Genomic DNA, 72,089 nt, shown 5'->3' with positions numbered 1-72,089 from the left:
AGACAAAAAAAGACACAGTGAGTCAACACTGCATTGAGACCTTTTGGAAAAACAAGTTTAAGGCCACCAGTGCCACCCCTGCTGCCAAGTGTTGTCTCATAGATCCCACATAAATCAAAGTCATTAAGTTCATGCCCTCCCTCAATAAGGCATGTCAGATGGTGTGGCTCAACAAAACTATCTGTTTTTAGATTTCACTTTGTCTACATATAGCAGTGGTGCTATTTACGGGCGAGTTTGGGCTGACGTCGATTGCTTGTTTGAGTTGCCTCAGTCTTTCCAGCTTTCACAAGCAAGTTTGAGGTTGGCATATTTCTGTTACAGCACATTAGCTCTTAAGTTAAGTGATACTTTTTTGATCCCACAAATGGGGAAATTCCACCTCCGCATTTAACCCATCCGTGAAGTGAAACACCACATACACACTAGTGAACACACACACTAGGGGGCAGTGAGCACACTTGCCCGGAGCGGTGGGCAGCCCTATCCACGGCGGCCGGGGAGCAATCAGGGGTTAGGTGTCTTGCTCGAGGACACCTCAGTCATGGACTGTTGGCCCTGGGGATCAAACCGGCAACCTTCCGGTCACAGGGCCAGATCCCTAACCTCCAGCCCACGACTGCCTGACTCTTGCTTTGGAAATAAGGCTGTATTCCACACATTTTATACTATTATTATGATAGCACTCAAACTTCTCAGCTGTTCAAACCACATTTGGGCCGAAAGATTTTCCACCTGTTAATTTTAATCAAGTTTTTCCAAACTATTGTTGTCGGAATTGACTAGAAATCAATCAAAGTAGAATCAATGTATAAGTACTACATATATTCAGTAGAGGATCACAAGGGGGTGAAAAAAAAGGGTTTCCACAGCAATTGAAGTACAGACCTGAATCAAATACTAATTATCCATACAAATGTTATAGAGGAATTAATATGAACTGGTAGATGTAGATGTAATATCTGGTCCTCATGTGATGAGTTTGAATGAATTTGTGTAGCTTTTACTTGTTTTTCATCCATCCATCCATCCGTTTTCTAAGCCGCTTCTCCGTCAGGGTTGCGGGGGGGATGCTGGAGCCTATCCCAGCGGTCATCGGGCAGAAGGCAGGATACACCCTGGACAGGTCGCCAGTCCATCGCAGGTGCAGACAGACAGACACAGACAGTCGCTCACACACTCACACCTAGGGGCAATGTAACATGTCCAATTGGCCTGACTGCGGACTGTGGAAGGAAACCGGAGAACCCAGAGGAAACCCATGCAGACACGGGGAGATGCACATGCAAACTCCACACAGAGAAAAACAGCTGAACATTTCACAGTTGTCCTTTGCTTTTGCTTAGACACAAGTCACAAAAGTCTATGGGTGGGTCATGTATTCACATTCATATCAGCTACTGTTTAAATATTTTAACAATAGTTAGAAGAAAACTATCAAACCGTTATTTAAGCAAACTCTGCTCTTCATACTAAGAAAGACACTTTGATAAACATGAAGCTGAGTGTCGTGAGTACTCATACATGCAAGTACTTTTTAAGGCACTATTCATAAAGCCTAGAAACATAACAGTGAACATAAAACATTCATTGGCAAATGACAAGAGAGAAGGCAATGTGTTCCCAAAGTTTTTACAAGGAAATATACATTAAATTGGCTTCAGGTTCTGTGCACCTGCACCCTCCCAACCCCCAATTTCTTTGATTAGCAGCTTCAACAACTATAAATGGAAAAGAAACTATAGAAAAAAGTGAAAGAAAAGAAAGATCATAACTCCCCATCCGACTGTTCATCCATTCTTGATGAGACCTTGACCTTGTAAAAGGATAGGAAAAGTTCTGACGTGCTTGCTCTCGCATAGCTCAGACCTGCTGCTAGGGTGAGAAGTCACTGGTGCGTGTGGACTTTGCTCTGAAGTCCAGACCTCTATACACTGCAGCTGTCCTGAAGGAGTCTTCAGAGAGTGGCTCAGCTGGCTGGATCTGGATTTCACAGGCCTTGGGCTGGGCTTCAGCATTTTATAGAAGGTGATGCCTAGCCAGGAGAAATAGCAAGAGGAAAAAGCACTGGCTCTCCTCCCTGAGTCTCATATTAAGAGCCAGTGACCTGACTAGTAGACAGACAATGCATAATAATATCCCATGGCAACAAGCACACATGGATATTTTTATACTAATTTAATTTTAATATAGACAAGTTATCAAGTATCAGTTGGCCGTGCTTCATGGCTACTTTAACAGTTGGCCTACATACAAACAAGTCTGAGGAAATGAGCTAAGACCTTGTATAATACACACACACACACACACACACACACACACACACACACATATATATATTGTATTATATATATATGTATATCCTTGTATGTTGCAGTTTTACAGTGACTCTTCAGCAAAAGCTTATGGCATATTGCTGCATTGATGCTGCCACTACTTTTTGATCTCTAACTTCTTCTTTCGGCTGCTCCCTTTAGGGGTCGCCACAGCGGATCATCTGCCTCCGTCTTGCCCTATCCACTGCCTCCTCTACTTTCACACCAACCATCTCCATGTCCACCTTCACTACATCCATAAACCTTCTCTGAGGTCTACCTCTTCTCCTTCTGCCCGGCAGCTCAGTCTCCAACATTCTTTGCCCAATATATCCACTATTCCTCCTCAACACATGTCCAAACCATCTCAACCTGGCCTCTCTGGCTTTATCTCCAAACTGCTCCACCTTCACTGTCCCTCTGATCTGCTCATTTCTAATCTTGTCCATCCTTGTCACTCCCAACGAAAATCTCAGCATCTTCATCTCCGCCACCTCCAGCTCAGCCTCCTGTCTTTTAGACAGAGCCACAGTCTCCAAACCACACATCATAGCAGGACGCACTGCTGTCTTGTAAACCTTCCCTTTCACTCTTGCTGCCGTCCTTCTGTCACACATCAGCCCTGACACCCGTCTCCACCCACTCCATCCTGCCTGCACCCTCTTCCTCACCTCTTTTTTGCACTGTCCATTGCTCTGGATGGTTGACCAAAGATATTTGAAGTCATCCACCTTTACGACCTCTACTCCTTGCATCTTCACCTTTCCACCTGCCTCCCTCTCATTCACACACATGTATTGTGTCTTTTTGATCTCTAACAATGTACAGAAATCTGGTTAGGCTTCTGCTGGAGTGTTCATTCTCACAAAATTGGTTCCACTCACTGGCAATCAAAACACAACCAGCAATCAGAACATAAACTATCACTTCTTAATCACGTTGGCGGTAATTTGACATATAAGACTTACTCTACCTAGACACCACAAGTAGATTGGACCAAAATATTTAGCTCTTTTTGCCAGTCAAAAATTAACTATGAAAAAAGAGTATTAATACAGTATCTGCAGAGTTACAATACACCAAAAATAGTTCTATAACTATAAATGATCTTACAAAACTTAGTTCCCAGAATTACAGGCCTTCACTGATGACCAAGAAAGCCCTGAGGATTCCTTTCTAATGAAAGATTGAAGGGTTAGTTACTGCACTTGTTAAAATGAAATAATGAATATTGCACTTGTAATGAATACACTCCTGAAAATAAAGGTCCCTAAATGGCTCTTGGCTTGGACATGCAGTTCTAAGAAAAACCTTTAATTGATACAGAATTTTTTGATCGTATGGAGGCTCTTCATACATTCATTCAAGTTACTGGTTAGTAATTCTGCAAAGAAACATCAGCCAAACAAGGACAAGGAATAATAAAATCTTCACGTATATACACTCACCAGCCACTTTATTAGGTACAATTATCAGGTTCAATTGCTTGTTAACACAAATAGCTAATCAGCCACTAAGACGTCCGCAACCTAATGCATTTAGGCGTGTAGAGGTGGGCAAGACAACTTCCTGAAGTGCAGACCGAGCATCAGAACGGGGAAGAAAGGGGATTTAAGGGACTTTGAACGTGGCGCGGTTGTTGGTGCCAGACGGGCTGGTCTGAGTATTTCAGAAACTGCTGATCTGCTGGGATTTTCACGCACAGCCATCTCTAGGATTTACAGAGAACGGTCAAAAAAAGAGGAAATATCCAGTGAGAGGTCAGCTGTGTGGACAAAAATGCCTTGTTGATGTGAGAGGTCAGAGGAGAATGGGCAGACTGGTTCCAGATGATAGAAAGACAGGAACTCAAATAACCAACCAAAATCTCTGAGGAACGTTTCCAACACCTTGTTGAAAGTCTGACATGAAGAATTAAGGCAGTTCTGAAGGGAAAAGGGGGTCCAGCCTTTTACTAGCATAGGGTACCTAATAAAGTGGCCGGTGAGTGTGTGTGTGTGTGTGTGTGTGTGTGTGTGTGTGTGTGTGTGTGTGTGTGTGTGTGTATATATATATATATATATATATATATATATATATATCGCTGTTTTCTGAACAAAACCTTGCATCTTCAAAATGGTAACTTTACAGGACAAGGGAAAAAAACCTACTTGATTTTTAATGTAAGTCAATGGAACCAGAATTTTTTCCATGTCATTTGGGGCATTTCTTTTAGTCCATTCATCATGAAACTGACATACAATGTAAAGGGCAACAAGCATTTTCAAATTATGTCGAAAACTGAAAAAGGACAAAAATGGAGATACAAGGTTTTGTTCTGACAACAACGATACACACACACATACACTACATCAAATCTGAAACTATAATATTGTATGAAATAATGTAATAAGGCTCATTTATTCCGGCTCATTATTACTCTTTAAGCATTAAAATGAATACATATACTCAAGCAACATATTGTGCACAAATACGGATGAAATGAACGCAAAGTATGGTCAGAGAGCTCCGTCCATACCTGTATCTACATTTAGCGTTGAGCATGAATGAGCCTCAACAGTGATGTGATTACTTTTTCCCCTAACAGTGTAGTGTTACGCGTTACAGTTTAAGTTTGTGTAATCACAGCTCAGCATTAGCGCAGGAAGAGCCAAAAGCTAGAGTCAAAAAATCACATTAATGTGAAGCTGACGGATAAAGATCTGCATGCAGGAGAGAACCGCAACTTCACCTAAACAGGCCAAATACAGTTTTTATAATTCATCAGCTGTTTTTGATCCAGTTCTAATGGCTTCTAGGTCTACAAACAACAACACTTAAAAAATGGTTCTCCAAGGTTTCTTAAGTAAAGGCAATGACTCTATTTAGAACCATGAATTCTACTTGAATTCGGCTTCAGTTTGATGGTGAATGTGTTGTATACGGTTCTATTTAGCGTGAAAAAGGGGCTCTTCTGTTGTTTCCATGTCAAGTTTGTAACAGTTTGTAACATAGTACCTTTTTGGTGCTACGTACCACATGTTTGCCATCAATCTGAAGAACCATTTCCCCATTTAAGAATGAAATGGTTCTATGGTTCTGAATAGAAACATTGCCTATACTAAAGAACCCTTTGGAATAGGCAGCTTTTTAAGTATGCCGTTTTAATTAGGCTAGCAGACTGTGTTGTTTGACGGCAGGGAGAGTGACAAGCCTTTTAAACGATATATTAAACGATTTACTGTGATTGACTAATTTTTTTCCAAATAAAGCACTAACAGGACTTTTGGGGTTTTCTCTTGTACTTTCCCGTTGGTGCAGATTTGCATGGATTTTACCAAGTAAGCCATCTCTTTACAGCTTGAAAGAAGTAGTTCATCATTTCTAATGGGTAACTTTTTTTTAAGTACAGCTGCTTGGAATATCCCCAGTTAAACCCCCCCTGTAATTAGGGTCAAGAATGTGTGGATGCACAATACGTGACTGAGAGCTCATGTCTAGACAAACTGAGTTGAGACTAATTGAGTAATTGTGGCTGCAGGCTGTGTCCTTTGACACTAGGCTCTCATATTGGTCCCTCTCTTATATGGCAGTCTGCACAGAGAGTGAAAGAGCTCCACCCTCCAGTGGGCAAGGTAGGCATGGGATAGGTCAGTGTGGACTGTTTGCCTGTGCATCATCACTGGATACATGCCAGAATATCGTGACCTCTCACATGTTGGGGTCACCAGCACACATTAAGAACGCTATACATAGCATTAGTCCTCTTTTACACCTCACGTCTTAAAGGGTGCACACTGCGTGTGTAAAAAAGAGCGAAGGCCTAATAATACTATTTTTAATAGGGATGCACTAATCTTGAATTTATGACTGATTCCAATTCCGATTGGTCATTTTCTTAGCCCTATTTATTTATTTATTTATTTACATATTTATTTATTAACACATGAAGCACATTTCCAGCAATTTCTATCCGCCTAAGTCGCAATATAAATGATGATTTGGCCCAACTCATATTTTTTTATTGCACGCAATTATGCAGTTGCCTATTTAAATCGCATGAATGAAATTAAGTGTTGCACTGAAAGTAAGAGGCACCTGCTAAATTAGCACAACGAGTCATGCATGACTATTTTACACCTCGGTTCTGGTGTGGATGTAGAAATAAAAAGCGCACGTACTGGACTGGATTTTATTCACATCATAAAATTGCAACATAGACTGGCCGAAGAAAAGTTATGAAACTGGCTGGTTGCCAATGTGCCAATTCTGACCTTGACTGAATCCAGCTGTGTTTTCCCAGATTTTATATCCAGTCATGTGCAAAAGTTTGAAAATAAGTCAAAACACGCCGTAGAGCGCAAATTTAATGACATTTTCCTGTACATTTTAGTGCATCATTTCCATTTATTTATTTATTTATTTATTGCTAAGTTAAACATATCACAAAAAATAAAACGTAAAAATATAAAATGTGCCATAACTTTGCACAGGTTATTTTTTCAGGTCATTATTTTCCCCTAACACGTTATTATCGGCAAATAAACAGTGACTGTGTAATAAAGTGTATAATTTGACCAGGGGTACCCAAACTTTTGCATACAACTGTAGCAATGCTACAAAGCCTGTTGAATTTTGATCTAATTTTCTCCTCAGTTCAGTCCAATTCCAGCTGCTTGGTTGATCTCTCTATCAGACAATGCTACAAAGCTTCACTGAGTCTGTTGGACGGTTGAACACAATTGGAGGAGAAGGCTAATTGCAAACTTAAGAGACCCTTATTAGAGGAAATTTCACCTCCGTATTTAACCCGTCTGTGCAGTGACACACCACATACACACTACTGAGCACACACACACACTAGGGGGCAGTGAGCGCACTTGCCTGGAGCGGTGGGCAGCCCTATCCTCAGCACCCGGGGAGCAGTTGGGGGTTAGGTGTCTTGCTCAAGGACACCTCAGTTATGTACTGTTGGCTCTGGGGATCAAACCGGTGACCTTCTGGTCACAGGGCCGGTTCCCTAACTTCTAGCTCACGACTGCCCCACTTAGCTACATTAGCTGCTCGTACTGATTCCCAGGAAGAGAAAGGCCAGTTATCTTGGACATCTAGCCAAGGAGACACTGTGTCATTACCGAGGATCTAAGAAGCCAATCTGACAGGGTTAGCACTTGCATGGTGGGCCACTCGGGAGCCCTCGGCTATTCATTTTAATATTTCATCAATTACCTGATACACAGTATACTTACATAGTATACTTACATAGTTAGGATGTAAACATAATCATTCAGAGTGGTTTGATGTGAAATGCTCTGTTTTAGAGACCTACTGTTCACACTGGTGGTGAAAGGAACCAGACATCTGAAGAAAGCTTACCTCATGCGAAATGGTGGCATACATTGTATATGGCCAGAGACACTGTTCTATGAATGATTTGAGGTACAATATACGTCCTTAAATCGTTTGAAAGTTACCACTACTTTGCCTTTATTAACATCACATATAAACATTCAGGAGACACATATCGATTTACTGGTCATTTCGAATACTAAACAAAATGGTTATATTCACACTGTGGCCCTGAGACCCCTGGTTCCTATCATCACTACTGTAAGAAATTAGAGCCTGTACTTTTTATAACAAACAATTTCATCTAATCACTCTGAATGGTTATGCGGAAATAAAAAAGATAAATGGTGGTTTTCCCCTTTAGGGTCATTTAGCAGGTGCTGCATTGGACTTTTATTCAGCCTCTGTTACGGGCGTAAAGGCACTGTATTTTTGATACATATTTGCTGGTTTTATATGATTTCAGTTCCGAGGTTAAAGCTCTATTCAGTTTTTAAAATTGTACCTATTGTATCTAACGCCAGTCTTTGACTTAGGACTTTATTTCTAGCTCCTATGAGTTCTGACGTAAAGCTTTTTCTATTGCCTGTCATGCCAGCTCACAAGCTCACAGAACAAGGCACAAAAATCACAGCCCTGAGAATTTATAAGTGACTTCAGAAAAAAGCTCAGTCTTTTGAGCTGAGGTGCTTGCATTACACGAGCCCCTTCCCCTCCCTGCCCACTTTACTCTAACAGGACACTAGCTAGTTTTGGTCATTGACAGTGGTTTCCACCAGCAATAATTCAGTTTTAAATTCCGATACACTGGGTTGAACGTGACTCACGACCCGCCCAGGATGTTTTCTGCCTTCTACCCAATGAGCGCTGGGACTGCGACCTAGGAGACTTAGACAAAGTGTGTGTGTGTGTGTGTGTGTTTTGAACTTCTGAATGTCAACTAGACTTGAATATTCTCAAAGCATTTTTAGGTTTGATCTGATTGAATTTAGGCCTGATTTAAGATTGATACAGTGTCCTTTTCTTGCACGTTTGTCAGTGTTTGTCTGTCAGACAGAGCAACATTCCCGGTGTACTGGTACATTCTCAGCCCTGTTTGTTACCTTGTGTCAATCAGGTAGCTTTCTGTTAGGAGCCTGAGCTTTGGCTTAGACCTTGACCCCAAATCCAGCCTCAGCGGTATAAGCAGAGCCAGTGCTGGAAGCATTTCAACGGTTTACAACCTGTCAGAAAGGCTTATGTGTGAGCACATGCTAGCCATTGTCTGGGAAAGCTTTTATTTTGGTTGCCAGTGGATGAGGGATGGTGGGTGACCTCATGTCTCGGGACAACACTTGAAAGGCAGCACTGATGGATTGTTGATTGGTCTACAGAGAGGCAGAGTCACTGGTACTAGATGCCAGCTCTGTATTCCTGGGATATGATCCAATACTGAGAAATATTCATCCTTGGCTCTGCATATTGAAAGAGTAGATGCCCATGCGGTTAAGGGCAACGAACCAAGAGTGGACATTTGAACTACTTTTGGTCTTTGGATATTTTGCATTTTAAAACTATTGAAGTATAATCGCTTGGCTTTTTATCTTTTTAGTTGTTTCTGATTTAACATATCAACTGACCTACAGAACAATGATTCTCACAATTTAGACGCATCAAATGTGGCTCTTTCTGTTGAATTGGTACTGGATTCAAAAAAGTCTGGTTTCAAAATGCATCTCAGACTTTTAACTGACTTGGACTATGGACTAAAATTCTTATGCTTTTGATGACACTATGCCTTAATTATGTTTATTTCATTAAAACAAATGACTGGACATTCCATTTTATCACAACAATCATAACACCATAAAACGTTACCAAATATTTCAGTACTGACTATTTTAGTAGTGGCAATTTTAGCTGATCTTGAGCAGAACTCAAAAACACTAGCCTGTACAGAGTTAGTGAACACAGCTTAGAAAAGTCTAAATAATTTGTTTCATTCAGGAAAAAAAAACATTGACTTAATCACAGAAAAATGTGTTTGAGTAGTGACAATTCACTCATTTTCAGACTTTACTTCAAAACAGTGGGATCTAACTGCTCGCCATGTGGCCACCAGGGACAGGGTCTCCCTACCTGCTCTAAAATGCAGGGGTGTGGCTAAAATGAGACTCCACCCATGGCCCGTGACAGTGACATGAAAACAGGGCGTATTTTTAAAATAAATGTTTTAATTATTATTATTTATTAAACTAAACGAATGCACCAAATGAATCTAAATCTTTCAACTTCACTTTACGAATCACTTTATCACATTCAAGATATTAAAAATGATATGATTGTAAATGATGATTTTATGTACATTTAGTTTGTTACTGTCTGTTAATGCAATGGGCCCTGCGATGGACTGGCGACCTGTCCAGGGTGTATCCTGCCTTCTGTCCGATGACCGCTGGGATAGGCTCCAGCACCCCCCCCTCGACCTTGAGGGAGATGTGGCTTAGACAATGGATGGATGGATGGATGGATGGATGGATGTTAATGCAATGGGTTTAAACAGATCATAACATAATCCTTGCAAACACCTGAGGTCTGAATACTTCATTGTTTTTTAAATACTTTTTTTTCTGCAGTAATGCAGTTGGAACTAATTCAGTAGAATGTAGCTCTGCTTAGATGTTGCTATTTCGATGAGACACAACATCAGCTGCTTGTGTCCCGACATTCGTTGTGGTTCTTTATAAAACAGCACAAAGTGATCAGGTGAGAACTGCTCCAGCTGTGCTCTTGTATGTGATAACTGCACTTTTTTACACAACGACTGCATCGTTCTGCTGAACACTGGCTGCTGAGTAACCTCTCACTGTATGCTTCAGTTAATTGTTGCGATCTTTCCACATTCAGGTTAATCTGGCAAATGTTGAAAAAGCTGAGCTGAACCTGATATTGGAACAGATTTATGGGAGCATTCATAACATAAAAGGCCATCACTTTAAAAGCACATTAGATGCATAACATCATGGGCTGGTTTACAGTATACCCGCCTTCAGCTGGTGCCTGTGACCAAATCACAGCTGTGATGTTATTCGAAATGACACACTCTTCTCATTCTTTTTGTGTGTTTGGTTGTGCATCGGTGTGATTGGACACTGTTGGATAATAACCGACTCCCTGCTCTTTGTTTGTCTGTCAGGAAATGTATGTGTGGCCTATTTTTTTTGTTTAAACCCTTCGATTTTATCAAGTTTAGAGTAGATAGGATAGTGTTTTTATTATTATTATTATTATATATGTATATATAAGTCAATGGACCCAGAGTTTTTCACATGTAATTTTGGAACGTTTCTTTTGGTCTATTCATCACATACAGTGTAAAGGGCAACAGGCATTTTCAAATGATGTCAAAAACTGAAAAAACGACTAAATTGGAGATACAAGGTTTTCTTCTGACAGCAGCAGTGTATATCTATCTATCTATCTATCTATCTATCTATCTATCTATCTATCTATCTATCTATCTATCTATCTATCTATCTATCTATCTATCTATCGTTTTTGTGGTGCTGGTTAGTTATTTTTCTTTTCTTTTTTCTAAAGTCTCTGTGTCGTTTGTTGTTTTGGGCCTGGTGTCTTCCTGAAGCCATACTTAGTAAACTGTTAATTTAACATGTCATTCACCACTGCTTTGGAAAAGACAGATTCCAGTGGGTGGTTTATACATTCTTTTTGTGTTGCTGCTGTATTTTCTCCTTCAACTCTCCTCTGCCTCTTCCTTTCTTCATTAGACCTAAACTCTAGAACACATAATAAACACACATTCACATGTTTTGAATACTGGGACAATTAAATAAGTTCTGCTGGTCTCTTTCAAAAAAACTGCTCACGTCAGCTCCATTCTCTGTCTACTGCACTGGTTACCCATTCCTGTTCACACCCATTTCAAGGTCCTCCTGACCTTCGGTGGTCTAGCACCCCCTTATTCAGCTGACCTCCTTCTCCTCTATACTCCTGCCCATACTCTGAGGTCCTCTGATGTGAGTCTATTGATAGTCCCTTTCTATAAACGCTCCACTTTTGGGGGCAGATCTTGTGAGTGTTATGCACTCTAAACTATGTAACTCCCCCTTTACCTCTTCACAACTGCTCCACCCTGCTCTTTTCCAAAGTTACCCTGTAAACCTTCCTGTTTTCTCAGTATTTTCATTCTTGTTTTTTTCTACTGTGGTTATGCCTTGGGTATGTGAAAGGCACTGTAGAAATTATTATTATTATTATTATTATTATTAAGATGAATAGCTGTAAGTTTGAATAGCCAGGCCCATCATGACAAACAATGTGAAACAATATGAAATCAACAGATTTTCATATTTGACTGAAGCCAGCACTAATCAGGGGTAAAGCTTGATTTTGAAGAGATAGTGAGATCCTGGCTTGAATCTTAACATCCTGACCATCAGTGATCAAATGGAGCAGCTTTGGCCTTCGCTGCCACGTCCTACAGGTTGGATCTAGTTACTGCTCTTGTGCAAGGCCAAGACCAAAGCACAGTTCGTATCTAATTCAGGATCTGGTAATCCAGGACCGGTGGAACAGGCTAATCACTTTGCTGTAAAGCCAGGGGGATACTGTGCATGAGATCATTTAATCAAAGCAGTAGTTCCTCCACTCTGGAAGCCAGTCTTTAGCATTAGCTATGCGACGTATGAACAAGCCACTTTGATTGCACTGCATAATTTGAGGCGGTAAACATAATATTTTTCATTAATAAAGTCACTTATTAAATTGTGAATGTACCGATTTTGTGTTCTAACTATTATTAGCCTGAGATTGCTTGTGTCTCTAAGACCTGAAATTCGTTTCATATCAGTAAAGACAGAAATGGTTGAAAACAGCTTAAGATTTGGGAGAGGAAACAACAACAAATCAAAGCTAAGCTTAAGTCATTGGTCTGCATGGTATAGTACATTATAGTATTTCATCTCCACAGTGGGAACTTTACAGGAGAAGGCAAAAACCTGCCTGATGTTTACTATAAGATAATGCAACATGATTTTAATCCAAGCAGTTTCGGAGGATTTATATTGGTCTATCCATGAGGAAATCTTCACACAATGTAAAGGCCAACTTGTTGAAATGATGCAGAAATCCACACTGTTGCTCTCATGCTGTATAATTTCAGCGCTACAAAAAGGACACCTTAACAAAGTCAAAGGCAAAACTCAGCAATGGAATAGCAAATCAAGAAGTTCATCAGATGAAATACATAAACTGTTAGTATCAAAAAATAGGACAAATAACTTTTTCAACACCATAGCTCCACTTCAAAGCTCAGCTACATGGGCACTGTATGCTGGCTGTGTCTCGAGCTGCATACTATTACACGAAAGAGCAAATTAAAAATAGTATTGGCACTATTTGAAGTGCCACTAATTTCACGTGCTATGTAGTGTGATATATGTGGTTCGAAATGCAGCTGTTGACTGACTTTTATATCTCAAGTTCCGTTAATTACTGTCCTGATTAACCCAAAACATACTAGCTACTTTCATGATGACCTTTTTTTATCCTTAGCACATCAACTACATTGACTATGAACATTTACAAGCAAACCAATATCAATAATGTTAACACCAGAGGATGCCTTCAGTAGACTATTGACTGTCCTTGCAGGAGAGCTGTGAATAAACAAGCAGCAATTTGAACCAAAAAAAATGCTTTTCATTCAATTTGAAAGCATTATTAAATCAGGAGGAAAATAAATCATCTAACATAGGGTCTGTTTAAAAATCAGACGCGTCGGGTCAGACGTGTTTGGACCACCTCATCTGTCGTTACGTATTAATGTTACACACACAGCCTCAAAAAGCAAAGCAAAATTAACTGATGAAGATATGATGACAGATAATTTACCTACATCCCTACAATTACCTACATCGTCAGATTTGTCCTCTCAAAATTTGTTATAAAATGTTCTTCAGCATACTGCATGCAATTACACTTTTCCACCAGAGAGGTCTCCAAATCCACACAGCTTACATAGTGTAGCTTTCATTATTTGAATTGTTTGACATTCATAATATGTGTAATTGTTTTCTCACATTAGACTAAAAAAATCACTTATTTTGTAGGTTTCATGGCGTACACAGGAAAACAGAGCCTTCAACATATAAAGCTAAGAGGCCTTAAAGCATTGTGACTGAGTGCAGAGCCATGGACTAAATTGGGTCCGGTGCTCAGCTAAACAAGGCCAGTGCACACCTGGCCCTGGGTTGGCAGAGTGGTATGTTGCCAGGCTCCAAAGCTGTTAATCTTCTAGTCATATCTACATGTTTTCCACAGGGGTTCCAGCCTTTACTGGTATTGAGAGCTCTTGATCAGCATCTTGAGAAATATCTGGCAAAATAGAAGCTATATTTGAATTCATCAAAGTTAAAGACAGCATGACAAGTTGTATCTGTATACACTCAACAACAGTGCAATTGTTTGGAACTGCGGGATTATCATGTATAATATATTGGACGCTTAATAAAGTATCCTTTAATCAGTTGGCATCTACTGCTGAAACGTAATATGAATACCAAATACCACCAAATGCACAACACATACACAATACATATCAGAAGAATCATTCTAAGCACTACACAAATATTGGTAGGCTAACACCAATTGGCAAGCAAATTCATAAACAAAGGATTTAACAAACAGAGAAGAAATAGTTTGGAGTCCTCGAACTGATTCATGAAATCAGGAAGACCTAACTACTGTTTGTGAGGAGGTAGAGTTACCAACCCAGGGCCAAAAAATAGCTGAAAAATATGATGGATGGGCTTAGGAAATGAATACACAAGCAGTCAAGTGACCAGCTGTCAAGCAGTCATCCTGCTGAAGTGCTGTGCACAGTGTCAACTTGAGATGAAGAGTTCTCAGTACTCAGGCAAAATTCTACATACCAAATGGCTTACTAGTAAATGTGCTTTGTCTGAATTCAGGTGCACGTTAACAGACACACCTGTCACACAGAAAAAGAAAGCGTGGAGGTCTGAAAACACAACTACAGCTTTTTCCTTGCACAAAAAAGCAGATAGACCACACAAAATCGTATCAGGTCTTTTTTTCCACTTTCATCGCCATGTTTACAATTTTTTACACATGGAAAAGGCAGAAGGTCGCATTATAAATTACTTTTGGTAAACTTGTGAACAGTGGTGTACAGTAACTGAGTAAATGTAATTAGTTTCTGTACTTAAGTAGTTTTTTTTTCATGTATCTGTACTGAAGTTTTTCCATTCTGGGCGACTTTTTCCTTTCACTCCACTACATTTCAGAGTCTAATATCCGACTTTTTCCTCCTACATTCTGAGAAATCTGTCGTTCCTTTTGGTTTCTGTGTGTATAAAAACGTAACATGTCAAAACGAAAGAAGCGCAAAGCCAGAGCACCAATCAGGGCCCAGCGGTCACTTTGTTTAGAGCTGGTTTTGACCTGTTGGTCATACCGACCCAGTGCAGCACGCGGTTCAACGTCAGCGCAGCAGCGTAAAACTTTGGGAGAGTCTGTTCAACATAAATGATGAACTAACCTAACTTTGTGTAAATAGAGCTCAATATAGAAATATGTCCACATATGCAGTCGAGACTGACGCGGCTTTTTTCTGAATTTCTACAAGCACCATTTCATTTTATAGTAAATTAGTTTGGGCTGGTTTATGTTTATGAACAGACGCCTACAGATCAACATAGTAAAGGAGCTCATCTGTGATCCTGAGTTTAAAGCCAGTTTTTATTCAACTTAAACTTGGAACTAAGTTGTAAATAAATCTGAAACTGAAACTTTGCTTGTGTGTAAAAAGTGATTTCAGAGCCACTCGGTTCTCCCTGATGGAAACTGTTTACCTTCAGTGTTTTGTGCTTCTGATCATTTTAATAGACGTCAGCGTCACTAATTAATGACGTTCTATTAAAAGACTGGTTTACCAAGAGAGACGCTGGAGGACTTTCACCTGAAATGAGTTCATGAAGCCAGTCTGGTTATAAAAATGATAACAGGACATCAGAGCCAGAATTACTCTTTTAGTACTTTTACTTTATACTTAAGTACATTTGAAGGTAAATACTTTAGTACTTTTACTCAAGTGGAGGTCTAAAGCGAGGAACTTCTACTTTTACTGGAGTGATATTTTACCTTGGGGGTCTCTACTTTAACTCAAGCACATGATTTATGTACTTTGTCCACCTCTGCTTGTGTATCAGTTAGAATCTTGAGTTTCCCACTTAAAAATACGACTTCACTGGCTGTTTGAGTGCAATTTACAAATCAGAAAACAAGTATTTCTCAGTTTCCAACACCACTTAAACCCAGCATTATTTTGCCTTGCACAAATATTGGTATAGTCTAACACCAGTACACTATAAGATAACTAATACAAGAAGGATTCAGTAAACAGGGAAGAAATAACTGGCTTTGGACTCCTTGAACTAAGTATTGACATTATGAAGGCCAAAAAATACAGCTGACCATGTGTGGTGTATCATAATTAGCACCACAGCTATGGTTTTGGTATTGTATTGTATCGTCCTTGTCAGTATAGTGGACAGTATCTCCGCCTGGTTTCACCCTTTTTGGGGCAGTCATGGGCTGGAGGTTAGGGAACCAGCCTTGTCACCAGAAGGTCGCCGGTTTGATCCCCAGAGCTGACAGTACATGACTGAGGTGTCCTTGAGCGAGACACCTAACCCCCAACTGCTTCCCGGGCGGTAAGGATAGGGCTGCCCACTGCTCCAGGCAAGTGTGCTCACTGCCCCCTAGTGTGTGTGCGTGTTCACTAGTGTGTATGTGGTGTTTCACTTCACGGATGGGTTAAATGCGGAGGTGAAATTTCCCCGTTGTGGGACTTATAAGGGTCACTTACTCTTAATCATAATAGCTGCTCACCAGCTAGTTGGCACAGTAATCCTGCCCATGTGAAGTTTGTGAACTTATCTATAGAACTACAGTTATCAGCGTGAAGATGAGAGGATGAATCAGAGCAGAAATAAATAGATGATAAAAACAGTCCAAAAATACATGAAAACTAAAGCTACCTTTGTCCTTGGAGTTGCCTATGATTGGCTGCCGATAAGGTCCTTGGAAATTCAAATGATCTCTTAAAAATAAAGATGGGAAATGGAACCAAAACCATTCTTAGGTGTGATTGCATGAAATAGCCTTTTAGTGGATGGTTCTTTTTAAACAATCTTTTTTTTTGTAAATGTGAGCGAGAAGAACCTTTTTAAAGAACCTTCACATAACCAGTTGAAGATTTCTCATAGAACTGTTTATCCTAGCCAAGAACCATTCAGGAACCTTTCGTTTTAACACTGTATTGTCTAATAGCTTTGCAGCAGCATGTAGGTACTGTCTAACCATTTTATCACATACCTAGACAAGACAGCTGAGATGCATCGCTTCTTGACTTCTCACATAACACTCACATCAGGTTCCGTACATTGAACTGAACGAAGTGGACGGCGTCCCTGATTCTGCCTGACAGCGCCAATCAAAACAAATCACAGATCCTAGCCATCCTGCAGAGCGAAGCCCCCACAGGTTATGGGTATTAACTTTTGATCAGGTGTTAAAGTTTGTATTTGCTTGCGCGTCCAGTGTTAGGCGCACACAAGCCTCGGCCAGAACAAACTGACATTGAGCTGGTAGGGACTGCTTGCTCACCAGCAGGCCAAACCTAAGCATGGCCAGCTGCTGTTTTGAAGCATAGCAAGCACTGAATGTGTCTGACTTCACAGGATTGGAGGGAAGGTGAGGCTGTGGTGTAGTGCTTGTTTATGAGGGGGTAGAATTACCGACTCTGGGCCAAAAAGGGCTGGTGGGTGGGTTTGTGTAATGAGTCCTGCTGATGTGCAACCTGCTGATCTGTAATGTTCACAATGCGGGCTTGTGATGAGGAGTTCACAGTGATATCATCAACTGACAGCTTGTTATCATGACCCCTAAAGACTGGAAGCAAAGACAGGCAACATAAACAACATCAAAAACCCTTGAATTTACACCAGCCGTTCACTTTAATGCTTATTGTCAAGACAGTTTGCAAAAAAAAAAACATGTCATTTCTCTTCAGGGTCACTATCTACAGAATTCAGGAGATATTCAGACAGACTAGATGAAAGTAGGTTGTGCTTTCTGATTGTGGTCTATGTTAAATTGTATTGGTACTTGACTGCATGGGTTTGGACTTGTATGAACATTATGTGGCCATGTTTCCAAAAAAAAAAAAAAAAATCTGTATCCACTTAATTGCACCACTATGGTCAATGGCAAACATTGGGAAAATGTTTTCTGTTGCTGCTCCATTGAAAACAATGGAATATCCAATTTACAACTACGACTTGACAATTTAGGCCTGGTGCACTAAGCCTTTAGCACCAGTTTCATGCTCTAGATCTATTCTGCTCATGGGTAGAGTATGAATCTGTCCTATTAGCTTAAAAGCACGGTTTACGGCTGATGAGCATGGAAAACCGAAGAATGCATTTCTCTCACTCGTACATGTTTGAGAGAGGGCTGCATGAAACATGGGATCACACAGAAAGTGGGTGAGGTTATTGGAAGTGTGACTGAATACGTTCTGCTCAATTTTCTAAATTTTGAGGTACCCATAGTGCTTCCTTTTTGCGTCAGTGTTCCCCCGCCTTTTAAACCGAGGCATACATTTGTGTTACGATCTCAAAAGACGTGCTGTTGGGAAACTTTCTGTAACAGTGACAACAGACATAGTGGTAGACATACTTAGACATTAATACCCATCTAGCAGATGCATGGTATTGGACATGACCTTAGGCTCATGTGTGGCTGTTCCAGAGCACCCTGTTCTATTGGTAATGCTTTTCTATGAAGACCATACATACGATGTGTGCACAATTCAACACCCTTGTCAGGAATGGGTGCACCTTAAAGTAGCTGAATTCACTAATTAGAAGAGGTGTCTGGATGCTTTGGGAGACAGCATTCTACTCAGTATAGCACGTAACCCTGGATCAGTATTACATAGGCCCTTAATTGTAATATATACCTTGGTGAAGAAGCAAGTAACAGTATTCTTGAAAGTTTAGCAGAAAATAAGTGGTGTGCATGTGGAGAACATATCTGAGAAAGTGTAGCTTTCGAGTCCGAGACCTCATAACACGACCCGGTCACGCTGCAACTGGCCCCATAAGGCAAAGTAGAGGACAACATATTCCCAGAATGCATTTCATAGGGGTCAGCGTGCCAATTTTAGCAGTGCAGCCAATGGCAGTGCAGGAATCCCGCTCCACATCCACGAGGGCCAGCTTCGAGTTACGTGAGAGAGGGGGAAAGAGAGAGAGAGAGAGAGAAAGAGAGAGAGAGCAGTCAAAAGCACAAGTGGAATAGGAAGTACATTACGTTCTACCAGCCTAAAATAAGCACATGTTTGAAAGTGAGAGGTGAAAAGCTCAGCTCAGACATCACTCTCCTGTGTCAACCTCTGTAAAGCTTTACATATTAAGCACTTAAGAGTCTCTCTGCTTACCTTTACATGTGCTAATGGCATGTACAGGTGCAGATGTCCTTAGTTCCACCCTTAAAGAACAGGTTTCTAGTCAGTTATTAAACATAAGGCTTATTATTCAGTACGGGGTTAATTCTTAGAAGTCTAGAACTATTACTCTCATTTTGTTGTATTATTTAAATAAGGAGATTTCTTAGAGATTTCTTTACAGAGGATCCAAGGACCATGATCTGAAATGTAAATATATATATCATTTATTTGGCATCCAAAATGAGCAGTGCATGTACACGCCTTCTGAGCTTTTAAGTGTAATGTTGCAGAAATATATTTTTACAAATGTGCTATAGGCCAAAATCTTATCTGACAAACGTCATAAAACAACATGTCAAACATCAGGCAGCACATCCCTAACCATTCATCTGGTTTCTATTACCACCACTTCAACAATTCTGACAGGTTTGTCTGGAGGTTTGTCTGGAATTAACTGTTTCACATCAAATCGCTCTGAATTTCTTTTGTCTTTCTTTTACTGCTTAATTTTTCAGATGGCAAAAATGCAACATTATTTTATTCGTCCTCTGTTTGATTTTTGCAATCTTTTGCCAGCAACATAAACTCACTGACCAATCACGGTCGCCTTTGCTGTTGGCATGGCAACAACCAAGATGACAGAGCAGCTGTGTTCGAGCAATTGAAACATTTTCACAAGCGTCAGAAGGAGTAGAATCTCCGTCTCAAACAGAATTACAAACATCACGTTAAATGTGGAAGAACTCAAAGTTTCAGCTCTTCATACTACTTTCACTTTTCCAAAATGGACAGTAGCCTAGTGTCACCATTGGTTCGCTCTGTTGGGAGCAAAAAGTTGGATCTTACTTGCACAGATTTAACACATTTGAGCTCCTAGTTTAGCTCCTGTATGAGGATGAGAAGCCGTCTGTTTTCCATTTGCTTTCCAAGTGGAAAGCATCTTGCAAAACGTCACATTTTGCCCATTTTGTGAGAAGCAAAGAGCCTTTTTCGACAGATATTTTGCCCAGGTTTTTGAGGTGTGAACAAAAACATCAGTTTGCAGCTGGTGTGTATTGTTTTGATGCAAAAAAATTATGTCAGAATATTTAACATCTTCATGCCATTTTTTTGGCGTTGTGTTTGTAGTGGCCTTGATCCATCCATCCATCCATCCAGTTTCCAAGCCGCTTCTCCGTCAGGGTCGCGGGGGGAAGCTGGAGCCTATCCCAGCAGTCTTCGGGCGGAAGGCAGGACACACCCTGGACAGGTCGCCAGTCCATCGCAGGGCAGACACACTCACTCGCTCACTCACTCACTCACTCGCTCACTCACTCGCTCACACCTAGGGGTAATTTAGCATGTCCAATTGGCCTGACTGCATGTCTTTGGACTGTGGGAGGAAACCGGAGAACCCGGAGGAAACCCACACAGACACGGGGAGAACATGCAATCTCCACACAGAGAGGACCCTGGCCACCCGGCCGGGGAATCGAACCCAGGCCCTCCTCGCTGTGAGGCGACAGCGCTACCCACCACGCCACCGTGCCGCCCCTAGTGGCCTTGAATTATACAGAAATTTTAAAATTAGTAGTAAAAATGTTTGTTTTTATAAACACAGAATCCAACAGGCAATGCTGCTATAAGTGAGTATTTTACAATGGTGTTGATTGTGCCAAACAGATTTTAGAAGGGTAACTATGCCATTTATTGCAACATTTTCCACTATTAAAGAAGACACAGTCGTTGCTTTAGTAAAGGCTGTATATGACCACAGTCGTGCTGTGCACAGAGAGTTTTTTCTAACAGTCGCTCTAAGCCTTGCTATATCTTGCTTCCTAGGCTGGCAGCATTACACTGACGAAGAATTTCCTAATCAAATCTAATTCCTAATTTCGCCTTCACAATAAGAGTCCTTGTCAGAACAACCCAGTGATTAAATGCAAGACAACCAACACTTTAAAACTCACTTTATGAGCACACTAGAATTTAATATATAGTTAGTTGTAGTTAATCTACATCCACTTTGTCAACAATGACAAAAAATATTTTTTCCATAAAATAAGACAGCAATCAAATTCAAATCATAATAACACTAATTATTATAAAGGACAAAGTTTAGAATCTGCACTTTCAACAGATTTTCACTGATTCTTCCACTGAGCCTTGAGAGAGAACGACTTGCTCCATGCAACTAACACCACTTATAACTGAAACCCATAAGGGTTAAAAGTAGCCCCTCTCTCTGTGCTGGCCTGTGCTGGGCGGTTGAGGTTGGTGACAGTGTATGACCTCACATGACTAATGAGGAAGGGATACTGTGAGCTGACTGAGGCGATAAGCTTTCAGAGCATCACGCAGGACCTCTGGAAGAGAATGAACTGTCCAGAGATGCTGGAAGGTCCTCTGAGGGCAGTGAAGGATCATACGTGGTAGTCTGAGACATTCCATACGTGACCAAGAGGGGGACAGTAAAACAAGCTTATTTCTGTCCACACGGCTATAGTGCTGCAGAGCCATAAGAGGCAAGCTCAAAGTGATCCGGCATATTTTGCATATGCCTTGCGATCAGTGGCAGACAGTTACTAGTTAAATTTACACAGTAAATTTTACTTAGGTATAATTTTAATGTATGTGTACTTTCAGTTTTAGCGTATTTTTTTATATTTTCAAAAATATTTCTCAAGTAAATTTGTGATGAACCTCCTTTTAATTAAAATTTTTTTTTTCTTATTACTTTGAATTTTCTTTCTATTTTCATGTTTAAGTTATGATGTTATGATAGTGAATGCCTTTTTACTGCTTTGTGATTTGTCACATCTGACTTTGGAGATTTCTTATTTATTTTAGATAAAAAGTGCATCAAAAAGAGAAAAACAGAGCAGTTAACCCTTTAAATTCCCAGGCTTATTGCATATTAAGGCTTATTCAGTATCTGCAGGGATTTCAGTGCAAACTGGTCGAGCTATTCTTAAGTTTTAGCAATGTGGAATAAAACTTTGGGTCCACTAGCGGGCCCTTTTGCCCACCCGTTAAAACATTTTCTGAGTTACATTGCCGTGTACCAGCTGATAAGTTAAAGTAATATTAACCTATAATACAGTGTTTCACCTCCACCTCCCACCCCCTCACCTTTCATTGAGCGAAAAAGTGAAACTAACTCAGGAACCCTCCCTAATACTGGGTTTCACTTGGAAACACATCACAGTATGGATGGAAATTGCACTATTATCGCTGATATATTGGAGAAGTTGTGGGCTGGAGGTGAGGGAACCGGCCCCGTGACCAGAAGGTCGCTGGTTTGATCCCCAGAGCCGACAGCACATGACTGAGGTGTCCTTGAGCAAGACACCTAACCCCCAACTGCTCCCTAGGCGCTGCGGATTGGGCTGCCCACTGCTCTGGGCAAGTGTGCTCACTGCCCCCTAGTGTGTGTGTGCTCACTAGTGTGTATATGGTGTTTCACTTCATGCATGGGTTAAATGCAGAGGTGAAATTTACCCATTGTGGGACTAATAAGCATCTCTTTATCTAATCTAATTCACATCAATTGATGGGGCAATCGAGTGTAAACATTCCATATTGTTTTTCTTGGTGCTGCTGGAGGATGGAGGAGGGGAAGGAAAGCATAGGGCTGAGCGATTTCTCAAATGATCAGAAACAACAGCTGCTGACTTGGACCTGCACAAAGTGAGCCACTTCCCAACTGTGGGCTCTGATTTTTGTTTTAAAATTTTTTTTCCAGATTATGTTTCAAGCTAATATCAAACGTATTATAGTCACAAGTAGATCTACAACTTACTGTGAGATTGCATAACAGCACAGTAATTTCAGAGGATGTTTACAGGCTGCTGAAACGCTTCCTAAGTTTCCTATTGCCTAAGGCCTGAAGATATCAAAGGACTATTGAGAGAACTGTCAAGAGAAAAAGCGATTAAAAACAGATCTGACATGATTTAGAATCTGATTACAATTACCAGGTGTTGTGTAGAACAAATGCAAACATCAACCTGGTAGATGTTTGAATTTTTTACGTCCAGCTCCTCTTGTGTGCCAAGTTGACCTTGTTACTACGATGAAGTAATTCTGAAGCCACTTAAATAACAATAATACAAACATAATTTGGACATCGAGTGCTGAGCAAATCTTGATGGCCCATATTTTGACCTTGCTCCAAAATGTGTTTATGGTGCTTTTACAAATAATCTGGAAGTCCCTTTTTTCGCTAATTATTTTGTTTAAGAATTCTCTTTTGGAAAATATATCAAAATTTAAGCGCCCCCCCCCCCCCCCCCCTAACCCTAACCCTAACCCTAACCAGTGTACCACTGTACACTGAATTGACATCATAAGACTCAAACCTTGCCAAGATACCCCATCTTTGCCAAATGTGGTGGTTAGGTTTCTTTGGTAGTAGTAGCCTAGAGTCTGAGTAGCTAGTGTTATATAACAGAGCTGAAGCACAGAGTTAGACTTACAGGAGGGGAAACAACTTTGGAGAACCCTTTGGTTCTGTTTCATTAATGTGCTTCCAAAGCATATATCCACATGTCCAAATGTCATGTCCTTTGAGTTTGACAAAATAATACTGTCCCTGAGATCTATAGGAAGCTTTTTCACCTTCAACATGATTGCTACTTGCATGGTGTCGTCCCAATCAATCTCTTTTAAAGGCCGTTATGCATCATTTTTAACCTTCCTGGAATTCTCTTCCTCAGTCCCTCTGGGACTGGTCTTCTTTTTCCTCTTTCAAATCTGACAAAGACTTTTCTCTTTAATGCACATTTTTCTTCCTCCTCCACTGCTTAGGGTTTATTTTTATTTATTTATTTATTTTTTTGCCCATGCTATGTGAAGCGACCTTGGGTTTGTGAAAGGCGCCATATAAATGTAACTTTTTTTTTCCCTGCAGTGTTAATATGTAGAGCTTGTTTTTGTTTGTAACCTTTACATCCATCCATTGTCTAAGCTGCTTCTCCGTCAGGGAGAAGGGGGGGGTGCTGGAGCCTATCCCAGCGGTCATCGGGTGGAAGGCAGGATACACCCTGGACAGGTCGCCAGTCCATCGCAGGGCAGACAGACAGGCACAGACAGTCACTCACACCCAGGGGCAGTTTAGCACGTCCAATTGGCCTGACTGCATGCCTTTGGACTGTGGGAGGAAACCGGAGAACCCGGAGGAACCCCACACAGACACAGGGAGAACGGGGAGAGGACCCCGGTCACCCGGCCAGGGAATCGAACCCAGGCCCTCCTCGCTGTGAGGCGAGAGCGCCACCGTGCCGCCCTTTGTAACCTTTACATATATGTTTAATTAAAAAGTGCCTAAATACTTAATACTCTACCAATTTAGTTTCCTCATGGTTAAAATAGACATGGTTTGGCTCATAAAAGTTACACACATCGCATGAAGATGCGCAGAAACGTGCACAGATTTGGCTGCCCTGAATGACGTACAAATTACTCTGCGTCTGATTCAGGAAACTGTCCTACGACCACAAAACAAGTGGTGATTTGGGTAAATAAATCAGCTACGGTGTGTGGAAAAAATGGGACACATCCCAATTTGGCCCCTTATACATACAATTAACACCCTAATTCAAAGTACACCCTAATTCATGTAGATGTTTCGACAGTGAGCCAATAAAATAACACTATTCAGCAGCTCCTGAACCATGGCAGTCCTCTTAGGAGGCGTTTGGGGCTGAGCACGTCATGCACTGCTCCTCCTTCTGGCCAGAACTTAAACAGCTTTTTAGTGTTAAAATGATTTTAGTGTCATTATGATTGAAAAGAATAAAATTTCACTGCCTTTTTTTATAAAGTCATGTGATTGTGGAATGTAATAATTTTCATAAAACAGTAGCTGCTTGAGTGATATTATGAGGTTCTAATGTACTAGGTAAGCTATTTGTATTTTAGGAAGGATGCTATTTACTATCAGTGGTATAAAGCAAAAGTCTTTAAATGGAACGAAGGATTGCCATGTGCAAAATTATGTGTTACCATTATTACTGATATTATTGGTTATTGTCAATAATTTTAACCATCAATCAGACATTTTATTAGTCTCTTATGATATTAAACTCAAATTTACATGCACTTCTACCTGACTTGAGTTTGATTGTACATTTATTAATGTAATATTTGATACACCAAAGATGGGTGGCATGGTGGCACGGTGGGTAGCGATGTCGCCTCCCAGTAAGAAGGGCCTGGGTTTGATTCCCCGGCCTGGTGATCAGCCTTCCTCTGTCTCCTTGTGTCTGCATGGGTTTCCTTCCACAGTCCAAAGACATGCAATTAGGCCAATTGGACATAAATTGCCCCTAGGTGTGAGTGAATGCCTATGTCTGCCCTCCGATGGCCTGGCAGGGTGTATCCTGCCTTCCACCTGATGACGGCTGGGATAGGCTCCAGCACCCCCTGAGGGAGATGCAGCTTAGAAGACGTGTGTGTGTGTTTACACCAAAGATTAATAAATAACTAAACCCTTTGTGAAATTTACTTGTACTAGTTTTACAATTAAATTTCACCAGACACAACTTTGATGAATCCTTGTTTCCTCCAATGTTACCTGCTTCTCCATTCCAAACCTTTGAGAAGTAATAAATCCAACTCCACCACCATGATGGGTAATCAGAGGTGTACACCATGTGTCCAAAAGCATCCAGACATGTTTCAGACGTGTTTAGTCTACTTTAAGGTGTAGCCAAGCTGACACAGGTGTTCAGTTGCTCACTAACTCCATAGAAAAGCATTGCTACTCTAGAGCAGGCACACATGGGACTAAAGCCACCATAAACAACGCCAAGCATCAACAAAGAGTATAAAGCCCCCCAGCAGTGGGCTGTGGAGCAATGCAACTCTGTTCTCTGGAGTAATGGAGCTCCATCCAATACCTTTGGGATGAGTTAGAATGGATTTTGTGATCCAGCACACATCCGACTTCAGTATCTGTCCTCACTAACGCGAAATCCCTGCAGCAATGTTCCAACATGTAGTGTAAGGCCTCCTCAGAAGAGGATAGGCTGTTACTGCAGCAAAGAGTGGACAAACCCACTATTAATATGCTTGATTTCAGAAGAATCTCCTACAAATAGCAAAACACCTTCAGGCATATAGTGTATCTTGAATGCCACTAATTGTTTTGGTTTTCCTCTCTTGTGCCACGCCACCCTGCCAAGCCCACACACCCTCACTCACTCACCCACGCTACCATTCTTCTCTCGCTTATCCAACTTCAAAGTATTCGCTGATATTTTTATGCGCTCCCTCCCGCTGCAAGAGGAAAGCCATTTGGACAGCTCTTTCCTGAAGGCTCCTGCGAATGCCCATGTGAGGCGTCTCCCTTCAGGTTAAAGGGAAAAGGAAACCAGCAGTCTTGATTTTGTGCAAGCTTTATTTTCAGCTATACAAACAGTGTCACAATCTCAACACCAACACGTGTGTGACCACTTAAACAACCCATATACAAAATTATCCCAGAAAGTATCTCAGAAAATATACCATGGCAGAGCATCCTCTTTGGTGGGCCGCTGCAGCTGGAGTGGAAGTGGAATAAGTTAGCTCTGTAATTACATTATGGAAGAGTGCTGACGGAGGTTCTGGTGGAGACCACTCTGCTGGGGTCTACTCAGGGTCCGGTTCACTGTGATTTAGCTGGACGTACTCCACAGCAGACTGGCGGAGAGAAAGGGGGACAGCCTCAGTACCTGTATTCACCAGGTCCGCTATGACGCCAGACAGCATGACTGCGGCCTCACCCTGGACTTACGCTAGGACATCACTCAGGCCATGCAGCCAGGCGGCAGTATTTAACAGCTCATATTCATGTCACTGTCAGTTACAAAATGACGACTGGCCACTGATTTTACTCCTTAAAATTCATTCATTAAAATTATTATTATTAAAATGGACATTTCTTTATTTAACACCTTGTCCTGCACAGTAAGTGAGCGACAACAATCAGAAACCAGAATGCTCTGAATGTTAAATCAAGCTGTCTAGACCAAGCACAGATCTAGCGTTATCTATCTTAGCTAGATTAAGTTAAGTGATCATTTTTTAATCCCACAAATGGGGAAACTCCACCTCCACACTTAACCCATCCAAGAAGTGAAACACCACATACACCCACACTAGGGGGCAGTGAGCACAATTGCCCAGAATGGTGGGCAGCCCTACCCACAGCGCCTGGGGAGCAATTAGGGGTTAGGTGTCTTGCTCAAGGACACCTCAGTCACGTGCCGTCGGCACTGGGGATCGAACCGGCAACCTTCCAGTTACCGGGCCAGTTCCCTAACCTCCAGCCCACGACTGCCCCTAATATCTAGCCAAGTCAGCTACAGTGGCCCCAAGAAGTATTTGGACATTTGTGACATAATTAAAAATGTACTAAAGGGTCATTCTGGCATTAAGCCAGCAGTTAATGTGTTATTTGACATGTTTTGTAGTTCTCTCATTTCAATACTTAGCATTCATGATGCAAATGCAGTCTACGATCACTGGGAATCAGATGATACATCTGGCTTCCTAGCATTATTGTAAGCTATCTGACTCCTTGTCCTAAGGTATCTGCCTCAATGTGCTTATAGTTATTCCAGAGTTCCTAGCCTTACCTTCCTCACCTTCAAAATACATCAGGGTGGGGGATTGAGGGGTTCTATTGTTTAGGAAAATATCACTCTCAAGACTATTGTGGCAAATGGGAGGTAAGAATACATGTTTACAACAGAAGGAGCAATGGTTATACTTTTCCTCTCTCCGAAGGGCCCCTTTAAGTTCATGTATATATTATATCTTTTCATGGGACGACTCTATAGAAATGAAACTTGGATCTAACTTAAAGTGGTCAGTGTGCAGCTTGTATAGCAGTGCAGATTTACTGTCCTCTGAAAAGAAAACACACAGCCATTAAAATAGCTGGCAACACATGTGAGCCCACCTCACAGTGAACAGGTGCAAATTGTGCTCAAAGTGTCAATATTTTGTGTGACCACCATTGTTATCTAGCACTGCCTGAACCCTCTTGGGCATGGAATTCACCAGAGCTGCACAGGTTGCTATTAGAATCCTCGTCCACTCCTCCATGATGACATCATGGAGCTGGTGGATGTCACAGTAGATGTTGGAATTAATGATTCCCTCAATGAACACAGCTCCCCAGTGCCAGCAGCACTCATGCAGCTCCACACCATGAAGCTACCACCACCATGCTTGACTGTAGGCAAGAGACAGTTGTCTTGGTACTCCTCACCAGGGTGCCACCGCACATGCTGGACACCATCTGACCCAAACAAGTTTATATTGGTCTCGTCAGTCCATAGGACATGGTTCCAGTAATCCATGTTCTTGGACTGCTTGTCTTCTGCAAACTGTTTCCGGGCTTTCTTGTGTGTCAACTTCAGGAGAGGCTTCCTTCTGGGACGACGGCCATGCAGACCGAGTTGATGCATGGTGCGGCCTATGGTCTGAGCACTGACAGGCTGACCTCCCACTTCTTCAACCTCTGCAGTAATGCTGGCAGCACTAATGCGTCTATTTTTTTAAGCCAACCTCTGGATATGACGCTAAACATGTGGACTCAACTTCTTTGGTCGACCCTGGCGAGGTTCGGAGTGGAACCTGTCCTGTAAAAAAACGCTGTATGACCGTGGCCACCGTGTTATAGCTCAGTTTCAGGGTGTTAGCGGTCTTCTTATAGCCTAGATGTCTTTGTGGAGAGCAACAATTCTATTTCTCACATCCTCAGAGAGTTCTTTGCCATGAGGTGCCATGTTGAATACCCAGTGGCCTGTATGAGCGAATTGTACCCAAAACACCAAATTTAACAGCCCTTCACACCTGGAACCCTGTAACTCTAACGAGTCACATGAAACCAGTGAGGGACGACGACAAAAATGGGCACAATTTGGACCTGTTCACTGTGAGGTGGACTATATATATATATATATATTTATATCTCGCTGCTGTAAGAGCAAAACCTCATATCTCCAAAATGGTAACTTTACAGGAGAAGGGAAAAACATACATTACTTTCAATGTAAGTCAATTGAACCAGGATTTTTCCAAGTCATCTTTAGCCATTTATTTTGGTCTATCCTTCATTAAATTCACACATAGTATAATTTTCAAATTATTTCAAAAACTGAGAATCGACAAAAATGGAGATATAAGCTTTTGTTCTGACAGCGGCGTTATGCATATTATATATATATATATATATATATATATATATATATATATATATATATATACATACAACATTGTTAACATTTTACTACCATTCACTGTCCACTTCACATAGTCCAAGTATGGAAATTAAGCTGTATTGAATTCCTTGTTTTTTTGATGTCACAAAAACCTTTAAACCTTATGGGTAAACAGACAAGACTGAGTTGACCGTTAACATATATTTCCTCTATTCGGCCTACAACAGTTTAGCTCTGCACATTCACGCTGAAATTATAAGTGAACTTCAGGGAAAAAAATAAAACACAGAAAAAAATACAGGGTATGGGCTCTTTAAAGTTACCAACTTTCTGTCTTTTATAAAGTTGCAGTTTTATAGATAAAAGGTTCTCTTACAACAGTGACAATTTACAAAAGACATGCATGTGCTATGTGTCATATGTTTTTGGACATATGTGATGTGCTCCACTTACATCTGAGGCTCCTTCATCCTTGGCACCTACAAAAACAAGGGCGAGAGAGCAAGTTGAAAAAAGTGGACGATCACTCATGCCCCCTCGCCCCTTTTACTGCTCCAGTGAACTGCCGTGAAGGAGCTGGGTGTGAGGCATTTGACTTGGCCTTGTTGTGTATCAGTGCCACGCTAATGTGCATGTGCATAGCTAATCTATTTCCCTTCAGACGCAGCCATTGTGCGATAATGTGTCAGCGTTCTCTAACCCATTATTGTGTTACAGCTCTACTGGGTTTCAGCATTGTTTCATGCACATACCACAAGTATTATTGAGTACTCTACCATTAATCAGTAGTGGAAAAACAGCCATTGAGAGTTTGTTTTTGCTGGGGAAACAATGGCAGAACATGCGTTGGTTGGACGGAAAGACTTAAAGCTCAGGGGCCAATTGTGAAAACAGGAAGCCCACCCCCCCACCAAGATGGGAAGTGGACACCTGGTGCCTCAACTGTGCTAACAAAAACACGCTTAAATTACGAAGCCATGTCCCTACGCTAAAGTCATCCACATGGTGATTTCAGTAGGAAGGGGGCAGAATCAGCCTCTCTACACTTTGAATGGACGACAGTTACACGATTTTGGTGAAAATCTCAATCAACCTAATGTGCATAATGATGGGTTTCCAGTTTAAAATGCTGCACTACCGAGCTGGAAGTTCACTATAAAGAAAAGAATCTGAAAAATGGGTGGAAAGTCCAGCAGTGAAAAACAGCAAAAGTATGTTTTCTTAGTGATGGTAAAAATCTGTGAAATTACAGTCATTTTTTTTTTAGAAACACAAGCTTTACTGTAAATAAACAGTTGAAGCATTTTAATAGTTTTTCTGACATGCAGGATTTTAACTTAAAATTTAACGTTACAGCTATTAAAACAAACACAAATGTCTGTGAAATAAAGGTGATTATTATGATAATTAAATTAACAGCAGCTGTGTTACAGTACATGCAAAACATAATTTGACCTTCACCTACGACTGTATATGCGCTTGCTTTAGGATGGACATTGGACTTTTTATTATTATTTTATGTTTTATGTATATATTTTATATATATAACCTGAAGTGGCCATGAACTGTTTAACAATTTGGATTAGAATAGTTTTATGACACCAAGATGCACATATGTATTTTAATTAAAAAAAAAATTATTCAGTACAAATTGACACAACACAGGCCATCACTTCTCAAGACCAATGTTCTGTCTTTCTGAGATATGTCTCAGACACAGTTATTGAAAGACTTGTTGCTGTGGTTAAGTGCCAAGAAGCTACTGGGCAGCATTTTGTCAGTCTGCTTCGTGAAGTACTTGAAATGTTGGAATTGGACGTGAGCAAGTGCACTGGACATGCAACCGATGGTGCATCTAACATGCAAGGCCAGTATAAAGGTTTTTCTGCCCTAATGTCCTCTGTGTCTCCCAGTCAAGTGCATGTGTGGTGCTATGCTCCACATGTTCTCAACCTGGTTCTTGCTGACACCACCCAGGTAGTAATTGCAGGTGGATCACTCTTCTCCCTCCTTAATGACATTGCTGTGTCCTTTCGTGAATCATTCCTACGAATGTATGTATGGGAGAAGGAGAGCCAGGACAAGAGACATAAGCGCCTCTCTCCCATTGGAGAGACACGCTGGTGGGATAAACATGATGCTCTTGAGAAGGTCTATGGATCATTTGGCCACCCACATGGGGGTGTATGCTGATCTTCTTCTTGCATTGTCTGTCATCCAAGATCGGGCCAGCATGAAGACCACAGTTTGAGTAAGAGCAAGATCATTCATAGAGGCATTGCTGAGGTATGCAACAACAATAACTGCTCAAATTTACCTCAGGATTTTTGAGCAGACCTCACCATTGTCAAAATACCTGCAAACAGAAGGGATGGACGTTCTGTCCGCCCACAGAATGGGAATGGTTGTGGCAACGCAGAAAAACCTGCAAGGTATGGCCAGAGATTTGGCTCCTGTCAAAGCAGCTGCAGACAGATTTGTCCAGTGGGCAAATGATAAGATACAAGAGGAGGTCAACGAGACTGATGTTGTAGCAGAAATTGCACTGCCACAGAAGAGAGCAAGAAAGAGAACAAAGATGTCTTGAGAAATGACTGATGATGAGAGAGTGAGAGATCCACACAAAGAGGTTACGGTGCATAATCAAACCATGGACACAGTAGTTGAAACAATCCAGAGAAGATTTCTCACTCATGGTCGCTTTATGTTGACCTCTCTCTCCTACACTTTAGGAATTTTTCTCAGGTCACTTCCGCTCCTCTTCCAGAATCAGCCCTATAGGAACTCAGCATGTGTTTACTCCCTTTTAGCAACTGTTGAAAACCTGCAGAGTGAACTGAAAGCTCTGGCTGTTCAGTGGGATAGGTTGAAACTGTCCCCACTGAACGAGTACAAGTCCAGAACAGTGGAGGATGCTGAAAATTGTGGATGCTGAAATTGTGAACAAGAGCTGTTCCTTCTGCGAAACTTGTCCACTTTGTTGTTACATGCAGCCGATCCTGAGGCCCTGAGAAGGTTTAGCTTGCTGACAGATGCCTACCATATTCTTGGCCTGGCATATAAGTTTCTGCTCACACTTTCTATCTCTCAGGTGGCATGTGAACGCACATTTTCAACACTCAAGCTCATCAAGAACAGACTCAGGAGCAAGTTGTCGCAAGATCATTTGGAGGCGTTTATGCTGATGGCCACAGAGAGAGAGACATTTTGATGTCCTTAGATGCAGAAACAATCATCATTGAGGTTGCAGAGGAAAGTGGCCTGCTCAGAAAAATTTGGAGTTGATGTGATTGTAGTGGGCTGGTCTAGAAAAAAAAGTCCAGGGCTCAATTTGGGTCCCAGCCCAGCCCTGGTTACACTTAAAGATATTTTGGATTTCTTGTGCAGTGAGCACTGTATTTGCCTGCTTCAGTTTGACTCACACTGTGAGGATGCTTGGTCATTGGGTCCCTAAAACGCAAGCGAGTAAATCTGAAACAGAAGCAAGTAAAGGTATACAGTTGTGTGCCAGTTCTGTGATTGCCTAATGTTGCTTTGAATAGAAATCAATGAATGTAATAATGTTCCATGTTTTAAAAGAATTTATTTTATTGCAACCATTACATCTCTCACAAAAAACGGTGTGCACTCAAGGATTGAATGTTCAGCATGCGGCCTGCATACGAGTGTAATTCTGAATGAGAGCAGGGGGTGTATGATATCTCAGTTATATGTGCTTTATCTCTCGTAACAAAGCATGTTGTGAGGCATTATTTCTAATGTAAATTATCCAAGAAAATGTTATGGAAAAAGCTCACAATTCTGCATGACGTCACTGTGCATGTTATGCATATGCTGCTTTAAATTTCAAGCTTGTCCAATTCATTCAGAACCATCAGCCTACTGTGTTTTGCATTAGACCTCCTCATTTAACCCATCCGTGCAGTGAAACACCCACATACATGCACACTAGTGAACACTAGGGGGCAGTGAGCACACTCGCCCAGAGTGGTGGGCAGCCCTATCCACGGCGCCCGTGGAGCAACTGGGTGTTAGGTGCCTTGATCAAGGGCACTTCAGTCAAGCACTGTCGGCTGAGGGAATCAAACCGGTGACCTTCTGGTCATAAGGCTGGTTCCCTAACCTACAGCCCACAACTGCCCCTTCACTACATGTCATGACAGCAGCTATAAAAGAAGGTATTTGTGTGCAGAACGTTGAGGTCAACTGATTAGCTACAAAAACTACGTTTTGAATGTGTGTGATTCAGAGCATTGTGCCTACCTTCTGTACACTCCTGGACCTCACCATTCAGTGCAACTGATTCTTGCATGGGAGCTATTGAGACACAGACACAAGCATCAACATTGGATGTAAAATATACACATTTACGTGCATACACAGATCATCATGATCTTGTTATTACAGTATTATTACATAGACACACACACACACTCAGAATCTTACTTCCACTTACTGACCTTTGTATGAGGTACACTGCCCTTAAAGTCCACTATGGGAATTATTCTACTTAATTTGTTCAGACTGCAAAACAGTTAAGTGTTCAGACCTTAGATGTTTACAAGGATTATGTCAAGGTCTTTTTTTAGCTTAAGGTTAAAATAATAAAATTGAATATGTACAGAATCATCATAACCCATAACCCTTAAATATCAACCTGTGAAAATAATACTTTGATTATTTTTACTGAATTTTAAAATTTCTTTTCTCTTGAAGTTGAAAGATTAAGGTTTGTCACGAGTTCAACTTTTAAATAAAAAAAAAACTTGTCCCATGTTTTCATGTCAATACCAAAACACGAAGAGGTTTAGTTCATAGGCGGTGCCTTTTTTTAGCCACACCCCTTGATTTTAGAGCTGGAAGTGAGGCTGCATCCCTGTCCCTCATGGCCAAATGGTGAGCAGTTAGATCCCACTGTTCTGAAGGAAGTGTACCCCAAAGTCTGGAAATCAATATGTAACCTTTCAACACAAGTTTATTTATGCTTTAATGAAAAAATATGTATAATTTGTTTGTGTACAACTGTTCAAAGCTGTGTTCACTAGCCATGTGCTTCTGAGTTCTGCTCAAAATATGCTCTAAACTGATTACTAGCAAAACAGTGACCAATGAAACACATGGTGAAGTTTCACTAGTGTTATGATTGTTTTAGCAGTGGCAAAATGGAAAGTTCACTCATTTGCTGTAATAACTTAAACATAATTGACGGTACCATATATATATAGTCACTCAAAGCAAAAGGATTTTTAATTTATGTGTTTTTAGCTCTGACTTTGAACCAGTTCATTAGGTTAAAATGATAAGATAACATAGTCCTTTATTAGTCCCACAACGGGGAATTTCTCAGTGTTAATGCATATTCATGTACAATTATAGGTTGCACATACACAGCTAGTCACCTGCTCTTTATCCCATTTATCACCAGTTTGTGACCTCAGGACTGCTGTTGAGATATTATATGAGTAGTGGATCATTCTCAACACTGGCAGGATAGCGGCGATGAGTGTATCAGGCACATCAGCCTCGCTGGGGTCTTTTTTACATTCTTCAGTGCCTCTGCTACGTGAAACAAATTCCAAAAACTGACCACTGATGAAGGAATAGAGTTGTCCAACACAAATGGTACAACAGTAGTCCACAGCTGTGATCGACAACCAATCCTCTTAGCAATTCATCCTAATGAGGGTACAGCAGCTCACCTTTTTCATCGTCCACTGTCTGTTGGGGATGCATCTCAGTGTATCGCAGCTCCTCACACTCCTTCTCCCTGCTCGGCTCATCATTTTCTAGAACACACCAGCATCTTTCCATCAGCACTCACAGTTCAGTGGTTGGTTAGTGTAGTGGTTAACATTTCTGCCTTTGACACTGTAGACTGGTGTAACGGGGAGCGAGGAGGCGGACGCATGTGCTGAGATAAGCGAGATTTATTAGGGGCAAATCCAGGGTCGTGGTCAAAACAGTCCAGGTTCATAGAGCCAACACGGACAGATCGGGGGACAGACATGACACAAACCAGACTCAACACAACAAACGGAGACCGAGACATCAAACAAAGACGGGCAAACACAGGGCTTAAGTATACAGGGAAAACGAGGGACAGGTGAAAACAATCAGGGGCGGAGTTACAAAACAAGGGGCAGGACTACAGATACCAAAACAAACGCACATGGACTAAACCAAAACACGAACACATGGACAGGACTGGGAGGGGCCAATCGTGACAACTGGGGTTCAAACACCCTACACTCTACCAATAAGAGTCCTTGGGCTAGACTCCTAACACTGCCTTGGCCTCCCTGTGTAAAACGATCAAATTGTAAATGTTCATACGCTATCGCAACAAACAGGGTTTTATGACAATCTAAATGTAGTAGCAAGTGTGTGACTATCCGCATACTTTTGTTTCAGCAAGTATGGTTTACACTTATTTGGTGTAATACATAACCTTGATGGCAAAAGCAGAGTGAGTAATTGGGAGAGTCATAATATGACCTGTGTAATTGTGACCAATATATGATTTTTGCTGGAATAATCTTAAGCCATCCAACATAAAAGTAACAAGGCTATAAGGCCATGATGCAAGAGATGAATAAAGGGTAACATTTTATTTTAATAGCCCTCTGCAGATGCTTTGTAGTTGCTCACCAAATATCTGTTGAATGCAACTGAATATGAAGTTGAGTCTAGGTTCTATTAAATCTAACCCTAACCATTACTCTAACCTTAACTTCAACACAAAACTTAAACCTGCCCCTAAAACTAACACTAATCTTGATATGGTTGATAATCAGCTATCATCAGAATGCTTCTCTATAATTTAAGTACCAGAGCAAGTAACAAATGCTTGTTTTACTGATGCAGGAAGGCTGCAGTGTGGGCTTCTTCACCGATAATTGATAACTGAGACGCTGATTAGGTAGTTTTAGACCTCAGGAGATTGTCGTTTTGCTGTGATGTGATATCATCCCAATTCTGTAATTACACCTCTGCCTTTTTTATTAGCTTTGATGTCAGGAAACGAGAGGAAAATTTATGCGAAACATAAAGGACGATTTCTTTCCAGCGAAACATGAACTGAAAACAACTCAAATCAGATCATCATAAACTTCTCGGGTCCTTACCTGAGTCTGACACATCCTCACTCCACACATTCCTGCCCATTACACCAGGAGTGGCTGTGAGGAAACAGGGTTGGACAGCAGTTTAAACAGGCTCGGTATTTTTCACGAGGTCAGCCTCCAGCATGATTCAGGTCCTCAACTTTACTGTATCAAAATGAAACATTGTTTCCTTGCTGCTCTGTTTAACTTACTTCCACACATCAAGGGCAATAAAAACTAAGGGGAAAGAGGAAGGAAGGCAGGGTGGAGGCAAGTGAAAAGCAAGGAGTTAGCTAGACCAACAGTGGAATCTCTGAAGCTACTCACAGTGGACCAGCACTTCATTTCCTTTAGCATTCATACATTACCAGTCAAAGGTTTGGTGATAGAAAGCTTTTCTTCGTTTTTATCTCTTTGTCAGAAGTCGTGTATAAAGTTCTAGAGGTTGCAATGGTTAATTAGAAAGCTTGAGTTTATGCAGCAGCAGCAGGAGGGTCAGCTCATGCAGCTGAGGTTTGCACAGCGTTGCACAGCATGAAACTCCATGATGGTGAAAATGGTGATTTTTAAAAATATTTTTAATTTTGAATATTTTTTAAGTTTTCTTCAAGTTTATTTAGATTCAGAGCCTCATTTGGTTTAGCAGATATGCAGAGCTGCGTGTCGTCTGCATAGCAGTGAAAACTAATGTCGAACCTGCAAATTATGCTACCAAGCGGTTGCACATACAGACAGAAAAGCAGCGGCCCGAGCACTGACCCCTGGTCTACAGTTGACGAGTTCACTGGCATCAAGATCTTGCTTTTTAAGTAGGGGTTTAATGACTGCGAGTTTGAATGATTTTGGTACTTATTCCAGTCCTGAGGGACGGGTTTATCACAGACAGCAGAGGTTTAACAAGACAGGGGACAACCTGTTTGAGCAGTTTTGTTGGTACTAGGTCAAGAGTGCATGCTGATAATTTGGATGACCTGATCAGTGTGACCAGTTCATTTGGCCGGACAGGACTAAAAGGCAGCAGTTGGGCTTTTGCAGCTGGCAGGCGACTCATCATGTTGTGATATTAGACCAATAGGCAAATTATGGATTTAGTCTAATATGTTTTATTATTGAAGAATCTGCCAAGATCATTGCTGCTGTATGTTGTTTGAATATCATCTTCAAACAGACAAGCAATCTAAAAGTAATGGAAAAAATGTTATTTTGAAATAGTAATCTTTTAGATTAGGTTACAGATTACACTTCTTAACAAATAATCAATAATCTGTAATGGAATGCATTTTTAAATTAACTTTCCCAAACCTGCTAATTAAATATGCTAACTATGCATGACCTAAATACCTCCTCCTTGTTTCTACCCTCAATGTCCATTTTATCAGCTCCACTTACTGTATAGCTGCACTCTGTAGTTCTACAGTTACAGACTGTAGTCCATCTGTTTCTCTGATACTCTGTTACCCTGTTCTTCAGTGGTCAGGACCCCCATGGACCCTCACAGAGCAGGTACTGTTTGGGTGGTGGTTCATTCTCAGCACTGCAGTAACACTGATGTGATGGTGGTGTGTTAGTGTGTGATGTGCTGGTCTGAGTGGATCAGACGCAGCAGTGCTGCTGGAGTTTTTAACCACTTTAGTGTCACTGCTGGACTGAGAACAGTCCACCAACCAAAAATATCCAGCCAACAGCGTCCTGTGGGCAGCGTTCTGTGACCACTGATGAAGGACTAGAGGATGGCCAACACAAACTGTTGAGCTACTGTCTCTGACTCTACACCAACAAGGTGGCCCAACAAAGTAGGAGTGCCAAATAGAGTGGACAGTGACTGGACACATTATTTAAAAACTCTAGCAGCACTGCTGTGTCTGATCTACTCATACCAGCACAACACACACTAACACACCACCATGTCAGGGACACTGCAGTGCTGAGAATGAGAAGACCCAAATAAATTATCCATTGGGTGGAGAATTATCCACCACCCAATCTGTGGTGATCCTGTGGGGGTCCTGGCCATTGAACAACAGGTTGAATAGGGGCCTATAGGGTGAGTGGAGCTGATAAAATGATAGTGAGTGTAAAAAAAAAGGAGGCGGTTGAAACCTATAATGTAGAAACCTCAGCATTTGTTTAAGATCAAAGCAACTCTGGGATTAAGAACAGCATATAATCAGTCAAGTGTTTCCACACTTTGACTAGTCATATCTCTCTGAGAGAGAGAGAGAGAGAGAGAGAGAGAGAGAGAGAAAGAGTGAAACAACAATAAAAGTAGGACATGTGAACAGACTGCATGTGTAAGTGTAACTGAAAAGGCAGAAGTTACAGTTGAAAGCAGTGTTGTCCTCAATGTCAAGTGTAAGGCTCATCCTCATGGGGTCATTTGACTTAGGACGTGCCGACTTTCTGAGAACGCAAAAAAAAAAAATCATGAATAATAATGAGGAAAATACTCATTAATAATTCAGTGATATCACATTTTCAATTTAGTGAGAGAAATTAGGATAAAGAAAAAAAATACCTACGCGGACAACTCTACTGCCCTTTTTCTTTTGCGGGTTGCCTCCCGCGGGGGTGCTGTTTTCTTCAGGAAAAGGACGAGAATGGTGACAATGAGCACCAAAATCAAGATGCAAATCACAGCAATGACGACCTTCTTCCAGCCTGCCAAGTTCACTGTAAATAAGACATACAGCATTTGTGTCCCCAGTTGTAGGAATATTGACAAAACGTAACTGGTAATGTTGTCTGTGCTTCACCACCTAATAGATGAAGAACAGATGACGTTTCATGACCGATTGATGTGGAAAACTACATAAATCCAGAGTTCTCCTCCTTTTTCTTGCCATTGTATAACTTCACTACTTCATATGATTATTAGCATGATTACATAATTGTTGTTTTTTTTTCCCCTAAAAGAAAAGGCTGAGCACACAGCATTACCTTCTCAACAAGTTCAAACCTCAAATAAATATCTCCTCTCATACACAAATGTGGGTATGTGTAAATGCATATGGCAGTGAGTTAACACACTGATTGAAGTCTGACCTGCAATACTGACATCGTCACTCCTCTTGGTCTCCTTAGCATCATTGGAAGCCTCGCAGTAGTACATTCCTCTAAATTCTCGGCTAACGGACTGGACAACATGCTCTCCTTTAGTGCCGCTGGGGTATGAGGTGAAGAGGGGTTGGGTGTTCCCTTTGCGGTACCATCGGAAGGTCACTGGCACAGTGCCCTCTTTGACACTACAGAAGAAAGTGACATTCTTCCCCTCTGTGATTGTGTGGTCCTCAGGGGACAGGGTCAGCTTCGGCTTGGACACAGGTTCTAATTGTTGCCGGGTAAAATAGAGAGGGGTGTAAGCATAATTATTGATGTGACAGATGCACTGTAACCGAGATAACACAGTTAATTTCATAATGAGTTACATTTACATTTACATGGCTTTGAAGATCAAAATCCACACCAGCCTTCCTTCCTGCCCTTCTCACTGCCCCCTAGTGTGTGTGTGTGCTCACTAGTGTGTATGTGGTCTTTCACTTCACGGATGGGTTAAATGCGGAGGTGAAATTTCCCCGTTGTGGGACAAATAAGGGTCACTTAATCTAATCTTAATCTTTTTCACAATGTGCTGCTCTACAGTCCCCAGCAAGCACTACAGTCTATAACATTGCTTGCACTCTGATTCTCCTCTCCTACCCCAACAACAATCTATGGGATCTAGTTTATTGGCCAGGCTGCAAAGCAGAAATCCGATCACCGCCTGACTCACGCAGACCCAGAGTTTCCCCATTATCTGAGTACTCAAGTGCATGTAATCGCATCAATCAGATTACTATTAGGATTTTCTGCAGTAATCGGATTATTAAGTGCATGTAAACACACTAATTGACAGAACTGGTTTACTTATGTTAATGTGCTATAAGTAAGAAATTATTTTAAAAATGTAAGAAGGCACATTTTAAGCCATTAGGGAGGTAATGGAGCTGGACAGGTGCTACATGGTGGTGCAAAAACAAAGCAATCTTAGAGTACTCTTCTTAAACTTTTAATGCAAGTTAATCTATAAAGACATGAACGTTTTACACAATGTGAGTTGATTCGTTTAAATTACTCGGAAAAATTAAAATCTGAGAATTTCTTTTGACAGCAATAATACGCTAAAGAGTGGTATCCAAAGACCACTAGTGGAAATTCTTCTTTTTGCATTCTTTTCTAATTGAATACATTTTAAAATAAAAGTTATTTTATCAGCTTAAGAAGTGAAAAGTAGCTTTTGACTCCACACCGGCTGCCTTTAAATTTCCACAGATGGAAAAATCACAAATTTTCAGTTTTCTCTCAGACTCTTGGACCCCACTGTGTGTCCGGACGTTTGTAGATACCTGCTCGTCTAGTATTTCTCCCTATTGTTATGGAGTGTGTCCCTCCTTTTACTGCAGAGAGAGCCTCTAAACTGGAACGGCTTTACACTAGATTTTGGAACACTGCTGTGAGGAGTTGATTGCATTCCAACAAATACCCAAAGGTATTTGATGGCGCTCCATCACTCTAGAGAATACAGTTCCACTGCTCCACAGCCCAGTGCTGGGGGGCTTTATACCCCTATAGCAGACACATGGCACTGGGCTTTAGACCCACATATAGCTGCTCTACAGTGTCCCATTCTATTGGCAATGCCTTTCTATGGAGATTAAACACACTTTGTGTGCACAACTGAGCATCTGTGTCAGCATTTGGGGCCCCTTAAAGTAGCTGAATTCTCCAATTACAAGGTTTCTATAAACGTTTGGATATACAGTATCCATTTGATCACTTTTGTATCAGTTTATCAATGACTGCTGATTTCACCTATGACTGCTGAAGTGAGGACTTTGCTGAATTCGCGGTTTCCTGCTCCATTCTCAGCCTGGCAGGTGAAGCTGTGGATCTCATCTTTTTGATATATAGAAGTAATATTGAACAGAGCAGTGCGAAGAGGTCCGGTTGTGGTCATTCGGTACAGTTGGCTCTGGGACTTCAGTAAGGTGTAGGTGATTGGCAGTGTTCCCAGCATGCTCTCACACAGAATCTGAAATGGCTGCTTTACTATCACCTCTCCAACTGCACGGATGACTGGGGTTGAAACAGGCACTGTCAGAGGAAGTAAATCATACAGAGGGACAGGGTATCGTTATTCTTGCAATACAAGCTTGTATCTCTCTGAAATAATAATTTATAAACTTATATATAACTTAACTTATTAAATATCCACAGATGGAAAAATATATATATATAAATATATATATATATTACACACACACACACACACACCGGCCACTTTGTTAGGTACATCTGCTCAGTTGCTTGTTAACACAAAATAACTTGTTAACACTAATCAGCCAATCACACGGCCACAACTCACTGCATTTAGGCATGTAGAGGTGGTCAAGACGACTTGCTGAAGTGCAGACTGAGCATCAGAACGTGGAAGAAAGGGGATTTAAGGGGCTTTGAACGTGGCGTGGTTGTTGGTGCCAGACGGGCTGGTCTGAGTATTTCAGAAACTGCTGATCTACTGGGATTTTCACACACAACCATCTCTAGGGTTTACAGAGAACGGTCCGAAAAAGAGGAAACATCCAGTGAGTGGTAAGTTGTGTGGACGAAAATGCCTTGTTGATGTGAGAGGTCAGAGGAGAATGGGCAGACTGGTTCCAGATGATAGAAAGGCAGCAGGAACTCATATAACCAACCAAAATCTCTGAGGAACGTTTCCAACACCTTGTTGAAAGTCTGCCATGAAGAATTAAGACAGTTCTGAAGGCGAAAGGGGGTCCAACATTTTACATTTACTAGAGTACCTAATAAAGTGGCCGGTGAGTGTATATATCTTACATATCTTTACAACTGTAAAAGTAATGCATGTATGTACTGTAAATGACTTAAAATTTACTTAAAATTTTAACAGACCTATAAATAATATCAATGGACATATTTACTCACCACATTTAATTATATATATATATGGACAATAATATCTTAAGTAAGCATTTTTTAAAATTGCTAATAATTTGCACAAACCTGACCACAAACATCTGGCAATACCAATTAACAATAACATTCAAAATGTTAACAATAAACAATCAAAAAACATCAATTGAAAATGTGTAACATGAGTTGTTTTCACAATAATACGATGAATACAGTACTCTACTGAGAAAATTTTATGTTAGATATTGTGAAATCCTGGCAATGACCGCGTGGAGAAGATCAGAAGGTTCATTTAGAACTATAAAGAATTACCAAACACCAACCACCACAACCAGCTGTTCCTCCACCACAATGAAAGGGTCAGTTGCCAAGTGGGAAATTTGAATAGAGCATAATATTACAACTTTAGTCACAATTTGAAAGGACTTTCAACTGCAGCTTTTATTTACAATATTTATATATTTTTTATTGTAGCAACAAAAGCAGGATAATTGATAACACTTGATAGCAGAATCATTTTCCTGTATCATAACTATGAGATGTTGTTGTGAAGACGAGGCAATGGACCACATTCTTTAAAAAAAGTTACATAAATAGTTCTTGGCTTGAATGCATAACCTTTAAGTAGTTTAGAAGCTATACACTACTTTGGAAGAAGGTAGAGATGCTCTTAATATTTAAGGTAGGTTTATGCAATTTTTATCCTAAGTCACTCTAGTGACTCCTTACCTTTAACATCAATAGTCAGCTGTTTGCTGGTTTTGTTGACGCCCTTAGCCTCAGCCGTACAGGTATAATTCCCATTCGTGGTCTGGTTTGCTGTAAATTTGAAAATCTGTCCTGTCTTCAGAGGTTGCTCGTTTTTATTCAGGGTGTACTTCACGTCTGTGCGATTGATTCTTTGTTGGGAGATCATGGAACTCCAACAGCTCAGAGAGAACGACCGTCCTTCAAAAACCTGCTCTGGAGTCATGCTCAGATCAGGCACTGAAAACAACTCTGCGTGATGAAATGGAAGACAGGAATCAGCAGAGCAGAGCAGTAACTAGTTACATTTATTCAGTTACATGTATTTAGGTAAGTATTTATTTATGGTATGGTATTTTTGGTATTTTTGCATTTTGGGTATTTTCAAATTATAGTATTTTACTTATTTTACTTCTCAAATACCCTTTTACTTTTACTTCATGTATATTTTACATTTATCCCAAATTTACTTTTACTTTTACTTCAAGTATACTTTACTTTTATCTCAAATTTATTTTTACTTTTACTTCAAGTATACTTTACTTTTATCTCAAATTTATTTTTACTTTTACTTCAAGTATACTTTACATTTATCCCAAATTTATTTTTACTTCAAGTATACTTTACTTTTATCTCAAATTTATTTTTACTTTTACTTCAAGTATACTTTACATTTATCCCAAATTTACTTTTACTTCAAGTATACTTTACATTTATCCCAAATTTACTTTTACTTTTACTTCAAGTATACTTTACATTTATCTCAAATTTATTTTTACTTCAAGTATATTTTACTTTTATCCCAAATTTATTTTTACTTCAAGTATACTTTACTTTTATCCCAAATTTACTTTTACTTTTACTTCAAGTATACTTTACTTTTATCCCAGATTTATTTTTACTTCAAGTATACTTTACTTTTATCCCAAATTTACTTTTACTTTTACTTCAAGTACACTTTACTTTTATCCCAAATTTATTTTTACTTCAAGTATACTTTACTTTTATCCCAAATTTATTTTTACTTCAAGTATACTTTACATTTATCCCAAATTTACTTTTACTTTTACTTCAAGTATACTTTACTTTTATCCCAAAATTATTTTTACTTCAAGTATACTTTACTTTTATCCCAAATTTACTTTTACTTTTACTTCAAGTATACTTTACTTTTATCCCAGATTTATTTTTACTTCAAGTATACTTTACATTTATCCCAAATTTACTTTTACTTCAAGTATATTTTACATTTATCCCAAATTTACTCTTACTTTTACTTCAAGTATACTTTACTTTTATCCCAAATTTACTCTTACTTTTACTTCAAGTATACTTTACATTTATCCCAAATTTATTTTTACTTCAAGTATACTTTACATTTATCCCAAATTTACTTTTACTTTTGCTTTAAGTATCCTTTACTGTTATCCCAAATTTACTTTATCTCAAATTGACTTTTACTTTTATCTCAAGTATACTTTTTCATTTATATTGCTTATATCTATTTGTGGGAGGGCCTGGGCCAGAGCAAGGACGCAGACTGATTGGCAGAGAGAGATCAACTTGAAGCTCCAGAGACAGAAGCAACTCTAAAGCCTGCAGTAGTGAAGAGCTTCCGCTCACAGCCTAGCATTCCTTTGTCTGCATTTTTGTTCTATTTTCGAGGGAAAGAGTAAATGCTCTCTGCCTGTTAACATCGCCGCCCATGCGCTCCTTCGTCCCCACACTACTCAGGGTATCACACTCAAGATAGCTTCTACTATGTCAAGAATTGCTTTACTCAGATCTCAAATATACTTTTTATTTTTACCACAAGTATACTTTTTGGTATTGAACACTGATAGCAAAGAATTGCAGGGATTTACTATGAGGATTTGATATGTTGTTTTCACCTCTCTCTTAAAAAAAAACAACAACAAAGAAACAAACAAACAAAAAATCTGCTCCAAGCATACCGTTGAAAAAGACAAATGTTGATGTTATATGAGTGGCATCATTATTAGGAACAGTTCATTTTGCTATTTTAAATGCTTTAGTTTCATTTTCATCTAAGCTTTGATGCCGTAACCGCGTTCTGTCACAGTGGGCACTGGGCATTCTTTTAAGGTGGGTGTTAAATGTCAAGATATCAATCATTTATATTTCAAAGCAGAAAAGGAGGTATTTTATTACGATTATTTGAATTTGATGGAGTTATTTGTGTACAGACATTCATTTGTTGACGAAGCAGATGAAGAATAGTTAAGACTTGGTCTTTTACTTCGTTTTGGCTCAGTCTCGAATCGCCATGTCCTTGGACTTGTCTTGGAATCGATAAAAGTGGCCTGATTTCTCTTAATTACTTTGAATTATACTTTAATTTATGTCTCAATTCCATTTCAGCTATTCACACTGAGCTCCTTTTACCTGGTTTACTTTCAGACTATATCAGTTTATTAAAGATACTTCAAAACATCTAAAAAAAAAACAACAACTTTGGTTTCTATGCAGAAAGATTCAGGCGTTCTAAAGAAGTTCTATAAGGAAACTTGAAACTTTTTCACACGTACTCAACTTGGATTTTACTAGGAATCGTTTACTTTTATGAGTAAGTATTAAAATAATAACACTTTTACTTGGGTATTGATTTAAGCTACTCTACCTACCTTGGAGTATTCAAATGATTTATGTACAGACATTAGACAGATTACAGAGATCATTACGGTGCTATTGATGTTTTGAATTATATGAAGTAATATGCTGGTCAGTTACCTGCTACGACCAGTATGTCTGTGGAGATCTTCTGCACTTTGCCCATTTCCGCTTTACACACATACTTTCCAGAGTCATTGACAGTCGTATCAAAGCTGTGTGTGAACGATGCACGGCTGTGATAAAGCAGTTTGTTTTTGATCAGGAAGATTTCAAGGTCAGTTTGGGGGAAACTTGATACACTACAACTAACGTAGACTCGGTCCCCCTCCACGACGTTTGTATCAGGCCGAATCCTTATTGAAGAAGTAATGTTATAATCTGGAAAACAGAATAAATACAGCTGCACAATCAAATATCATTACAGTTTAACATGCTTAAAGGAACAGTGTCAACCTTCCCATCTACTCTATTGGATGCAACTGCCCATTCATTTCAATTGTAAGTGTGTTTGGAGTGGGATTTCTGAACTTTCGCCAACTTTTTAAAACTTGAAATCGATGAGACATGAAACTAAATTGCACTTGAGTTGCAAATGTAAAGAGTCTTTACATGAAACCTCTTGAAACTCAAATGCAACAGTTGTAACCATAACAACAATAAAAAAAGTTAACGAATTTCACATTCTGTAAACAGCAGGTTTAACTTGCCAGTTAATAACCAGCGGTCCGTTCCATTGTTCATTCTTCTGTTATCATCATTTACATAGGTAGATCATTTACTTTTGACCTGCCTAATTTTACACAGATTGCAGATCTAAACCATGATAAAACCATGGCAGACGATGGAGACTGAGATGTGGTGCTCAGTGAACAGATGAGCGAGGCATCAAGTTCTGTAACGACTATGTCAGCATTATTTTATCGCATACCTCGGGTCATTACTGGCCCAGGACATACTGCCCTCCCCTTTTCCAAGGTAAAAAAGGAGAACATATCACAATATAACACAATCTGTGAACATTTTGTTTTGTTACTGTCAATAAAAGGTTTTGATCGTTTTACACTATCGCAGCAGTTAGTGGGTCACTAGCAACCCAAGCGTGTGAATGTGTGAACAATTGCTGATCTACGTATTTAAGGGCTGAAACTGATAAGCACGCCGAGGCTACTTAAACCAAAGAGACACTGTCAGACTATAGAGTAGCTAGGTCAGCTGAATTGGGAGAGTTTACCTTGCACAATGACTTTCACAGTGTTGCTGTTGTTGGAAACCTCTCTGGACAGCATTACAAGCCTGTAATTGCAGTGCAGATAGTTGTCTCTGTCCTTGACCTCAATGCTAATGGTCACTGAGTTGGTGCTGGAAGATACTGTGAAATCTTGATCATTATTGTAGAAGTAGAAGATCAGGCTGCCAGTCTCTTCTGGAGCGCTGCATGTGGCCACAATTTCATCACCCTCATACACAACATCAGGCAGTACCTTCAACTGTGGAGTCGGCAAGCCTGAATAAGTGGAGATTCAGTGAGAAACAAGCTTTAAAAAAACCTGGCAGCCTCACTGGTGAACTGATCTGGTTCAGGCAGACTGTAAAACGTTTGGTGACACCTACAATACTGTGAAAAACAAAGAAGTTTGATATATAATAAAATTCACATATATAAAACGAGTTCAGTAAAAGGAAAATGGCACTCCTACACTTATGCAAGACCTGGTAAACCTTGAAGCTTTTATCTTTGAAAGAGAACGAAAAAAAAATCAAGCTCCACTCTTGCTTCAGATCTGAAGAAACACTATGGATCTGAAAGGATGTGTAGCTTTCAAGAAGCCCTTACTGAGAAAATTAGATTAAAAATTAGATACTGTTGTTCTCAGAACAATCGACCGACCACCCCAAAGTCCAGACCTCAACATCACTGAATGTGTTTGAGATTATTTGGAAGGCGAGAAGCAGAAAATGTAACGACACATTTCTGGAATGGGGTGTACATACTACAATCTGCTCTGTGTTGTACCTTTAACGGACAGTGTCTGTGAATTGCTGCTCTGCTGCTTGTTCCGGACCTTGACATGGCATTTGTATTTGCCCGAGTTGGAGGCTCTGGCTGGAGCTAAGCTGCGTTCCACCACGGCCTCACTGCTGTTTTTGGAGTAGATCACGTTGTTGCCAAGCATGAAGGTGAAGGTGTGTATGAGCTGAGAGTAGCTGTGGCTGACCATGGCCTCACAGCGCAGAGTCACATTGGTGCCGTGGTCCACTGTGATGTTTGGCAGAAGCGTCAGCTTCACCCAGTCGATGGTGAGTGCTGTACAGAGAGGTTGATTAGTCAGAACCAGAGGTGGACGAAGTACACAAATCATGTACTTGAGTTAAAGTTGAGACCCCCAAGGTAAAATATTACTCCAGTAAAAGCAGAAGTTCCTCCCTTTATACCTCCACCTTGAGTAAAAATACAAAAGTATTTACCTTCAAATGCACTTAAGTATAAAGTAAAAGTACTAAAAGAGTAATTATGGCTCTGATGTCCTGTTATCATTTTTATAACCAGACTGGCTTCATGAACTCATTTCAGGTGAAAGTCCTCCAGCGTCTCTCTTGGTAAACCAGTCTTTTAATAGAACGTCATTAATTAGTGATGCTGACGTCTATTAAAATGATCATAAGCACAAAACACTGAAGGTAAACAGTTTCCATCAGGGAGAACCGAGTGGCTCTGAAATCACTTTTTACACACAAGCAAAGTTTCAGTTTCAGATTTATTTACAACTTAGTTCCAAGTTTAAGTTGAATAAAAACTGGCTTTAAACTCAGGATCACAGATGAGCTCCTTTACTATGTTGATCTGTAGGCGTCTGTTCATAAACATAAACCAGCCCAAACTCATTTACTATAAAATGAACTGGTGTTTGTAGAAATTCAGAAAAAAGCCGCGTCAGTCTCGACTGCATATTTGGACATATTTCTATATTGTGCTCTATTTACACAAAGTTAGGTTAGTTCATCATTTATGTTGAACAGACTCTCCCAAAGTTTTACGCTGCTGCGCTGACGTTGAACCGCGTGCTGCACTGGGTCGGTATGACCAACAGGTCAAAACCAGCTCTAAACAATGTGTGATTGGTATACACACACACACACACACACACACACACACATATATATATATATATATATATATATATATATATATATATATATGTGTTGACAAAAATAAAAATATTGAATACATCTTCTAGAAACAAATATATCACATACTGTATATTGTCACTGTTGCATAAAAAACTTTGTATCTCAATTTTTGCATTTTTTTTACTTTCTTGTAAGCAAATTGAAAGCTACATAAAATCATGATAAATATACCAACAGAAATGGTCCAAAACTACTTAGAAAAAAAAATGTTACAACTTCAGTCCCACTTTATATAAGTGTCTCTAATAACTGTGTAGTTACAAATGAACAATACAACGACAAACGTGTAAATACTCTAAATGTATTCACTGTTTCCAATTGATTACAGCAGTATTGCTTGTGTACAGACAGCATCAAGTTCAATTTTACTTCTATAATTACAGAAGTGTATACTGATGGCTGCAACATACCCAGCTATCCCTCTGTCTTATCTTGACAGATGTCTTGACAGTATTTACAAGATGTCGTGCGACATTTCCTTAAGTCAAGGCATCGCAACAATCTTTGAGTCAAAGAGTCTTTGTCTTGATACATGAAAGTTGACATCTTAAGACACTGAAGTAATCGTTTTTTTATGTGTCTTGAAGACGAGGCGTGACTTAAGACATGACTTTGTCTTAAAACATAGAGATGTTGTGTCTTGAGACAGTTCAGCGAAGACCAAAAAGTGGTCCTGTGGTATGAGGGTGGTATTCCTGAGGTACTGCCACACTGAACATTACAACAGAGGCTTACCAGGATTACCACAGCGCTCCCTGATGTTCAATATAACAAGAACCTAACAAGCATGTCCTCAAGAAACAGCCTGCTGGAGTCTTATGGTTTTGTATGTTTATGTATTTACACGTGTAGGTACAAGGGAGTGGGAGATTGACAGGCGGACTGGTGCTGGGTCAGCAGTGATGCGGGTTCTTTACCGGTCTGTTGTGGTAAAGAAAGAGCTGAGCCATAAGGCAAGGCTCTCGATTTACCGGTCGATCTACGTTCCCACCCTCACCTATGGTCATGAGCTTTGGGTAATGACCGAAAGAATAAGATCACGAATACAAGCGGCCGAAATGAGTTTCCTCCGCAGGGTGTCTGGACTCTCCCTTAGAGATAGGGTGAGAAGTTCAGTCATCCGGGAGGGACTCGGAGTAGAGCCGCTGCTTCTTCACGTCGAGAGGAGCCAGTTGAGGTGGTTCGGGCATCTGGTTAGGATGCCTTCTGGACGCCTCCCTCGGGAGGTGTCACAGGCAAGTCCACCCGGGAGGAGACCCCGGGGAAGACCCAGGACACGCTGGCGTGACTATATCGCCCAGCTGGCCTGGGAGCGCCTCAGAATCCCCCTTGGAGAGCTAGTGGAAGTGGCTAGGGAAAGGGAGGTCTGGGCCTCATTGCTTAGGATGCTGCCCCCGCCATGGTGACATGGTAACCATTTTCTGGTTTTAGACCATTCTGTAATGTGGCGGTGTTTACAAGCAACAGCAGATATAATTAAAAGTAAGTACTTAATTAAAATATAGGTGCCCCCAAAAACAACATCTAGATTGATTATATGTACTTTTACTTTATCTACAACTACACTGGAGCTGTCCAGATATTTTAAAGTGTAACTTTTACGTCGTTTCTGTGTTGTAAAATAATGGCCTTATCAAATTACATGGATTAATACCAAACTGTAATTCACATTTACTGTGAAGGTAAGAGTGCTCAGAATATAGGCAATTACATATTTACTATAATAAACAGTATTGTTGGATAAAACAACAATTCACTCTATCACCATGTGTAATTACATAAAAGAAAATATACTATAAAGGTACACTTGTGTAACTGACTAATAATTCATGCATGTGTACTTATCATATCTGTGCTGCTATAGTCTGTAACAGTGAATACATCACCAGGAGTTACGATGCTGTTGCATGTATTGTTAATGTATAACTACACAATTATTAGAGATGAGTGGGCTCTATTTATTTCTTACTCAGGACTCATTAAAACAGAGTAAAAATTTTTTTTACAAAAAAACTTCTGTAAGTAGAAGATGGGAATATTATTATATTTTCAATTTGATATGAATTTCAACCCAATGACCGCTGGGATGGGCTCCAGCACAGCCCCCCCCCCCCCCCCCCCCCCCCACACACACACACACACACACCCCCGGCTCACCCCTGCAACCCAGAAGGATAAGCTGTTTTAGAAAGTAAAGTTCTTGCATACACTGTATCGTGGGAAAAAATAATTTTTACATACAGTACTGTGCGAAAATTTTAGGCATCTAATCAAATTTTAAAACAATTGACCACAGCAGTGAGTTTATCACAATATACACTGCTCAAAAAAATAAAGGGAACATTCAAATAACACATCCTAGATCTGAATGAATGAAATATTCTCATTGAACACTTTGTTCTGTACAAAGTTGAATGTGCTGACAACAAAATCACACAAAAATCAATGGAAATCAAATTTATTAACCAGTGGAGGCCTGGATTTGGAGTCACACACAAAATTAAAGTGGACCTCCCTATATATATATTTTTTGTTTGTTGACAAAAACCAGTAAAAACATATATATATATATATATATATATATATATATATATATATATATATATATATATATATATATATATATATATATAAATTATTAATTAATATTCTATACATTTTGTTTCTTCAAATATTAACACTTTTCTCAGCAAATAAACACAAACTACACAAATAAATAGATTTTGAAAATGTGTCTTGGGTGCCTAAAACTTTTGCACAGTACTGTACATCTGCCAAAAAAGTCAGAAGTGAAGACTCTAAGCTATCAATACTAAATGTAAATATAATAGCCTGCATAGTTAACCATGTTTATAATCATGTAATCTAGGAATTCCACTTAAATAGCATAGCACAGGTTCAGGGTGAATGACTGCTGAAGGTTAACAATTAGAGGTGTGCTGACAGTGTAGGGAGTCTACAGGAAAGCTGCTCAGAGACTGGAGGAGACTAGATTCAGGAGGAGGAAGAAGGAAGGAAAGCAGACAAAAAACACACAAAAACACATCAGATTCTCCCGGGAGAACACCGTGTTGGCGAAACCAACTACTGATTCTCACTCCAGCTGGCAAATACAGCAGCTTACATCCATGCTAGATGGCTTCAGCACACAAGGCATGGTCCCCAGAGCACAAAACCACAAGCGTAAGCCAGCCTCACCATGGTAGCTTGCGAATTAGACAGTTTTTTGGCTTTTGGACATGTTTTGCTCATTTTGTTTTATCCCTCAATTAAATTTAGACTCAACAACCTGCACCAGTCCAAATAAAAGCTTCCCGAGACACGACAAACGGCGCGTAACTAAGCATCTCACAAAGATCAAAGTGGCCGCCTGCTGGATATCCACCCTGTCTAAAAATACATCCAATGAATCTCACTGTCAGAACTTTGCTTTGAAATAAATCAAGAGGTCAAGTTTGTGAGAATTAAAAGCAGCTTTTTTTGTCCATGAGAAGCAGATGCCCTAAAACTGTCTGTAGAACAGGAGCTACTCCAAAGCACCAAAGCCCATACACCAAGCCCAAGCTCTGCGTAATGCCGTAGAAGAGCTGTTTTTGGCTCCATTAAAAAAAACCTTCAACTGATGGTTCTTTGGAGAACCATTCTTGTAAATGATATTTGAACATTTTAAGGGTTAAGAGAACCTTCGTTTAATGTTAAAGCTCTAGAAACGGTCTTTTAATCTGTATAAGGTGAAGGTTCTACACCTTCACAGATCTCTTTTTCAAGCACGGCACTACAGAACACTCACATAGTGGTATGCAAAGTGTGGGCCCCCAGTCAAATGATGTGGTTTCTTGATTTTCTTAGTGAAAGTAAGTCCCCTACATCCCCTACATAGAACACGTCGGCACATTTTAATGTATAATTAAATGCTGTTTATTTGCTGAAATTATAATTTTTTTAAATAGGTAAAAGTTGGCAAATCTATCAAAATTGTGGGGTAAAATTAGCAAGACAGCGCTACATTTAGGTTTGTTCCCTGTAGGACTGTATCTCTTCTACGGCATCATCAAAGAACCCGTAAACAGCAGGAAAAAAAAGAAATGCATTGACTTAACTTGACTTCAGTGTTTGTCATTTCTAATGAGTGAAAAGACAAAGATTTCTGTCTTTCTGTTTATTTAGTTCTTGCAATAACCGTGTTGATGCCAGATATTTTATTAACGTGGCAATGATGTACGTGTTTTTCATGCTTCACTTCGGAAGGAAATATAAGATAAGATAAGATAAGATAAGGTAAGATAATCCTTTATTAGTCCCACAGCAGGGAAATTCACAGTATTACAGCAGCAGCAGCGTAACAGGAGTAAGACACTCGGTAATAGAATCGGGAAACAGTATAAACATTATAAACATTATAAATAATAAAAATTAAAGTTTAAATCTCTAGACTATTTACAACAAGATCTGTATTGCATTTATGAACATATTGCACAATGAAAAATATTTGCATTCTGAATGTGTGTATATTCTATAAGTGTATATTGTATGTGTGTATTGTATGTGTGTCTATTGTGTGTGTATATTGTGTGTGTGTATTGTATGTGTGTGTGGTCTACTGGGAGCAGTGCTGGTTGAACAGTCTCACAGCAGCAGGAAGAACCTGCGATAGCGCTCCTTCACACACCGGTCACTGAAGGTAAATGGCAACAGAAACTGCTAAAGGGTATAAATGCATGACTTACCTGATTGTAACTGGGCCTTGCCATCTTGGCCTGCATGGGAGGAAAAGACAAACAGCATGCTGAATACAACATGAAGGCGAGCGAAAGGTTAAAAGACGTGCGATAGAAATTTAAATAAGCTTGCAATTCTTACACAGGGTTGATACGCTAATCAGGACCAGGGTGAGCCAGGGAGGCCAGCGCTCCATCGTCCCAGGTGAGCAGTGACTGTGTGAGCAGACACTGGCGAGACTGTGTGATGTATTGAGTCGTGGAGCGAGACCCGTCCTGTACAAAACCTCTTTCTTTTGTTTCCGCCATGACGAGGAAATGACCGCTGCTTCCTCAGGATGTACGCATTTGTGCTTGCTTTTGCTTGCACACTTAAGTAGACTATCATTCTGACAATGCCTGACCATGTTGTACTCCTGCTGTAATACAGCACGGTACTGAAGATATTTACACAGGTGTCCCATAACAGCCAAACGGTTTAACAGATTCCAGATATGATGACCATTTAGGGCAAAACACTAGCATCGTGTTTATACTGTGACATATTGCAATCAGTAATACAGCGATATTAAAAACTGACCTGTGTTATTTTGTCCAAAATAACAAACTTCTTTTTGGATTGCATGTATACCTTACCTTCTTCTTGTTTTCAATTCTTAGTCCACTTATGAAGTTTATTGGCTTTTATTGGCCAAAAACAGCCATAATTCACAAGCACATGATCATTTTCCCACCTCTCTTTATCCTCTAATATTAGACATGTTGTTTTTGTTACAAGGCTGATACCATTGTATGCAAAAGTCTGAATATCCCAAATTATTTAGGCCTATTTTGTTAACTTATTTTCACCCACAAATTCTTCTACAGAGAAAAATGTAAACGTCTACCAATGTGTTGCATTCTTCAAATGTAATTTCTATTTTCACATATTGGGGAAAAAAATAAACCATAAAATATTAAATGTGCCAAAATATGTTTTATTTTTGTTTTCTAAAAGTCCACAAATAGACAGTCGTTGTGCATTAAACTGTGCAGAGGTGTGTTTTCTGTAGAAGTGTGTTAACTTATTTTCACAAAGAAAATCAACCAAACCTGTAATTTGAAGAGGGTCGCCCAAAATTTGCATGTTATTTGAAAAATGAGCTCTGTTATGATTACCTGCCCTGCATCGCACCTGCAATTAAAATCAGTCTAGGCTGAACCAGTCTTTACACCTTCAGTGTAAATGGGTGTAGCTAAACTGCTGTAGGCCTGACAGGTAGATATGTATAAATGTGATGGTTTATTGACAACACAAATACAGTGAATCAAATCCATGACTTAAAAAAAGGAAAAAAAAAACAGTATTGCAGAAGCAAAACCTCTGCTCTGCTAGATCTGCCTCAGTCAACTGTAAGTGCTATTATTGTGAAAAGGAAGCATCAAGGAGTAACAACTCAATCAATACGCAAACTCACAGACTGGGGATGAACAGTGCTCAAGCATGCAGTGCATAAAACCATCTAACCTCAGTCACATCGTTCACTACAGCGTTCCCAACTGCCAGTAGCAGCAACATCAGCACAAGAACTGTATGTCAGGAGATTCATTAAATGGGTTTCCATGGATAAGCAATGCAACATGAGCCTAAGACCTAAAATCACTATGCACAATGCTGGAGGGATGAATCGTGCTTCACTATTTTGCAGTCTGCTAGATGATTTGGGGTTTGGTGGCCGCCAGGAGAATGCTACCTACCAGAATGCACTGTGTCAACAATAACATTTGGTGGAGGAGGGATAATGGTCTTGAGCTGGTGTTCCTGGTTTGAGCTAGGCCCCTTCACTGAAGGATAATGTTAATGTTACTGCATACAGAGACGCCTTAGACAATGATATGTTCCTAACTTTATGGAAACAGTTTGGGGAAGGCTCTTTCCTGTTCCAGCTTACTTTACCCCTGTACACAAAGCGAGGTCCATTAAGACATGGTTTGACAAGTTTGGAGGAACTGCAGTGGCCTGCATAGAGCCCTGACCTCAACTCTATTAACCCTTAGGAGTACTTGTCAGAAACAACAAAAAAAAATGAATGTCCTTTATTGTGTTTAGCACTTGAATCTCATTGAAACTGGGGAAAAAAAACTAAAAGAGGTCAGAAGTGCTGACTCACAAATAACTATAAATCAAAAGTATAGCAAAATAACAATAACACAACATCTAAGGTTTAAAGAGTGTCATCCTACATACATTGCAGTCATATCGCTATTGTTTTTACAAAACCTTGCATCTCCAAAAATTGTAATTTTACAGGAGAAGGAAAAAAACTACTTTACTTTTAAAGTAAATTAATAGAGCCAGACGTTCTTCCAAGTCATTTTGGGTCATTTCTTTTGGTCAATTCATCATGAAGTGTACATATAATGTATGTACATATAATGTACATATAATGTAACTTCATAAGTGTACATATAATAAAGGCAAAGGCAATTTGACTTTTCAATTTAAGCCAAAAATGTCAAAAATTGAGGTTTTTTTTTGTTCCAAGTCTTTTGCGAAGGTGGTGTTAGGAGTCTTGCCCAAGGACCCTTATTGGTATAGTGCAGTGTGTTTGCCTTGGTAAGGAATTGAACCCCAGTCTACAGCATAGAAGGCAGAGGTGTTACCCACTACACTAACCAACCAAGTTAGTTTAAGCTAACTAATTCCAGAATAAGTATATCTTGAAACTGATCGGATCAGGAAAACTGCCAACTCTGCTGGAACCACTTAAAATGATTAGGGCTGACTTAACCTTACTTGCTGCAGAAGTGTAGATCACTGAAAATTAGAAAGTAACTACAACTCATATATAAAACTTGAACCTGTTAAGTAAATTTACTAATTTATTTGAGGCAACACGTTTGCATCTCTATATTTACAGTGTAAAAGTTACTAAGGTTAGTGAAAGTTTTACATTGCACTTTTCCAACACATCAAACTCAACGAAAAGTGTGTAGGAAATGCCATAATAAAGTTTCCTCTTAAGGATGTGTTAAACTACTTTCTCCACTTTGACTGGAGGTGTCCAAACATCCCTATGGCTGTATTTTTATATAATTGTATTAATTACTGTGTAATAATTATATAATTACATCTCCATAGCATAAATCACAATAATTCTAGACTTACAAAGTTCAAAGAGCAACTTGAGAAACGTTATTTCTTGTCTGGAAAACCAGACAAACGGCATTTGTTTTGTGATTTTGAGTCTGAATAAAAATAATAATAAAAAAGGACATGGCTAATTCTTGCTGTGACACAACACAAACTGAACGAAAGGAAAGCGTATTTAACCTCGGAGGAAACCAAGCATATACATTCAGTAGCCAGTGAATTTCAAATGCTGTTTGTCTGAGGAGGAAAAATGGTGCATCAATATTTCAGCAATAGCTGGAACGTCTCTTCGGCTGCACAGAAAGCCTCATCATTGCTGCGCTGACAGCTCAAACATGTAAACAGACATGGAGAACACATGTAGCTGCAAAGTAGGTCTTTCAGCTTCAACCTTCGTTTCAGCGCAAACAGAAAGCCCCAGCCATGTCTGGCTCTGAAGGGAGGTGCTGAAAACAGTGTAAACACTGTTTCTTCTTTTTCCACCAGGAGCCGGTTGCAGCGTTCCACTGTATACACTAGGTGCTGCTCTCGGTTCGTGCTGGAAAATCATCTGATTCCTGTCTCTCTGGTTTGCTGGCACAGACTGAAGTTTATCCACAGTGCAGACTTCTTTATTCTGCTCAGATTCAGTTAAGATGAAGGTGCAGAAAGTAAGAGGATCAGTATCAAGGAAAAAAAACAACCTATTTCTTCTCTTCATCTCACGTTTATTGGCCCCCAGGAGTTCAAAACCTGTGCTAGAGATTTGGACACAAGAACGAATTCCAGTTTTATCCGGGATGTTTTCTTCAGTTGCTCTCGATGGACTGTCGTGTATTAAAGTGTATTAAAATGCGCAGAAGTGTGTCCCCTTTAGAGGATGTGTTAACTTAGTTTCACTTAAACATGTCATTTGACCAGGTGTGTGCAAACTTTCGCAGAGAACTGTATATATATTGTGATATATTATTATATATGTTATATATTATGTATGATTATACAAGGGAGATTCACTCGAAAGAGGCCCTGAATATTCTGTAATAACTCTCGCTAGGATGAAGCGATCGGAACGAAACAACTTGCAATGTGCTCCTCAGTATATGGAGCTTCGAACAAGCCGGGATGCCTTTGTGACAGAGCGATGTGGTAGGTGCTGGACAGTCGTCACGACGTTTAACCTTCCACTTCCAGCATCGTTTCTACATACATGAAGGTATGTAGCGTATTTTTTGGTTCAGATTGTTTCATCCTAAAGGAAGTTACAACAGAATATTTGGGGACTCTTTCGAGTGAACCTCCCTGTATAAGACTCATCATTTGGCCACTATTTAAATGTGATAATCATTACATTAATATGACTTACTTAGTGTAAGAAACTGCATTTATATCTGATTTATATTCTGCATCAACAGATTTGAGTCTGCACTGCTTACAAATACAAACACTGCAGTGTTGTCACAGTCTCTACTTGTTTCTTTGATATGAGTAAAAGATAATTACGAAATGATATTTGGGTAGACTTTTAAGTGGTAGAGTTCAGAAGATACAGAAAAGAGGCAGGAGATCAATAACAAGCACAAACCATCTCCAGTCTTTCGGCCTAGGCATGTGCTGAGTAATGCTTGAATAATGCAGCCGCTTTTTACCTCAGGACTCAAGGCAAGAAATCTGTAGTGTCTGCTAGACTCCTGAATTAGCGCTGCTTAAAGATTCATGCTGCACATTACAGCTTAATTGGGCTTCTGCCTCGTAAGCAGATGAGAAAAAACAGGGTTTTTATTGTGAAGAGCAGCAAACCATCATGTCGACAGGGTGTCCCGTGGCCTTTCGCAGAGGCAGGTGTGTATATTCCCCCCGCACAGGAAAGATGACTCAGCACATACTTGCTATCTAAAGATCACACTTCCTTCATAAAGACGTCCCATCAGAGACAGAGACTTTGATTCGAGCCACACAAGTTGCATACTGACTGACTGACTCGTGGCCCAACTCCAGACCAAAGACTAAACAAATTCGGGCCATCAGTTTTTCTTGCATTGTAATTCTTTTTACCCCTCACATCCATTTATAACATGTTTTGTATAGTTTTATGCACCAAACCATTTTTTACTTAACTCTTAGAATTAAACAGGCTGTGCCTTTAAGACGAAATGACTTACGTTCTGACTGGCTATACTTTACTGTGCCCTTTATAACTTCATAGTCGGTGGGTGGCATTAAACCGCTGTAGGCTGAAAAGGCAGATATCCACTGATCAGGCATAACATTATGACCAACTCCTTGTTTCTATGCTCTTTGTCCATTTTATAAGCTCCACTTACTATATAGGTGCACTGCACACCAGCGCAGCTACAGATTTTAAACACCTCAGTGTTGCTGCTGGACTGAGAATAGTCCACCAACCAAAAATAGCCAGCCAACAGCGTCCTGTGGGCAGCATCCTGTGGGCAGTGTCCTGTGGACAGCATCCTGTGATCACTGATGAAGGACTAGAGGATGACCAACACAAACTGTGCAGCTGTCGTCTCTGACTTTACATCTACAAGGTGGACCGACAAGGTAGGAGTGTCTAATAGAGTGGACAGTGAGTGGACCCAGTGTTTAAAAACTCCAGCAGCACTGCTGTGTCTGATCCACTCGCACCAGCACAACACGCACTAACTCCACTAACCACCATCATCACATCAGTGTTACTGCAGTGCTGAGAATGACCCACCACCCAAAAAGTACCTGCTCTGTGAGGGTCCATGGGGGTCCTGACCACTGAAGAACAGGGTAACAGAGTATCAGAAACAGATGGACTACAGTCTGTAACTGTAGAACTACAGAGTGCAGCTATACAGTAAGTGGAGCTGATAAAGTGGACAATGAGTGTAGAAACAAGGAGGTGGTCAGAATGTTATGCCTGATTGGTGTATTCATCACAAAAGCAATGAACTTAAAATGTCAAAATGTTTGTATGGCTTAGTTGGACTGTATGGATCAGAGAGCACTTGGTACATTTAGAAACTTTAGCAATGTTTATTAATTGCATCCAACCTTTATTTCTAAAGAGCAACTAATGTTTCCATGATATTGGCCCTTTAATATGACAGACAAATTAAACGTTAGTGACCTTCCCTGTCGACTCTGTGAGTCATGCGCTGCAGTGCCGTTTTCACAGAGAGGTCTTTCATTTGAAAAGCCTGTGAATGTAAATCATTTCTTCAACCTGAGTTGCCAAACATACCATTCTATATAAACTAGATAAAGAATATGGAAAAAAAAACCTTTGAATTTTATTAAACAGCCTAAAACACACCCAAAAGGCTGTAGTTTGGATGGTGTGCAGGCTCTCTAGTTAGCCAACTGGACAATACAACAAGTAAAGTTAATAGATTTGTTTTTAGCAAGTTATTTACAAGGGCATTCCGGCCTAAAACTGATTTAATATGGTTTCCTGTCGTGCCGTGTAGTATTCTGTAGCAGAGCATTGCATGTTTTCTCTATCCGTTTTGTATTTTCATTCATCAAGGTTTTCGCACTACAGTACCCAGCAGGCATTGTGCAAGCACATCACACAGCCACTGTGAATCCCCTCCCCTGTGGTAAAGAAATGCACTAATGTGGATGCTAATAAACACGGCCAATATGTGACCTTGTAGCAGCAGCGTCAGCTGTCTGTCTGTCTGTCTTTCTTCTAAATTTAAATACCCTCTCCTCAAAGGGCTTGTAGTTGTTCAAACCTTCCCTCCAGCTTAGGGACACATCATAAGAAAGGGATTTTCCTCGTCTTTCAACTTTAAAATCTCATTTTGGGGACTATTGTGCATGAGTAGGCACGTTTCCAAGTGTAGCAATGGTTACATTTTCCAAATTGGCTGCCCCTTTAGTTGATGGAATCTCTCTGTGGCTCGTGAACGGGTTTATTGACTGGTCAAAAGTGAAAGGTAAAGCCAGCGGAAACAAACAGAGCAAGACTGATTCTTCTGTATGTCATATGTACTAGCTTGAAGGCCTATCTCGGATAGTGGGCAATAACTGAGGGCCTAACTTAAAGCTGCACCCTGTATAGTGGACATGCAGCGCATGTATTTTTACATATGAACATTACAAGCTAATAAGACTTAACTAAAATTCATAAATAATGACTTAGGAATGAACTCAGACCTACCACAAGGGACTTGTAAACATTTTTGTGCCCCATAATAAATAAAATAAAAAATAATCAGCAAGATGGCTGCGCAAGTGACCAAAGAAACCCACAAATGTGAGAATTTTCTCTATTAAAAATTATAATAAGCATTATATTAGTTTAGTTTAATGTCGTTTCAGTGTATTATGGTGCTTTTCTTCATAACAAGCATAAATATAGCTAGTCAAATACTGATGTCTCAGTAGATAGACGGCTGAATTTCCCATTCCACCTTTAATAGTCCAGCAGTCCTGATGCAACTGCTGCTCCATTTAAGGTGGAATGATAAAATTCGAATAGGAAGCTGGCAAATAGCTGACATCAGCTTCATACCACTGAACAACTAGGGGTGGGCGATAATAAATAATTGCCCCCTTTTGAAGGCATATGATTTTCTAGATGTAACTAAAGCCCAGCAGTGAGGAGCTGAAATGTATCCTCCTCTGTAAGGGGCAAGGTGACACTCGAAAACAAGGGGTAGAGGTAAAAATGAGAAATAAGGGCCTTTAAAAAATAAAAATAAAGCCGTCTGTCCTGTAGATAATGAACATAATGTGCCTAATTGATGAGAGAAGAAATGTGACTGGGTGGCCTCTGCCTCTGCCAAATCCCCCTCTGAATTCTAAACAGCCCTTGCTATCCTTTTGTCTCATGGTCTGAGATGGCCAGCCTACTTACAAATCCATCTCACACTGGCGAGTGCAGAAGGGGTCACCAGTTACAAATCCGACTGAACCAGGCGAAGCAGAGGGAGCAGCATGCATGACAACTGTATCACCTATCTCATGAACTAACAAAAATACTTCCTGGACATTTTCAATTCATCATTTTCAAATATGGCGCATTATTTTCTGTGAACAAAGAGCAATTAAGTTTTTAGTGAGCTGATCTGCATGAATTGTAAATGACAACTTCAACTCCGCCGAGATGCCCAAATATTTGCGTGAGGCTGCATTTAATTACTGCTCCATTCAAAGTGCAAGTATAATAGTCCGTGCATTTGGGAGACCTAGAAAATAACACTTATTAAGTTTTTTTTCCTCATTAGGCACCAGTTGCAGGAACCGTGACGGGTTTTGAATCAAAATTTCCGATGCAAAGGTCTCAGAGGAGGCACCAACTTTTGTCATTACACTGACATTGAAAGGCATCCTATGAATCTCAATTAACGGTGTAAAAGCTATTATTATTTAAAGCACACAATAAAGACTCCTACAGTAAACTTTGACACAAGAGAGCTCTTGACCCTTTAATGTACATATCTGAATTGAAAAACTTTCCAGAACTTGTATGACAAAATACAAATGGGCCATTACCTGACTGACTGACTAAAACTAACTAGCAGCACTATATATAGCATATGTCATGGCTACAATATGTCAAATATATAGGAAACTGGACTGGGTTGCACCAGGTTTGTGGACATAAAACATATGGTTGGGACAGCGTAGTGGGTAACATCTCTGCCTTTGACACTGTAGACTGGGGTTCAAACCTCGCCTGGGCAAACACCCTCAACTATACCAATGAGAGTCCTTGGGCAAGACTCCTAACACCACCTTCGCCCACCTGTGTAAAATCAAATTGTAAGCCGCTTGGGATAAGAGCATCAGCCAAATGCTGTAAATAAAATAAAAGTCCTTAGTCAACGCTAATTAGTTTCAAACTATCCTGTTACTAAATTTGGTTGCACCACAAATGACATATGTCTTAACGAGTAACAACTAATTGATACATATGTTGTTTTAACATGACGATAAAGTAAATCAGTAAACCTGCTGTCATGAAACGCAGTGAGTAGCAGGCTCTGACTTTTCTGTGGCCAAAATATCTAAACTGCATAAAACTAACTATACATGGCCACTGTCTGTTATTCTTCATCCCCCCTAGATGACCGAATATGCAGCTTTTTAAATGACTGTTTCTGGCTAATCGACACAACAGCAGCTTCAGTTGAGACTTTTGAGCAGCTGCTAAGCCTCACTGAGCTGGAGATGTGGGTGTTAGCTTTAGTTAGCTTCATGCTCCAAGTTAAGACGAGGGTGATGATTAGAGCTGTAAAATAAAATGTAAATAAAATCACAGCACATAGCATTTAGCTTTTAGTTTGGTTAACCCAAAAAGTCATGTTTTTGTGCTTTTTACGTGGTTTTCCCAAAACTTACACCTGCTCAGGGGGAGGTGTAAATACTTTGTAACTTCCAAGCTCAACATTAAACCTGAACTTAGTAAACCCTCACGTTACAACTAGCCTGTTTTTTAACCTATGCACAGCTAGTGCATCTGGCCACACCTTGAAATAAGTGCCCATCTTTGTCTTTAATTCTGCTCATATAGCAAACTTTGCTAACTAACATCTCTGAAGAACATCAAACCTGACTAAAGGTAGCAGTGAGAAATATTGAGAAATATTGTGTGGAACATTGCAGTGACCAAATGCAGAGGCAAGTACATGTATAGTAAAAACATTCATCAGATTAGGTGGCACTCCTCTCACTAAACACGAAGAGCTCATGAATTCCTAGGTGTTTTTGGGAAATGTCTCACCCACCCAGCCGAAATGGTCAGCAATTTATGCAGTTTAAGTGACACTTTTTTTTTAAAGTGACACTTTTTAATCCCACAAAGGGGGAAATTCCACCTCCGCATTTAACCCATCTGTGAAGTGAGACACCACATACACACTAGTGAGCACACACACACTCTAGGGGGCAGTGAGCACACTTGCCCGGAGCGGTGGGCAGCCCTATCCACGGCGCCCGGGGAGCAATTGGGGGTTAGGTGTCTTGCTCAAGGACACCTCAGTCATGGACTGTCGGCACTGGGGATCAAACTGGCTACCTTCCGGTCACAGGGCCGGTTCCAGACCACGACTGCCCCTTGTTTTGGCGAATTGATCAATTAAGAAGTGGTGGGGCATCACCCCAGTACTTTGAAAAGTGGAGGGTCAAATGCCTGCCCACTGTGCTTCCAGTGGCCATGCTTCTGGGTGGGAACAAACTGAACATGAAATCTCTAAACCAATCCAATAACTTTTGACAGTAGAGCTCAAAGTAGGTGAAGATGATGTGCTCTGGAACATTGTGAGATAGAAAACCACCCTGTTATTAACCCATAGATAAGCTAGCATGGCTGAAAAGTGCTGTGAACAATGGCAACAGTTTTGATTTTGTCTGGAATATTGCTTTAAACACTTTGTATCTACATTTTCTGACATAAACTATAAATGGTACTGCACATACCGCAATGTTGATTGATTCTAACCCTTGAGCTGCTGGTGGTGCTGTTAGGTGGGGTGGCCAGGTGCAGAGGGCTGGTCTAGTAAGGGCAGTGATTGATGCCTCTCCCCCAGGCCGCAGAGCCAGTGCCGGCTCGTGCCAGGAGAGCAGGGCCCCCTTGACTGACTGCCGCACTACACCGGCAGCCATAAAAATCCCTCACTGCCTTAATAGTGGCTGTCAGCGCTGCTCAGGGGTCCAAGAGTGCAGGAAAACAAACAGGAGTGAGGATGGATGACTCAACACGAGCAGACTAAATAAGACCAAACAGTCGCTCATATCTCCATCAAAAGAGCGCTGAAGCTAGAGCGGCCTACAGACCTTTCTGCTTTGCTTTGTTTCTTATATTAGGCTTTAAACGATCAAATTACTCATTCATTTAAGTCTACTTTCTGGTAATTGTGCTACAGAAAACACTGGATGCGGTTTGTTTACTATAGAACGCACACAGGCAGGACCTGTCACTTGGACTTTACAGTGCGCCTTGAAAACTCAAATTGACAACCTCCTAGCAAGCCTGGCGACAGCTGTGACATGTAATATTCGCCTCGCATAAATGAGGATGTCTGCTACATTTTGTTTTTGACACAAGAGAGTGGAGACAATTACATGGATCAGTCATTCTGGATCAAGATTTCACCACAGGTCTCCATTCAGCAGTGCTAAAGCTGCCCCACTTACGCCCAACACTTTAATCAGCCAAATCCAGGACATTGTGTATTCAGGAACGGTCTGAAACGTGACCGAGGATTCACAGATAAAAGCAATCAGTGAGGAACATGACTTTATATCTATCTGTGTCGAACGTGAGTGAGTCATACTTTGCTAAATCCCAAACCAATACACCGGCTTAGGATAACTACCTGCCATATTAGATGAAAACGGTAAGTGTATTAAATCTTAACATACCCAGGTGGGGGGAAATAATAGATCTAAAGCTTGGTGAGAATTTTTCTTTGATGAAGTCTGAACCAAGGCCAGGAATGTATCAAATATCAGCGCTGAGTTAACACTGGTGTTAGAGTGAATCATTTGGCTGAGGCCTATAACAGCCTATAAAAGGAAAACTGTCCTTGGGCTTCCTTTCTCTTTTGTACACAAGTTTGGTAACACTTTATTTGGAGCGGTCCTTTATAGATGATTAATAAACTCTTAATAGAGTATTACTAACAACAACAACATATCAGTAGTACAGCATCTGAATACACTGTAAATATCTGAATAAATATATAAATACAAGCAAATATCTTGTAGATGTTCTGGTGATACATTGCTTACATTAAGTATTGCTAATACTTCCATTACACAAGACCTGACCTTACTCAACCTTATCTAACCCTAACCGTGGCCCTAATCCTAACCTAAACCGCAACCCGAAACCTAATCCTAGGATGCTGCCTTATCAATGTGCTGTGAGAAACAGAAAACAGGCCTCTCCACTGAAACAGCCACTGTGAAATGGCTATAAGGTCAAATTTATGATGATATGTCTGCCACAAGCTTCACGGAAAAAACGGAACGGGTTTTAGAAGGTTCATATGTCTGTGATTAATCTAGAACAGCCAATAAATGTTCATGCAAATGAGCTTTTAGCTTAGTGTGAACGAACTCCTGGAACCTCATGGGGGCGCTAGCAGAATTTAACGTTATCGTACAAGTGGATTTTTCATTCTGACCAAATTTTGACATTTGTACCCTGAAATGAAGCTCTAATAGTCATGATTTGCCACCGAAAAATAATGGTTCTTCAAGGGTTCTTTAGTAAAGAAAATGAATACACAAAGAACCCTTTAGATGAATAAAAAGTTTTTTGCATTGTGAGTGTTCTATGGATTTATGGAGAATGTGTTGTATTTGATTCTATTTAGGACCTTTTGAAAAGTTAGAGGCTTGACATCACACACACACACACACACACACACACACACACACACACACACACACACACACACATATATATATATATATATATATATATATATATATATAGCTGCTGTCGGAACAAAACCTTGTATCACCATTTTTGTCGTTTTAAATTTTTTGGCATAATTTGAAAATGCCTGTTGCTGTTTATATTGTTCATAAATTTCATGATGAATGGACCAAAGGAAATGACCTAAATTACTTGGAAAAAATTCTGGTTCCATTGACCTACATTGAAAGTAAGGCATGTTTTCCCTTCTCCTGTAAAGTTACCACTTTGGAGATACAAGGTTTTGTTCCGACAGCAGCGATATATATATATATATATATATATATATATATATATATATATATATATATGTATATTGCTGCTGTAATTTTTTTTAGTTTTTGACGTTATTTGAAAATGCCTCCTTATGGTGTGTAAATTTCAAGAGGAACGGACTAAAAGAAACAGCACTTGGAAATACTCTGGTTCCATTGACTTCCATTAAAAGTGAAGCAGGTTTTTTCTTTTCCTGTTCTTCTGACAACAGATATATATATATATATATATATTTTTTTTTTTTTTAAGGGGGAAAAGCAAAACGTATTCACACAGAGCTCAGAGGTCACTTTAACCCAGTCATCAGGTTAGCTAGGAGCAAAGATTATCTTGATAACTTTGTTTGAATGAAAAACATATTTCTGACTGCAATCTGGAGTTTAGCCTGTGCATTGACTTGAAATGAAACCAACCGAATATTTTAAATGATGCGTAATGATGAAGTGTGGAAAGTAAAATAGAGGCCACATACTAAGTATCAAAGACTAGCTGCTCCACGCTTTACTGCGAGTAGACCTAACTGGGGCTTTGTTTCTTTCTAGCAAGCAAGCAAGCAAAATTTATTTATATAGCGCTTTTTACAACAGGTGTTGTCACAAAGCAGCTTTACAAAACAATCAGTATTACAGAGAGAAGAGAAAAGAAGAAAGAAAATCCGGGTCCGAGCCCCCATGAGCGTCGCCAGCGGCGACGGTGGCAAGGAAAAACTCCCTAAAAGAGGAAGAAACCTTGAGAGGAACCAAGACTCAGAAGGGGAACCCATCCTCCTCTGGTCAACACCGGATAGCATTCTAATTAGATGGAATCGGCATGGGCCAGTAAGGGTCTTCTCTGAGGTTTACAGACTAAAGATAGAGCCTTCCATTGGGTCATAGGAATGATAGCGCTGTCCTCTTACAATGTTGATGCTCCTCAGTGCTGAGCATCTACATGCTCAGAAGAGATTGTTTGGAGCACTACCACAGAAGTAGCACTTTTTAGTTCTTTACAAAAACCAAGATGGTTCTTCTATGGAACACCACTCCAAAGAACCCTTTCCACACCTTTATTTGTAAGCATATACAACTAAGACCGAGGCTGCTGTTTCCAGGCAGTCCACCACCAGAGCATCGTTGGAACTGATGTGTGAGTTTGACGAATTCTTTTTCTTCTCTGCTTCACTCTCTCTCTCCCTGTGTCCCCTGGACTTTCTGTCCCATGTCTCTGTCCCCATCCATCCCTCCCTCCCTCTTTCTTGCGCTGTCTATTCCTGTCCTGAGCTGCAACCAAAACAACCTGTGCATCCACAGTGCACGCTTTCATCACCCCCCCCCCCCTTTCCTGCTTCACTTGTCTCGCTGTTCTCCTGTCCTGATTCAATAATAGATGATGCGAGAGGTCTTCTGATGGCAGGCTCTTTCCTCCAGCTCTCTGCCTGGTTGCTGGGGAGAACATAGACAATTCATCAGTGAGAATGACACACACACACACACACAGCTACACACACACACACACACACACACACACAGATATGTGCACACACATGCAAACAGACACAGCCTTGTAAAACCTTCACTACAACATGCTTTTTTCCACTGAACTAAGCATTACTGTAGCAATATGTTGCCATGTTTCTTGCACAACATAGTCAAGGGGGCGTGAATATTAACACTCAAGTACCTTGTATGTAGCTTTTATATCACGTATGATTTTACCCTTTCAGTTTTATTTAAAAAAAAAAAAAAAAGAAACACGGAAACATGTAGCTTTACAAAGTCAGGAGTTTGCGTTCTTTTTCTTTTACAAAGCCAGAACATTGTCGTCTTGACAATGTGTGAAAAATACGACACTCCTGCAGACACATTATTACTAGCATACAGCGCACACAGTCAGTCAGTAAACATAAGAACCAACTGGACCACACCTTGCAAACGCACTGACCCTGGGAGAAGAGGGGAGACAATGCATCTTACAAATCTGACACAAAGACTCAGACTCCTTTGGTCATGCAGACCTCCTTATGCACTGCTTTCAATGCGTCTCTTTGCACATCAAAAGCACAATTTCAAAACGCAATCAAAAGGCAACTCCCACTATTGAGCATACACACCTCACACAAGAGCTAGAAAGCAGACTGAGACTGAAGGAGGAAGTTCATGGAGAGACAGGTCTAAATATATTCAGAACAAAAGACTCTGTAGAGGGAAATAGCTTCTGCAGGTCATCGTATATCATAAGTGGAAGACAGGTTCATTTTGCTGGACTTTGTGCTGACACACCGAATTATGCTACTGTACAGCTCCTGGTGGACTACCTGATAGAGCAAAGAACTTCAACCACCACAGTGAGTGCTATGCTCCCTCCCTATTCACCTCTCCCCGCTCATATTAACCCTCATAGTACACGATTTGCACCAACTATAATGTTGGTAATGACTAGTATACACCACCTTTCTTTGCCTAGAGCAAAGACTGCCCCTGCTTACACGGAAGGGCTACTAGAGGGGTGACCGAACGCACAATGCACTGCAGTTGGCACTATATATAAAACTACTCTTTAACATCTTATAATCTCAGGCTTATTAAATACTAAAGCTTATTATTCAGTCAGTAATTGGACTTCAGTGCAAACTGGTTGAGCTGTTCTTATATAATAAGTTAAGTGGTACATCATTAATCCCACAAATGGGGAACTTCCACCTCTGCATTTAACCCATCTGTGAAGTGAAACACCACATACACACACTAGTGAATAGACACACACACTAGGGGGCAGTGAGCACATTTGCCTGGAGCGGTGGGCAGCCCTATCCGCAGCACCGGGGGAGCAGTTGGGGGGGGTTAGGTGTCTTGCTCAAGGACACCTCAGTCATGTGTTGTCGGCCCTGGGGATCGAACCGGCAACATTCCGGTCACAGGGCCAGTTCCCTAACCTCCAGCCCACGACTGCCACCCTAAGTGCCACACCTGAGACTTTGAGCCATAGCCATGTAAGGGGTAAATTATTGTATTGCATGAACCACTAGAAATAAAATTATTTAAGTCTAAAAATTGCACATAGAATAAACAGGTACAATCTTTGTTGGCCCATGTCCCTTTGGGGTCCTTGGAACTGTCATAATGCCTGCTTCCCCTAACCACAATCTTAGTGATGGCCAGTAACACTGATATTACTGTCATTAACATGTCATAGCAGATGGCAGACCCTGTTGTGAGTTGTCATAACAGATTTTGTTCAGTGTCATGTTATGGCTACAGGTAGTTGTTATGACACACGCCATAATGTTTCACGCCACGGCAGCTTATCATATGCTAATGTTTGCTTAGCGCACCCTAGTTAGCCTGTAGGATATCACTTATGACATCTGTCATGCCAACAGCTGGTAATGTCAGTATGACACTGGTACATTTCTGGATTTCACTCGCACACATCACCAGCTCTTATGTTCTGGGATGACTCTACTTAATAAGATGAACACACTAGAATTACCACACGTCTCCCTGCACCTCCTGCTTGGAGACAATGGCCTTCATGCTATCACTCACGCCATCAGGGGAAGAGAGAGAAAAACCTGCAGAGAGCTTCTTAAAAAAAAAGAGTGATTTGGTGGAAATGCAAAGTACCCACTTTAATCTTTTGCGAGACGTGTAGCCGTGTGAATGATGCAGTGCTGCACTTCTCCGTTCTCATGTGGAGAGCTGTGTGTCACAGTGTTAACGCCAGTGCTGGAGAGAGTACTTAAACTAAGACCAAGCAGACGTGCTGAGAGATTACCTACTGTGATACAAACAAAGTTGTTCTTTAATCCTAACGTTCAAGTTCAGCTGTGTTGTGCTGTGGAAAAACTATGATTCTGCTAAAAAAAAAAAAAATAATAATAATAATAATTTACTGCTGGATTTGTGCAATTGAGGCACCCCTGGTCAAATGACAGATTTCCTAAGTGTACAAGTTTCCACATAGAATGAACTCAAATATGGCATTTTCTGCAATTTTAGTTCAACACATTGGAGAAAAATAAATAAACACAAATCATAAATTTTAAATCCAATAAGTTAAAGACATGCAGAATTGTGTACCTTGTAGCGGATGTTTTAACTTCATTACACTTAAAAAAAATAAATAAATCAACAAAATATAACAAGGCGAGGGCAGCACGGTGGCGTAGTGGGTAGCGCTGTCGCCTCACAGCAAGGAGGGCCTGGGTTTGATTCCCTGGCCGGGCGACCGGGGTCCTCTCTGTGTGGAGTTTGCATGTTCTCCCCGTGTCTGCGTGGGTTTCCTCCGGGTTCTCCGGTTTCCTCCCACAGTCCAAAGACATGCAGTCAGGCAAATTGGACATGCTACATTGCCCCTAGGTGTCTGTGTCTGTCTGCCCGTCTGCCCTGTGATCGGCTGGCAACCTGTCCAGGGTGTATCCTGCCTTCCGCCCGAAGACTGCTGGGATAGGCTCCAGCACCCCCCTGCGACCCTGATGGAGAAGCGGCTTAGAAAATGGATGGATGGATATAACAAGGCCAGACCTTGACTACGAACACGTCTTTTATTTTCTATATAAGCCTACGAAGACATACAATTATCATACATGACGCAGAAAATCAACAAAACATCATTTAAGCAGGGGCGCCCAAACTTTTGAATCCAACTGTATCATTCTCTACTCAGTCCATACTGTCCACGTATGAAAACTAAGCAGCAAAATGATGATTTGAATGAATTGGTTTTGTAACATTACAAAATCAATACATTGACATATATTTACATATAAACACCACTTCAGCTCAGAGCAGTCCAGCCCCGCCCATTCACACTGAAGATATAAAGAGTGTTGGAGCAAAGTCTGCTTTTAGGATGTGGCACAGTCGAGGGCAGCCAGTCATTTATTCTCCGGTCCATACAGTCTGTATATGGAGTGGACTTGCAAACACAGTCCACATGGAATGATGTCACAACCATGAACACACTGAAGATAAAAAAACATTATTTTTACATTTTCACATATGAGTTTTCAAAAAAAAACAAAAAACGCTGCCTGTAAATAGAGATCATGTAAAAAAGAAAAACATAAAATATAAGAACACATCCTTTAAGCAATGCTCACAGCTAATGAAACATAACTGGTGGGGTTAAGAACAAATCATTTCTTTCCAATAGCTGTCAAGTAAGTGTGTTGTTATTTAAGAATATTTAGAAAATCCAGGGGAAAATCAAGAAACGTCAATATGGCACCAAAGGTGCATTCAATTAATTTATTCCAGTATTGATTAATACAGGTTGTGCTGAGCACATTAAGATAAACAGACCCAAGCATAACAACCCACACATCAGTATAAACCACTTTACCCCCTAAGGCATAACATCAAAATAACGAGGTGGTTTATAATGCCAGTCCTGTTTCTTAAGCTCTTGCCTGAGTGCTGCTGTAGAGCAGTTGACCAAACACGGGGTGCAGCTCAGCCCCTACTTCACTTGATGCAGAGTGCCTACTGGACGCCCTTGCTAATCATGCAGGGTTCAATTCCAGCCCTTTTTCCTCATCACCTTCTCCCTCACCTCTCTTTAAAA

General features: G+C 40.3%; 1 protein-coding gene across 1 annotated transcript; it reads right to left on the bottom strand.

Annotated features, from left to right (window-relative positions):
- Positions 1 to 26,542: 26,542 nt before the first annotated feature.
- On the bottom strand, positions 26,543 to 54,030 carry pecam1 (platelet/endothelial cell adhesion molecule 1). Its single transcript, XM_017712002.2, has 15 exons — positions 53,876 to 54,030; positions 53,743 to 53,772; positions 47,841 to 48,131; positions 47,058 to 47,330; positions 45,944 to 46,204; positions 43,175 to 43,444; positions 41,324 to 41,605; positions 39,518 to 39,799; positions 38,995 to 39,145; positions 38,796 to 38,875; positions 36,497 to 36,550; positions 35,072 to 35,158; positions 33,636 to 33,689; positions 29,826 to 29,851; positions 26,543 to 26,841 (listed from the first exon to the last, which is right to left on the bottom strand). Exons 1-15 carry the CDS (start codon positions 53,928 to 53,930, stop codon positions 26,791 to 26,793), a joined length of 2,247 nt encoding a protein of 748 aa, XP_017567491.2. The 5' UTR covers positions 53,931 to 54,030; the 3' UTR covers positions 26,543 to 26,790.
- Positions 54,031 to 72,089: the final 18,059 nt, after the last annotated feature.

This window comes from Pygocentrus nattereri, chromosome 14 (assembly GCF_015220715.1).
Source record: "Pygocentrus nattereri isolate fPygNat1 chromosome 14, fPygNat1.pri, whole genome shotgun sequence".
NCBI lineage: Eukaryota > Metazoa > Chordata > Actinopteri > Characiformes > Serrasalmidae > Pygocentrus > Pygocentrus nattereri.
Note: the sequence above shows the minus strand (reverse complement) of the source record. Positions and strands in the feature narration are given on the sequence as shown.

Excerpts from the sequence above, each read along its gene's own strand:
- pecam1 (XM_017712002.2), bottom strand. The coding sequence starts at position 53,930 with ATGGAGCGCTGGCCTCCCTGGCTCACCCTGGTCCTGATTAGCGTATCA. Across the intron at positions 41,606-43,174 it reads GCTGACTATTGATGTTAAAG|TGCCTGTTTCAACCCCAGTC; the intron begins GTAAGGAGTCAC and ends TTCCTCTGACAG. Across the intron at positions 29,852-33,635 it reads GGTCCAGGAGTGTACAGAAG|GTGCCAAGGATGAAGGAGCC; the intron begins GTAGGCACAATG and ends TTGTTTTTGTAG.